Source organism: Triticum aestivum, chromosome 7A (genome assembly GCF_018294505.1).
Source record: "Triticum aestivum cultivar Chinese Spring chromosome 7A, IWGSC CS RefSeq v2.1, whole genome shotgun sequence".
Taxonomy (NCBI): Eukaryota; Viridiplantae; Streptophyta; class Magnoliopsida; order Poales; family Poaceae; genus Triticum; species Triticum aestivum.
In genome coordinates, this window is record NC_057812.1 from 215,661,175 (window position 1) to 215,733,263 (window position 72,089).

At 44.7% G+C, this 72,089-nt stretch overlaps 1 protein-coding gene, 1 long non-coding RNA gene and 1 other non-coding gene across 3 annotated transcripts; 2 read left to right on the forward strand and 1 right to left on the reverse strand.

Moving 5' to 3' along the window:
• Positions 1 to 15,339: 15,339 nt before the first annotated feature.
• Positions 15,340 to 16,566, reverse strand: LOC123147892 (uncharacterized). Its single transcript, XR_006473546.1, has 2 exons — positions 16,248 to 16,566; positions 15,340 to 15,504 (listed from the first exon to the last, which is right to left on the reverse strand). It is a non-coding gene; the product is annotated as an uncharacterized lncRNA (long non-coding RNA).
• Positions 16,567 to 19,078: 2,512 nt separating this feature from the next.
• Positions 19,079 to 22,344, forward strand: LOC123150947 (BTB/POZ domain-containing protein At1g55760). Its single transcript, XM_044570744.1, has 4 exons — positions 19,079 to 19,604; positions 20,326 to 20,483; positions 20,816 to 20,931; positions 21,481 to 22,344. Exons 1-4 carry the CDS (start codon positions 19,486 to 19,488, stop codon positions 22,081 to 22,083), a joined length of 996 nt encoding a protein of 331 aa, XP_044426679.1. The 5' UTR covers positions 19,079 to 19,485; the 3' UTR covers positions 22,084 to 22,344.
• Positions 22,345 to 22,574: 230 nt separating this feature from the next.
• TRNAI-AAU (transfer RNA isoleucine (anticodon AAU)) lies at positions 22,575 to 22,648 on the forward strand. The gene has a single exon. It is a non-coding gene; the product is annotated as a tRNA-Ile (tRNA).
• Positions 22,649 to 72,089: the final 49,441 nt, after the last annotated feature.

Here is a 72,089-nt window from a genome sequence, read left to right on the forward strand (position 1 = left end):
TTGTAACCGTGATTCAATTATTGAATCGACGGAGTCGAATCGACAGCGGACGATCCGCTAGCTCGGGCACCGCATCATGGAATCGCCAGGAAGACAACCTCGTCGGGTGCCTCGGCCCCATGCGAGGCACACCCGCCCTGAACCTAGGCGCGGTCGCCATGGATCCCCTCTCCGGCATCGGTCGTCAGTCGTGACACAGGGTCGTGGGAGTTTTTTTTAAGGGAAAGCCCCACGTAGGGGACTATTACAGGCCCGTAAGGGAGGCTTGTAAAGGCCCATTAGGCCGAATATTACTTGAGAAGTCGAAAAAAGCGACGAGAGTAGCGGCCCGAGAAGGTTAGCGCTCGTCAGGAAGCCTGAACTCGCGATTTGCGTGCAATTAAGAGCAGATCGGACGGCCTACGAAGCCTAAGAGTGATGATCCAACGGCTAAAAATGGTAATGGTCTGAGAGGGCAGGAAAAGTGCTCAGTTATAATGTATCTAAATTAGTGTTTGTGCCAAGTAGAACCTTTGGGAAGACTTGGGGGAAGTCTTGATGATCATGCTGTAAAAAGGAGAAACTTTAGCGCTCACGAGAATTGCTTCTATTTTTATTTGGAGAGTGATATTTAGTTAATTCTTTTTGCAGATGATTAATAGATAAATTCCACGGGTCCAGAAATTTATTTGATAATTTTATGAGTTCCAGTAGTATAGGTTTGATCCAGATTACTACAAACTGTTCTGTTTTTGACAGATTCTTTTTTCGATGTGTTATTTACTTATTTTGACGAATCTATGGCTAGTAAAATAGTTTATAAACCATAGAGAAGTTGGAATACAGTAGGTTTAACACCACTATAAATAAAGAATGGGTTCATTACAGTACCTTGAAGTGGTGATTTATTTTCTTATACTAACGGAGCTTACTAGTTTTCTGTTAAGTTTTGTGTTGTGAAGTTTTCAAGTTTTGGGTAAGGATTCGATGGACTATGGAATAAGGAGTGGCAATAGCCTAAGCTTGGGGATGCCCAAGGCACCCCAAGGTAATATTCAAGGATATCCAAGATCCTAAGCTTGGGGATGCCCCGGAAGGCATCCCCTCTTTCGTCTTCGTTCATCGGTAACTTTACTTGGAGCTATATTTTTATTCGCCACATGATATGTGTTTTGCTTGGAGCATCAATTTATTTTGTTAGGATTTGCTTGCTGTTTGAATAGAGTACCAAGATCTGAAATTATTAAATGTTAGAGAGTATTCACATAGTTGCAGAATTATTTGACTACTCATTGATCTTCACTTATATCTTTCGGAGTAGTTTGTTGTTGCTCTAGTGCTTCAATTATATCCTTTTAGAGCATGGTGGTAGTTTTATTTTGAAGAAATAGATGAACTCTCATGCTTCAATTATATTATTTTGAGAGTCTTAAATAGCATGGTAATTTGCTTAAAATTCTAATATGCTAGGTATTCAAGAATAATAAAATTCTCTTATGAGTGTGTTGAATACTAAGAGAAGTTTGATACTTGATGATTGTTTTGAGATATGAGGATGGTAATATTAGAGCCATGCTAGTTGAGTAGTTGTGAATTTAAGAAAGACTTGTGTTGAAGCTTGTGATTCCCGTAGCATGCACGTATGGTGAACCGTTATGTGACGAAGTCGGAGCATGATTTATTTATTGATTGTCTTCCTTATGAGTGGCGGTCGGGGACGAGCAATGGTCTTTTCCTACCAATATATCCCCCTAGGAGCATGCGTGTAGTACTTTGTTTCGATAACTAATAGATTTTTGCAATAAGTATGTGAGTTCTTTATGACTAATGTTGAGTCCATGGATTATACGTACTCTCACCCTTCCACCTTTGCTAGCCTCTCTAGTACCGCGCAACTTTCGCCAGTACCATAAACCCACCATATACCTTTCTCAAAACAGCCACCATACCTACCTATTATGGCATTTCCATAGCCATTCTGAGATATATTGCCATGCAACTTTTCACCGTTCCGTTTATTATGACACGCTTCATCATTGTCATATTGCTTAGCATGATCATGTAGTTGACATTGTATTTGTGGCAAAGCCACCGTTCATAATTCTTTCATACATATCACTCATGCATCATTGCACATCCCGGTACACCGCCGGAGGCATTCATATAGAGTCATATCTTGTTCTAAGTATCGAGTTGTAATTCTTGAGTTGTAAGTAAATAGAAGTGTGATGATCATCATTCAATAGAGCATTGTCCCAAAAAAGGCCAAATAAAGAAAAAAGAGAAAGGCCATAAAAAAAAGAAAGGCCAAATAAAAAATAAAAAAAATAAAAAGGGGCAATGCTACTATCCTTTTTTCCACACTAGTGCTTCAAAGTAGCACCATGATATAGCAAGTCTCATATATTGTGCTTCAAAGTAGCACCATGCTCTTCATATAGAGAGTCTCATATGTTGTCACTTTCATATACTAGTGGGAATTTTACGTTATAGAACTTGGCTTGTATATTCCAATGATGGGCTTCCTCAAAATACCCTAGGTCTTCGTGAGCAAGCAAGTTGGATGCACGCCCACTAGTTTCTTTTGTTGAGCTTTCATACATTTATAGCTCTAGTGCATCCGTTGCATGGCAATCCCTACTCACTCACATTGATATCTATTGATGGGCATCTCCATAGCCCGTTGATACGCCTAGTTGATGTGAGACTATCTTCTCCCTTTTTGTCTTCTCCACAACCACCATTCTATTCCACCTATAGTGCTATATCCATGGCTCACGCTCATGTATTGCATGAAGATTGAAAAAGTTTGAGAACATCAAAAGTATGAAACAATCGCTTGGCTTGTCATCGGGGTTGTGCATGATTTAAATATTTTGTGTGGTGAAGATGGAGCATAGCCAGACTATATGATTTTGTAGGGATAACTTTCTTTGGCCATGTTATTTTGAGAAGACATGATTGCTTTATTAGTATGTTGAAGTATTATTATTTTTATGTCAATATGAACTTTTGTCTTGAATCTTATGGATCTGAATATCCATATCACGAGTAAGAAGAATTACAATGAAATTATGCCAAGTAGCACTCGCATCAAAAATTCCTTTTTATCATTTACCTACTCGAGGACGAGCAGGAATTAAGCTTGGGGATGCTTGATACGTCTCCAACGTATCTATAATTTTTGATTGCTCCATGCTATATTATCTACTGTTTTGGGCAATATTGGGCTTTATTATCCACTTTTATATTACTTTTGGGACTAACCTATTAACCGGAGGCCCAGCCCAGATTTGCTGTTTTATGCCTATCTCAGTGTTTTGAAGAAAAGGAATATCACACGGAGTCGAAACAGAACGAAATCAACTAGAGAAGTTATTTTTGGAAGGAAACACACCTGATGAACTTGGACCCCATGTCAGGGGAGACACGAGGTGCTCACGAAGGTGGAGGGCGCCCCCCTAGGGCGCGCCCCCTGTCTCGTGGGACCCCCGTGGCTCCTCCGACGTCCTCCCTACACCCATATATACCCACGTGACCTAAAACTTCCAGAACGCAACATAGATCGGGAGTTCCACCGCTAGTAGCCTCCGTAGCCACCAAAGTCAATCGGGACCCTGTTCCGGCACCCTCACCGGTGGCCATCTTCATCATCCCGGTGCTCTCCATGACGAGGAGGGAGTAGTTCACCCTCAGGGCTGAGGGTATGTACCAGTAGCTATGTGTTTGATCTCTCTCTCTCTCTCGTGTTCTTGAGATGATACGATCTTGATGTATCGCGAGCTTTGCTATTATAGTTGGATTTTATGTTTCTCCTCCCCCTCTACTCTCTTGTGATGAATTGAGTTTCCCCTTTGAAGTAATCTTATCGGATTGAGTCTTTAAAGATTTGAGAACACTTGATGTATGTCTTGCCATGGATATATGTGGTGACAATGGGATATCACGTGATTCACTTGATGTATGTTTTGGTGACCAACTTGCGGGTTCCGCCCATGAACCTATGCATAGGGGTTGGCACACGTTTTCGTCGTGATTCTCCGGTAGAAACTTTGGGGCACTCTTGAGGTCCTTTGTGTTGGTTGAATAGATGAATCTGAGATTGTGTGACGCATATCGTATAATCATACCCACGGATACTTGAGGTGACATTGGAGTATCTAGGTGACATTAGGGTTTTGGTTGATTTGTGTCTTAAGGTGTTATTCTAGTACGAACTCTAGGGCTGTTTGTGACACTTATAGGAATAGCCCAACGGATTGATTGGAAAGAATAACTTTGAGGTGGTTTCGTACCCTACCATAATCTCTTCGTTCGTTCTCCGCTATTAGTGACTTTGGAGTGACTCTTTGTTGCATGTTGAGGGATAGTTATGTGATCCAATTATGTTAGTATTGTTAAGGGAACTTACACTAGCGAAAGTATGAACCCTAGGCCTTATTTCCTATCATTGCAATACCGTTTACGCTCACTTTTATCACTTGCTACCTTGCTGTTTTTATTATTTCAGATTACGAAAACTATTATCTACCATCCATATTGCACTTGTATCACCATCTCTTCACCGAATTAGTGCACCTATACAATTTGCCATTGTATTGGGTGTGTTGGGGACACAAGAGACTCTTTGTTATTTGGTTGCAGGGTTGCTTGAGAAAGACCATCTTCATCCTACTCCTCCTACGGATTGATAAACCTTAGGTCATCCACTTGAGGGAAATTTGCTACTGTCCTACAAACCTCTGCACTTGGAGGCCCAACAACGTCTATAAGAAGAAGGTTGTGTAGTAGACATCATAGCTACAGTCCAGTACTCGCCTAAGTTTTAAAAATCCTACCGAGTGATGAGAAAACCCCACACTCGGAGGCTTAGCTGCAGTCTAGTACTCGCCTAGGTATTAAAAATCCTACCGAGTGATGAGCAAACCTCACACTCGGGGGCTTAGATACAGTCCAATACTTGCCTAAGTATTAAAAATCCTACCGAGTGATGAGCAAACCTCACGCTCGGGGAATTAGCTACAGTCCAGTACTCGCCTAAGTATTAGAAATCCTACCGAGTGATGAGCAAACCTCACACTCGGGGGCTTAGCTGCGTCACAAGTACAAAGTGTGCTCCATCCCTATCTGCAAGGATGACGAGGTGCAGGTCGAATGCAACGTTCACCTCGGAGCTACGCCACAAGTACAACGTGTGCTCCATCCCTATCCGCAAGGATGACGAGGTGCAGGTCGAATGCAACCTTCACCTCGGAGCCACGCCACAAGTACAACGCGCGCTCCATCCCTATCCGCAAGGACGACGAGGTGCAGGTCGACTGCAACTCTCTCCTCGGAGCTGTGCCACAAGCACAACATGCGCTCCATCCCTATCCACAAGGATGGAGAGGCGCAGGTCGAATGAGGTATCTCCCTCAGATCTGCATTTCAAGAAATATTCTGAGTGAAGAATAAGCTCCACTCGAAGGCGGACGCAAGCACATGCAGAAGATAAACCAAGATGGGATAAAACCTCAAAAGTTTCAGGACGGAGATAAAAGTACTCGGGCATCAGGCCCGAAGGAGTTTAACGGTTACAAAAATCACTCGGCATTCCGAGGCAAATTTAAAGAAAGTTTACGTATCAAGTTCGTTCACTCAGCAGGAGGAGGGCTTGCAGGCTCGATGAACTCGTCCAAATCGATCCTGTCCACGATCCGAGTGGCAGCAGCAATGAAAGTCTCCATGAAGGATTGGAAGTCGTGCCTTTTGGTGTTGGCGACCTTGATCGCCGCCAGCTTCTCTTCTCGAGCTTCTTTGCAGTGGACCCTAACCAGCGACAGAGCCACGTCAGCGCTGCATCGGGCAGAGGACTTCTTCCATTCCTGCACTCGACCAGGGAACTCATTGAGCCGAGTCATTAGAGACTCGAGATCATTCTGAAGTGTTGCCCTTGGCCAGAGCGATGAGTCAATGCGCGACACCGCCACCTTTAGACGAGCAAGATAACTGGTAACACTGGCGACACGGGATTCCAATCGAAGCACATTCATGGCAGCCTCGTCGCCGACTAGAGAAAGGATAGGATCCAAGCCCGTCTTAACCCGTCCAGTCTCCTCTTCAAAGTTTTGACAGAATTCTGCAGAGTCAAGGAGTTAATGAGTCGACTGGTCAGGACTAACTTGCAAATAGTAAAACAGTTGGGTAAAAAGGAGTACCTTCGAGCATAAGAAAGAGTTTCTTGGCGAGGGCTTTCAGATAAGCCTCTAAATCGTTCCTCCTACGAGTCATGCTTTCCAGCTGATCGTTCAGAGCCACTTTATCTTTTTTTAGACAAGTCGCCTCTCGGTTGGATTCAGTGAGAGACGACTTCAACTTGTTGATTTCCTCCTCTAGCGCTCCGACCGAAGCCAGTTTCTGGTCAGCAAGGGCAGTCTTCTCCTGAGCCTCCTTCTACGCAGTTGCAAGGTCCAAGTCCTTCTTCTCCAGGGCCAGCCTCATTTTCTCTGCAAAATACACATTTAGATCAAACAGAAGAACGAAGGGATAACTTGAAGGATGGTCAAGATAAGCATTCGACAGGCCATTACCTTCCGCACCAACGACTTCATCTTGCGCCTTCTTTAAGTTCTGTTGAGCTAGCTCCAGGTCAACGTTGAGTTGTCTTTGCTTTTCCTCAAATTCGGCGAACTTGGAGATAAGCGTACAAGATTTCTGCAGTGAGTAAAAGACATGATCAATGATTATTTACTTCCGAGTGAATAAAACTTCAAGACTACTCAGACCCCAACCGACTGCCAGCAGTCGACCGCGGTCTCGGGGACTACACCTAGTGGGTGCACTTAGCGTGCCCCCACTGGTTCAGGTTCCACTCGGCTGGTCCTCCCAGACCGAGTAAAAAAAGAGGAAAAGAAGAAGTACTTAGACCCCAACCGACTGCCAGCAGTCGACCGCGGTCTCGGGGACTACACCCAGTGGGTGCACTTAGCGTGCCTCCACCGGTTCGGGTTCCACTCGGCTGGTCTGCCCAGACCGAGTAAAAAAGAGAAAGTAGTGCTCAGACCCCAACCGACTACCAGCAGTAGACTGTGGTCTCGGGGACTACACCCAGTGGGTGCACTTAGCGTGCTCCCACTGGTTCAGATCCCACTCGACCAGGCCGAGTGGAAGAGTGAAAATGATAAAGATGACAAAACACCCACTGGGTGTACAGTCTGGAAGTGCAAGACAATGAGAGATTGCGCGAAGGAAAATATTCGGGTAGCATATCCTAATAGAACAAGTTCAGCCGGAAGTCAACTTACCTGGACATTGGCTCGAAGAGCCGCGCTGGCGTCATAAGCAGCCTGACTGCTTTCGTGCACCACCTTCACCCACTCCATCATTATGTCAGCCTGGCGAATGGCCTCCGCAGCGGCGTCCGACTGGCTTTCTAGAACATGATGAGTGGCAAAGAAGGGGACAGACGGTCCAGACGCAGCGGCTTGGAGATCTGTGGCATGAAGTTGGATGGTTGAAGCAAGCACTGGGGCAGTCGACGATGCGGGGCGCGCACTCGACACGGGGTCAACAAAGGTTACAGAAACCTTACTCGCATCTTCGAGTTGTTGAACTACCGGCTCCGTCGCCGGCTCCGACTAGGATGTCTTGCCAGTTGTTGCCTTCTTCTTCCTGGGCCTCGGCGGCACGTCCTCGTCATCATCTAGAAGTTCAATGACATTGGGAGGGGCTGCAAAGAAATCAGTCGACCCTAGATGAGTTGCTAGAATTTAATCGACCATATAATCAAGAACAAGATCACGAGAGTTGTACCCGGGTTGAAGGTGACTGCATCTTCCATATCCTCATCTTCATACTGGCGGGTGGAAGTCCCAGAGGTAGCAGCTCTGCAAATTTCAATATTCAGTCGGTCACGTTTGTTACACCGAGTCAACCAAAGAATCGGGTCGGATTATTACCCAGAGATAGTAGGAATGACCATTTTGATCTTGGGCAAAGCCTTTGGAGGTTTGGATGAAGCAGCCCTAGGCGGTTTCGGTGCTAGAGGAGGTGCAACTTTAGATTGCTTCGGTGTCCTCTCAGTTGGCACTGGAGAGGACGTCCGGGGACACTTCGAAGACTGCCCAGTCGGTGCGGCCACCATGTCATGAAGGCTTTCTGGATTGTGAGCGTGCTTGGACCTTTTTTCTCTGCGAGGAGGCGAGTCTACCTCTTCTTCGTCACTCGGGTCGCCGCTCTCCTCACCCTCCTCCTCGTCCGAGTGCCACTCGCCGCTATCGCCTCCGCTCGCCTCCGCCTCCGAGTCCTGCTCCTGCTCTCCGTTGGGCATTGAATACATCTCAATAAGAGCCTGAAAGATAACAAGCAAAGCAAAAAACAATCAGTCATCGACAGGCAGTTACATGATTAATCAAAAAAGTACTTGGCAATCCAGAGTCAGGCCTGGTCTGGCTGACGCCAATGGTCGAATGGAGCGACCCTCCTGGACCCCCTGGGGTTATCCTTGTTGCCTATGATGCCTCTCAGCCACTTCTCCACCGTGTCCTCGTCGACCTCCTCCGGGTGGATCCGAGTGGAATCCTCAATGCCCGAGTACATCCACATTGGATGATCACGAGCTTGGAGCGGCTGGATGCGTCGTTTGAGGAATACCTCCAACAGATCCATACCGGTCACGCCGTCCCGGACGAGCTGGACCACCCGCTCGACCAACACCTTCACCCGCGCTCTCTCCTCTGGGATCACTTTCAATGCGGAGGGCTTCTCGACCCGAGCCATGGAAAAAGCAGGGAGCCCGGTCGACTGACCTGGAGTTGGCTGGTCTTTGCAATAAAACCAGGTCGACTGCCAACCTCGGACCGACTCGGGAAGGATCATGGCTGGGAAAGTGCTTTTATTTCTCATCTGAATCCCAAGACCCCTGCACATCTGAATCATGCGCGTTTTCTCGTCACTCGGATTGGCCTTCTTGACCGACTGAGAATGGCAAGTGAAAATGTGCTTGAAAAGACCCCAGTGTGGCCTACAACCTAAGAAGTTCTCACACATGGACACATAGGCGGCAAGATATATGATGGAGTTGGGACTGAAATGGTGAAGTTGTGCTCCAAAGAAGTTCAAGAATCCCCGGAAAAAAGGATGGGGAGGCAGATAAAATCCACGGTCAACATGAGTTGCGAGGAGAACGCACTCACCATCACGGGGATGCGGTTCGGTCTCTCCTTCCGAGAGCCACGCCGATTCATGGGGGATCAGCCCCCCCTCGACCAGATCATCGATGTCGTCTTGGCTGATCGTAGACTGGATTCAGTCGCCCTGGATCCAGCCGCGCGGCAGGCCAGATCTCGACGAGGATCCGCCCTGGTTGGACCTCTTTCCCTTCGCCTTCGCCGTCACCTTCTTTGCACGCTCCAAGGCCACTGTATTCTCCTTCCCCATGGTCGCAGGCGAAGCTCGAACGGAGCAGCGACACTAAGAGCGAAGATGGAGATGGCGGAGAAAGCATAGGAGAAAGGAGGAGAATGGAGAAGCACTGTGCACAAAATCCGATCTGGCACCTTATATGGGGCCGCTTCCGAGTGGATGACTTGTGGGGCCAGACGATCCAATCAAATCCTGCAATAGTCACGCGCGAGGTATGTGGCGAAAAAGGTGGCGCGGTGATCGAGGTGGCCTCGCTTGATCCCATCCGATTATTGCGAACTCCTCCGTCTCGCGCACTTCCGCAAATATAAAATCCCACGATATCCGCGCGCAACAGGGCAACCTGTCAGGCGAAAGATCTTTTCCATATCAGCACTCAGAGCATTACAACAAAACTTCACTCGGCAGAACCAAGAATGGATCAAGGCGGCTGAGAAGAAGTTGGGATCATCATAATTGTTCACTTGGTCGCAAATAAGACGCTCCCGAAGCACGAAAATTGAATCGGAGGAATTCTCAACTCCTTCTCCACTCAAGCCCCGAACCATTCGGGGGCTAATGATGAAGCTATGTACCTAGGGTAGGGTCATAGGCCTGACCTAGACGCCCTCCCCAAGGTCATCGCCCTAAAACCAAAAGCATTCAAAGGGTACCATCATCCACTCGACCAGAGACATTCCACTCAGAAAAATCAATGACACTCGACCGTCACAGTAACCACTCGACGTACAGAAGACCTAAAGGCACTCTACACAACAACGGTCGGGCATTTACTCATAGACTTAATTATCATTTATATCACTTAATTGCTAGCATTACCAGTAACGTTCCACTCTTAATGTACATTGAATCCCGTGTAACGAAGGAGAGCTGGGGTCCTGGCGCACTCTATATAAGCCACTCCCCTCCTCTGGGACAAGGGTTCGCTTCCTTTGTAAACACACACATATACACAATCCAGTCGACCGCCTCCGGGCACCGAGACGTAGGGTTGTTACTTCCTTCGTGAAGGGCCTGAACTCGTAAACTCGTGTGTACAACTACTCCATAGCAAGGATCTTGCCTCCTCATACCTACCCCATTCTACTGTGAGTCTTAGACCCACGACAGTATCTTTGGGCCCACTCGGTAATACACATCACTATAAGCCTTGCAAGCATTGTAATTAACGAGTTAGTTGCGGGATGATGTATTACGGAACGAGTAAAGAGACTTGCCGGTAACGAGATTGAACTAGGTATTGAGATACCGACGATCGAATCTCGGGCAAGTAACATACCGATGACAAAGGGAACAACGTATGTTGTTATGCGGTTTGACCGATAAAGATCTTCGTAGAATATGTAGGAGCCAATATGAGCATTCAGGTTCCGCTATTGGTTATTGACCGGAGACGTGTCTCGGTAATGTCTACATAGTTCTCGAACCCGTAGGGTCCGCACGCTTAACGTTCGGTGATGATTTGTATTACGAGTTTATGTGTTTTGATGTACCGAAGGTAGTTCGGAGTCCCGAATGAGATCAGGGACATGACGAGGAGTCTCAAAATGGTTGAGACGTAAAGATCGATATATTGGACGGCTATATTCGAACATCGGAAAGGTTCCGAGTGATTCGGGTATTTTTTAAAGTACCGGAGAGTTACGGGAATTCGCCGGGGAGTATATGAGCCTTATTGGGCTTTAGGGGAAAGAGAGAGGAGAGGCTGCAGCCCCCCAATGCTTAGTCCGAATTGGACTGGGGGGGGGGGGGCGGCACCCCCTCCTTCCTTCTCTTCTCTTTTCCCTTTCCTTCTCTCCTACTACTTGGAAGGGCTCCTAGTTCTACTAGGAAAGGGGGAATCCTACTCCCGGTGGGAGTAGGACTCCCCTAGGGTGCGCCATAGAGAGGGTCGGCCCTCCCCCTCCTCCACTTCTTTATATACTGGGAGGGGGCACCCCTTGGAGACACAACAATTGATCATTGATCTCTTAGCCGTGTGCGGTGCCCCCCTCTATCATAATCCACCTTGATCATATTGTAGCGGTGCTTAGGCGAAGCCCTGCGTCGGTAGCATCATCATCACTGTCACCACGCCATCGTGCTGACGGAACTCTCCTGTGAAGCTTTGCTGGATCGGAGCTCACGGAACGTCATTGAGTTGAACGTGTGCAGAACTCGGAGGTGCCGTGCGTTCGGTACTTGGATCGGTTGGATCGTCAAGACGTATGACTACATCAACCACGTTGTGCTAACGCTTCCACGTTCGATCTTTGAAGGTACGTAGACACACTCTTCCCTCTCATTGCTATACATCACCATAATCCTGTGTGAGTGCGTAGGAAATTTTGAAATTATTGTGTTCCCCAACAGACTCCACATTCCCGTGTCAGCCTTCTGCTGATGAGCATTGATCTTGCACAAAGAATGTTCATCAACTCTTCGTGCACCGCAACCAATAAATTTGACCCCGTGTCCTACATCCCTCGTGCGTAGTAAGGTCGCCCTGTAGCTCATCATTGTACTAATGAGGAAAGCCACCAATAGATGTGTTACCTGAGGCAATTGCCACCGTTTCCGCAATAGCTCCCGGGCGAGCCGAGTTAGGGCATTTACAATGATGGCATATAGATATATATGCTCCATGACAAAAAGTAATTTGAGACGTCTATATTAATTTTTTCTTTTCAATGCAAGCTATCACTAAAGGGCATCATTAAGAAATAAAAAATAAAGACTCTAGTACACATGCATCTCTATTTTTCACTCCAACCTTTTTAGCTTTTGTCACCGAATCATACTTTTTCTCTTCAAGCACCCGCCTCCTTAAAAGGATCCCGCTTCCCTATCTGAATCTACTTTGCGTCATATCCGATCATATATGATATATAAAGCATCACCTTGAAACTATGCATTGTACTACATGCCCTTAATCGGAACCGCCAATCATGCCCCGCCACCATCATCCGCCAAGAGAGTTTCCCTCGTCAAGCTCATCTAGCAGTGGCGAGGAGATCAGAGGAGGGTGGACGTGGTTTGGGTCATCTGATCGACCGACCGGGGGAAAACGTGCATATATGATTTGTGACTCTCCTGAAATCTGTATGATTTACTACTCCACTGTTTGGATCTACCCACGACATGTTCCCGTGAACCGTAGTGCCCATCCTCAATGTCGAAGAACGATATCTTCCTCGCAAAAAGAAGAAGAAGAAGAACGATATCTTCAACCGTATCCGGCCATCCATCCCCATCCCCCGCCCTGTGTCAGCATACGCCTGTCATGGCGTCGGAAACACCTCCATGCAAACAGCCACAATAGGCACCGATTAACATGTCCCGGTCCAGAACCAAACGTCTCCGACCACGATATTATCACCCTCATTCAGGCAACCAGCACGAACGTCTCCGCCACCGATCCCCATCCCCATCACGGCATCACCAGCAGGAGCAATCAACCGCCGCTTGGACGACACGACACAAGCCTACGAAGATCAAACCATCATAGCCCACAGGCAACCAACCCATCGTCCAGGGTGCAAGCACTCCACACGCATGGCAGACGCCGCGACCGTACCCGAGCGGGCACGAGAGTGCATGGACGTGTGCAGGCTACGTGTGGTGCCCGGGCGAACGAACCGCACGGCCGGTAACGACCCTTGGTCGACCTTAGCGCTCCCGCTGCTGCCATTGCACCGGTGATGTGGACCTCAGGGCGAGCCGTCGGGTAGAAAATGGTTTCGGGGGTGGGTGCAATTATGTGCGACGTGCACCGTCGCGTCGTTTTCCCGGAGCTCGCGCTGTAATCGGCCGGGTTGGCCATCTGTCCTGCGCCATTAAGGGGCGGTGACGGTCCGGCGAGCCACATAAGGTCATAAGCGATGTGCTCAGAGTCAGAGAGAACATCTAGTACTAATCAGGAGGGAAAAGATCCATTTGTAGTGGCGATGGCTACGTACGTACGGCCGGCGACACGAAGTGTAGGTAGTTAAATTAATCTGTGCTGCATCTCTGCTGAACTTGTTTGGTTACAGCAGGCGAGAAACTACAACAAGTGCTAGCCGCGCCCCAACAAGCCTCCTAAAGGTCTTTCTTTGACGTCGAAAAATTGACCCAATCACATCTCAGAAGCTCACTTTTCACCGATTAAGGCCAAATTTGACGCTGGCCAGGCCGAACCCAGCACATCAAGGGTGTCCGGGGACATCGGGGGAAACAGTTTTGACGTGAAAGCCTGGCGGGCCTGTCAAGTCAGCGACCCGCTCGCGTTTGTCGTCCTCATCGTCTAGGTTTCCCGCGGGGAATCAATGCGAAGGCTGGCCGGCGGCAGCATTGGCGCGGCGACGCGCACCCCGCCCCCTCCCGCCACACGTACACACGTCTGCCGCTCACTCACCGACTATAAAAGCCACCCCTTCCCGTCACGCGTACACACGTCTGCCATTCGCTCGCCGACTATAAAAGCTGCCCCTCTCGCCACGCATACACACGTCTGTCGCTCGCTCGCCGACTATAAAAGCCGCCCCCTTCTGCCACGCGTACACACGTCTGTCGCCCGCTCGCTGACTATAAAAGCCGTCCCCTCCCTCGCCGATGGACGCACTCTCCTTCGCCCGCAGTCCCTCTCTCACCGCCGACGCCCCCATATCGTCTCCCCCCTCCCCCCGTCTACAGCCACAACGTGTACAACAGCCGATGGGAGAGATTCCCTGGTGATGGAGCGGCGGCCAATGGCTTCGGCCGCCGCCACCTGCACGACTGGGAGGCCTACCACTTCCACGAGGCGAACTACCCGGCGCCGCATAACATGCGCGCGCCGGGGCGATGGAGGCTCAGCGTCGAAGGCGTTCCTGTCCCCCTGCAGCCGACCACCGCCGACCACTTCCACGCCGAGATCGCGCGCGTTCGGGCCTCCCTGCCGGAGGAGGTGCGGAGCCTCCCGGAGTATGCCGCCAGCAACCACGCGTACTGGGCGGCATACTTTCAACGCCGCCACGAGAAGCAACTCGCCTCCACCAACAACACGCGGTGAGGGGGCGCCACAACACCGACGGCCGCCGCCTATGGTGGGGCTCCCCTGGGCGTACGCTCCGCAACAAGCCGCCGCTCGAGTACCCGGCGGCCCCGGCCCTGGTCCCGAGGCACATGGCGGGCGAGTCCTCTTCCTCCTCGTCCCGCTCCTCCGGTTCGTCGGCGCTCGCCAACGTCAAGGCCGAGCCTGTGAAGACGCCGCTCGGGCGGCGCACCCGCGGCGGCGCCCTCGTCATCAACGAGGGCGGCCGTGGCCCTCTGCTCCCTCCCCCGCCTCGTCAAGTCGAAGACGGAGCCGGGGCTCATCATCGTGAAGAAGGAGCACGAGGACATGGCCGCCGACGACGAGACCTCCCTCAAGTGGGCGCGAGAGGACTACGTCCGGCTGGAGATGGAGCGCCAGCGCCGCGCCCTTGAGGAGACGGCCACGGCGAGGGCGGCGTCATAGTCCTCGAGGACAACGACGACGAGGCACCGCCACCAACCAAACCTGTCCCCCAAGACGACCCAGCGGCAGGGGTGTAGCAAGGACAACGACGGCGTGAAGGAGGAGGAGGAGGGTGGTGACGGCGACTACAGCGCCTTCGGCAAGCTCTTCGACGTGTAGGCGGCGCGGCGGGTGACGACGGCGTAGTAGTAGTAGTCGTTTTTATTTTGTTTTTAAATTATGTTTTTAATATGTAAAAAACAATGGAACGCCTAAATTTCGCCTAATTCTGTGTCGTATTTGGCCGAGTATGATTTAAAAAAAGACGTCTGGGGCGACCTGGGGCGGCGGCTGGAAAACCTATCGCCTCCATGTCGAATTTATCGCCGGTTTATCCCGAGACAGGGGCGGAGCCAGAATTTTTTGTCATTGGGTTCACTCATAAACTCATTATAAAGATTTGGTATGCTATATTTAAGTGTAAAGTCTAATTTTACACAATTTAAGCAAGAGTATAGCACTAAAAATAACATACACATGCTATTACTTATCACAAATTGGGTTACATTGAAAGCTGAAGTGCAAGGCATACCTGTTGGATGAAATTATAAATTGAGTTCCTTACATATTAAAAATAGAGTAATACCAAAAATACTTTGCAGCCCTGGTTGTAGCTTCTCATCTTCCTAAAAACATTAAAAAATGATAAGTTAGTTTGAGAAGTTTAAAAATAAGTATCATCATGCGAAAGAAGTTGTAAAGTCACTTAAATTTTAGAGTGTCCGCTTTCGATTTTCATCTACTTAAAAGGATCAAACACCAGATCATTACTAGTGGCAGAAAACATATCTTTCTCCGCATAGCAAATTAAACAATCACTGATGAGCCAATCATCAATTTTATTGTGCAATTTTTTTCTTCACAACATTCGTAGCTGAAAAGCATCCATCCACAGATGTTGTGACAACAAACAGTATTATTACTAGCTTTAGAAGTTGATAGCCCAGAGGAAAAGTAATATCTTATTTGTCCGCATCATTAGTTTGGACTAAATCTAAGTTTAGTATCTCCAATTTCTCTTTGTGGATAATCCAAATTAAGCGGTAACATTTGAAGCCCCTTATATAGTTATAAATATATCTCATCTAGTTCCTTAGAATTTCTCGTGTACTCAATTTTTTTTCCTATAAATCAGATCATAAGGCAACTTGTCTTAATTAATTCCTCTTTGTATAGAATGCCTCACAAGACTACTTGGAGTCGTATTTGGTGCACTTTGCCTACCTCTAATGGATGACCTCAATCTAGTGATCAGTTTATATCTGAAAAATACTATCTTATGGCCTAGATCAATCAAAATACAGGGAATAGCAATTAGAAAACTACACCATGTTTAACGGAGAGGAGATCTGATGATGCGACTCAGTACCTTGAATTTTTGGTTTATATTAGGCGGCAAGGTTGCCGCCCAGACCCACCCTTGTTGGCGGGGCTCATCGCCGTTGCCGCCCAGACCTACCCTTGTCGGTGGGGCTCGTCGCCGGCTGAGGAGATTGGGAGAGAGTCCACGATGCAAACGGCGAAAGGTCGTGGTGCTGGCGGCTGCCTGTGTACGCGTACATGTCTACAGGAAAATAGGAATACCTAGAAGGGTCACGAAGCCACGAACTTGCCTGGCAGGCTGTCACGGATGGAGTTCACTTTACGGGCTTTTGGGCTTCTTGCGTTGCATTGTAAGTTTAATGGGTTCAAGCCCTATTTTCTACTGGGTTCATGCAAGTACATATACGTATACATATACCCGGCCAGGAAAAGTTGGGACCGAACCCAACGCCATTACGCTGGCTCCGCCCCTGTCCCGAGACGCGCTATTTCAAACCCAGAGTTGAACGGCTGGAGATGCTCTAACACGTAGGCGACCTGAAGCTCGTCCAATCGATCCCACGGCCGCCGGCAGTCGCAGAGCAGATACGTACGTGTGGAACCTTCTGCACACGACAACGCAGTCAAGTAGTAGTACAAACGTGTACTGTGAACAAGGCAAAATAGACGCAGATTAATTGGCGAGCCGGTCACTGCCATGGCAAAAATTAGTTGCAACCTCTGACCCGTATCTGCGGCTGCACTCACCAACTTGCCCGTATTTTAACGCAACAATCTTACACGCCAGCAGCCGATTAAACAAATGATAGCCACTAACTCACGATGATTTTTTGGATCAAGGCTATGTAGCTCCCAAGCATAACCGGTCAAATTGCGTGCATGTAGCTTGGATACTTTTCTTTTTCGATCCTAGGTTATGGGGCTCTAATGCTTTGCAATCTATACTAAACATCCTGCAAAAAAAATCTATTTTTCAAACAAACATACAGTAATCCAGATACACCACGTCAAGAACTTGTCAGAGAGTTTTATGCGTAGCAGTCACTTGTTCGTCATTGAATACTGAGAAGTGTCACTTGCTGGATCACATCACACGGCTAGCGTGTAGGAGCAAATGGAAGGTAGTATCTGTGGTTTAATCCAAGAACGAATTGAAGTGTGGAAGTCATACCACTGCGCCACCGTGTGTTTGATTCCAGGAACGCAGCGTACAGAAGTGAAGCAGCTCTGTTGGCAGGTTTTGCGAATCCGTTGGCTTCCGAATTAGCGTCGACGAGTACGAAGTGCGTATCCTGACGCAGGTAGCACCCATATGTTGGGTGCATTCTCATTGGTTCTTTACGATGACCATCCATCCCAAAATGCACAGCTTGACGATCAAACTTTTGCCTCATTCCGTTGGGTCTTTGTGTGTGAGAGCGTTCTCTCCGTTGAGGGCATGTACAATGCATAGCCTTAAGGTGATGTCTCGCATGCCATGTAGGATCATATGACGTAAAGTAGGTTCGGATAGGAAAGCGGGATCCTTTCCAGGAGGTGGGTGCTTGAAAAGAAAAAATGTGGTCCGGTGACAAAAGTTAAAAAGGTTGGAGTGAAAGTAGAGATGCATGTGTACTAGAGTCTTTATTTTTTATTTTTTAATAAGACACACTAATGATAGCTTGCATTGAGGAGAAAAAATAAATATAAATGCCTCAAATTATTTTTTATCATGAGGCATATATATCCATATGCCGCCATTGTACATGCCCTGAGGGGGCTTCCACTATTTCTCCCGTGCCTAATGTTAACCTTCATTCTCATCGTTGCATCATTGTTTAGTTGTAGCAGTAAACCATCTGACGCCCGCAACGATCACATCATCACTCATTAAACATATGAACACAACGTCATATACATGTTGCTTCGCACGCGTGCAAAGATAGGGATATTTTGATCAACCCTACTCTAAATTCACTTTATAGCGCGCGTTGTTATCCTCTCATACCCTTGTTTAGTTTCGTGGTTGATCTTACCAAATTAATTTCTCCACTCCAGTAATAAAGGAACGGCGACCATAGAACAGTAAGAAAGAAAAGTAAAATTGTACGTACTCCTACAGGCCACATAAGCTATCTGTCACACTGGGAGCAGTCTGAGAGAATCAAAGATTCCGAACAACCGGGTTGCTTGTGTGTGAGAGAGAAAGAATCCAGGGGGCAACCGGCGCGGGCCCACGCCGAATCACGCAGATACTTTCAACTTCTCCTCCCCTCTCTCTCTAAAAAACAAATTATTTTATTCACGCACCGAGATTCTTTGCGTGCATGCGTATCTCGGCGACAATAATTACGGCCCTGATTCGTTGCCTAACCCCCCACTTGTCGCAGCGAATTCGGCGAGTGTTCTTCCGATTTGACGGGTTGTTTAGTTTAGAGTAGTCAAAAGAAAGCACTCGCTGCCGTAAAAGCCAAAATATTTGCTCGCTAGCGACGAGAGCAAGAGAGCGGAGATATGGAGCGCAAAATCCTGGGTCCATGCCTGGACAAGGACAGTAGCCAGTCGGCAGAAGCGATATGAACCATCAGTATGATATGGCCAATGATCCCCACTGATTAACCGCGCATTTGCGGCCAGTAGTTGAGACTCCGTGAAGAACCCATGCCATGGGAAGAATTCGTCGTCGAAAATGTTTTTCTGGGGGAAATTGAGTGAAAGGAAGGGAACTGAGAGGTGGTTGAGGTGGAGTGGAGGCAGGGAGTAATCTAATAAATCGGCTGGATAAAAGTAATTAATAAGCCGGAGCATTCACCATCCGTCCTCCACTGGCGTGGAAGAAAGTCTCCCATTTGCGTGCCAAATTAATCCTCCTCTTCTTCCTCCCCCGCAACAGCAACAGCAACGGCACCCTCCCTCCCTCCCACAGTCCCACTCCCATGTCCTCTGCCATCCCATCCCCATCCCACCACCATATAGCCGCCACTCCACCCCCACCCCCACCCCACCTCCTTCCGCGCGCGCCGCTCCCCAAGAACCGGGACGGAGAGCTAGCCCTCCGCGACTCCCTCGCCGCGCGCACGCTTCCTGCATGCCGCTGTGACCGTGAGTCGTCGTCGTACTGATCTACCCCGCCATGTCGTCGTGCTGAGTGGTGGGTGGGCGTTCGGGGTCTGGCCGTGCGCGCGCGGGTTGGCGGCAGTACATGAGGAGGAGGGCCGGGAGGAGGGAGCCTGGGGAAGGGGGCGCTGGGGCTGCTGGGCTGCGTCGATGAGGTGGTGGCGGCGGTGGCGTCGTCGTGGGGTGCGATGAGCGCCGCGGGGTCCCGGGTCGAGGCGGCGCCGCGGCTCGCGCAATGGCGCGTCGACGCCCTCCCCTGCTACACCTACCGCAAGTCCGACTCCTTCCGCGTCGGCCTCTGGAACTGGTCCGTGCCCCCCGTGCCCGCCCAGCCCCTCCCCTCCCCTCCCCTCCCACCCCATCCGCCCCTCTGCAAAATTGTTGCTCGCTACCTGTTTGGTTTCTTGATTGACATACTTGTCCAGCAAAGCAGAGTGTATCCTGCTATGCGATCCTTGTTGCGGCCGAGGTTCTTAGTGTTGGTTTATGAGTTCAGTCATGGGTTTTCTTGTGATCAGTCTCAGCTTTTCAGTTGTGGTTTGATTCTGTCTACCAGTGCAAAGGGGATCAATAGGCTGTTTCTGTTAAAAATCTTGTTGGTTTGATTCTGAGAAATGGTCCAGAATTTGGTAGTAGCAGTGAAGGTTTTCTTTCTTCTCTAAAGTACTCCGTATTATTGAACTGAATTTAAGTTGGATTTGGAATCTTTGGTCAGCGATAATATCTAGTCGACATGTTTTCTTAACCATATTTGTTGTATTATCAAGAGAGACGTGGAACAAAGGAGATTTTCTAGACAAAAGTTTTCACTTTCTCCAACACTCGCTTTCAGCTCTTTCTTTTCTACTATTGCCAAGAAAAATCTTGAATTGAATTGTACGTTTACTTCTTCAAATCTCATCAGGATAAAATTTTCGGTTTAAACATAAGTTCTAAAATCATAAAGGATGGGGTACAAGATAGTTATGAGGGTCCACCACATGATTCATCATAAACTAACTTAAGTATCTGATTCTGCAATTGTGAAGGTACCTGTCTGTGGAGAGAAACAACAAGCAAACTTGCGTTAAGCTCTTTGCAGAGTTGTCAAATTCTGCCAAGAACACAGCCCCCGCACCGATAGCCTCGTTTGTCACGAAACTTCTGATATCCTTTCCTCCAGATCAGAAGATCATAGAGCATCCAGGTAATTGTCTTTTACTCCTTACTATGTACTGTATGAAAGATATTGATATATTTTCACATTTAATATGTAAGTGGTAATTTTTCAATATCTAGTATGTAAGTGATGAGTTATCAGTTCATACGGGTACGAGTTAATTTGTGTAGAGATCAAGTGTCATGCAAAAGCAGTATACAGATTTAAGTTACTGTACATTACATGATCGGGGCATACATGCCGGTCTGAAATTCTAGGCTTTATTGTTATTCCAAAATACCATGTTGAGTCCTCCATGCATATCAGCAAGTGCACAAAGCATGGGTTATCTAACCATCAGCTAATTTGCATGAACACAGGTATCCTGGACAAGCCTCTGAAACACGAAGGGTTTGTGTGGACGATTGATAGTAGTTTTACAGGAAGATTTGTGATTGAGATAGAGTTTCTGGACCTCAAAGTTGCAGATTCATCTGTAAGCACTGTTTCACCATCTACCTTTGTTTTTGTCAATGTTTGGTACAACAACAATTAGGAGGTGTGGGCTGTCAAAACGAAAAGAAAACAATTAGCCAATTAGGACATGTGGAGTGACATTCTTGACTCACCTAGAAGCCAATCTGATTTTAGACAGCTGCACACTATATTAACATGACATTTGGACTGATGCACACCAATATAGAAACATCTACAGTTTGTTTTGTGTGAGGTGTCTATAGTTGCTTTCTACCGTCGAATTGAAAACCCCCTGATTGTGTGACGTCACATAAACATGTTGTTTGATCAGAGACGTGCAAAGCTCGCAAGCACAACAGAAACCTAAATCAGGCATCTGTTGCCACTTGTCAGTAATTGCTCGATCCGGATAAAAAACGACAATATAAGAACAACGTCTTTGAGAACAAAAAAGTCTAATCATTTTAAATAAACACTGTAAATTCCGGTTCAAACTTACAGTTAACACTTTTTTTATTTGCAAGATAGACTTACAGTTAACTTATTGCTATGTAATTCTGCATTCCAGGGAGGTGAACCTGCCTCGATCTGGGCCTCACGCCAAATCAAGCAGTCTTCAGACAACACCGCGCTGTCATCCCTTGCAAGGATGCTGCAAGAAGGCATCCTCTGCGACATCACGATCAACGCCGACGATGGCAGCATCAGGGCGCACCGGGCGATCCTGGCCGCCCGCTCGCCCGTCTTTCGGAGCATGTTCTCGCACGACCTCAGGGAGAAGGAGCTCTCCACGGTGGACATCTCCGACATGTCCCTCGACGCGTGCCGGGGCTTCCTCAACTACATCTACGGCAACCTGCGCAGCGAGGAGTTCCTCGCGCACCGGCTGGCCCTCCTCGGCGCCGCCGACAAGTACGACATCGCCGACCTCAAGGAGGCGTGCGTCGAGAGCCTGCTGGAGGACATCGACGCCCGGAACGTGATCGAACGGCTACAGACGGGCCACCTGTACCGGCTGCAGAGGCTCAAGGACAGCTGCCTCAGGTTCCTGGTCGACTTCAGGAAGGTGTACGAGATGCAGGAGGAGTTCAGCGCGTTCCTTCAGACGGCGGACAGGGACCTGGTGGCTGAGGTGTTTCAGGGCGTTCTTGCGGCGTGGAGCGGCCGGTGAGCGTATGGGGCGCCTCTGCGTCTCTGGGTGGTGGTGGTGGTGTTCCATTGGTGGTGCATTGTTTGCTGGATTCTTGCTGGTGCAGCTTGTAAATAGCGCGTGCAAGCCATTGTTTGTTGGCGATATAGTAAAATTTAACGTGTACACCTCGATTGGATTTTGTTCATATATCATATGGTAATCCAATTCATGTAGATGTAGCGCGTCTTGGTGATCCTGTACACTCACTGTAAGTCTGCAAAATGACAGTTATTTTGTGAAGCCGAATGTGAGCTGCCTCCCTCTTCGTGCTTCTTTGGTTCAGTTGAGACTAACGCGAGTTAGCACGTAAATCTTTTGATGGTAAGTGGTAAGGGTCCAGCATGATGGCATAATAACTCACAACAGAGTTCTGTACCTGATTTGAAGTGTTGTGAAGATTTTTTATTATTTGAAAACAGGTGCTGTGAAGACTTGAATATGTAAGACCTAAATAGCGAACGTACATCAAAGGCCTATTAGCTCAGCTGGTTAGAGCGTCGTGCTAATAACGCGAAGGTCACAGGTTCGAGACCTGTATGGGCCACTATTTTTTTCAAATCATTTCAGGCAATAGGTTACATGAACGAGGCAAAAACTTGTTGGTAAAATGTCTCTTACACATGTATTTTTGTCGACGGCGAGAAAACAGGAGATTAAGACTTACTGATGGTTTGGCGCCTCATGGGAAGCAGCTCTGTTTATGTGTGGGGATCTCGTCGGGCTGACTGTAATTTTTTTTTTTTTTTGCGAATAGGGCTGACTGTAATTCTCTTTTACAAATTGGGTTCCTTGCTTATTTTGGGGATTAGACTGTATTTATGTTTTCCTTTGGATCTAGTTTTATGGAGGCATGTACCTTATCATCTTGTGTAATACAAACCTTTGGGATCCTTTTTGCCGATCAGAAGGGTCACACGGCCCCCATTTTCATTACGAAAATGTAGTCACAACATACAAACCAAGTTTCATACAGACTTCAGTTTTTTTCGATGCCTAACATATGCATCATGAAAAAAAAAACTACTCCTACATCTTGAGGCACTTCGACTGCACCTACAGGATGCTACAATGTGTGTGAAACAAGTTGATCATGTATTTAAAAATGTTAATCAATCATTTTAAAAAAATTAATCAAGTATTCGAAAAATGTTAAATGTGTATAGAAAAAATGTTGACTTTGCATTCAAAAAATGTCAAACTTATATAAAAAATGTTAATTAAGCATTTAAAAATGTTAAAATGTGCACAAAAAATGTTGACCATGTATTAAAAAATGTTAATCTTTTATTTAAAAAAAGTTATTCAAGCATTTGAAACTTTTTAAAAATGTCCATTCCAATTTTTTTCCATGCATTAAAAATTCTAACCAAGGATTAAATGTGTATAAAGAAAATTTTTCTCATGTATAATAAATATATACAATGTGTGTGAATTAAGTGCATCATGTATTTAGTAAATATTAATCAAGTATTTGAAAAAAAAGTTAAACAAGTATGCAAAAAATGTTAAACAAGCATTTGAGAAAAATGTTTAACAAGTATGTGAAAAATGTTAAACAAGCATTTGAAAAAAATGTTAAATGTTTACATAAAAAAGGATGACCATGCATTAATAAAATGAAATATTGTATTGGAATTTTTTTAATCAAGAATTTGAAAATATTAAAATGTGTATATAAATTTTTTGACGATGTATTTAATCAATCTTCTATCCGAAAAATTTTAATCAAGCATTTGAAAAATGTTGATAATGTGTATAGATAAAATGTTGACCAATTATTAAAAATGTTAAACTTATATTAGAAAATTGTTAAACATCTATTAGAAACATGTTCTTGACGTAGACGAAAAATGTAGAATGACAAAACCAAAAGAAACAAAGCAAAACGAAAAAAACAATGAAAACTGAAAAAGAAACAAATTAAACCAAAAAAAGAAACCATAGAAGCAAGTTAAAAAAGGAATGGAAAACAGTAAAAACTGATAAATAGCCAAATGAAATAGAAAAAACCCTGTTGAAAACCAAGAAAGAAACAAAGAATCAAAGAGAAAAAGAAGAAAAATAAAAATAACAATGAAAATCGTGAAAGAAACAAAAAATCAAAGAGAAAAGAAACGTAGTATAACAACGAAAAAAAAGAAAACCAAAGATATCCAACAAAGAAATAAGAAAACAAACAAAAACAAAAGGAAGAGAAAAAATATGAACGAACACATCAGAGCGAAGAACGAATGAAACGAGTAACACGCTACTGGGCAGGCCCACACACGTGCACTCTGCACGAAAGATTTAGCGACACCTGTGGATACCCTTGCGGGAGCCCCTCACGGGTCACTTCCGGTGCGCTGAGAGCGCGCCATAGCCGCCGCCACGTGTCGCGTGCTGGGTGCTTCCTCGGGATTTTGCTTGTTTAGTTTTTTGTATGTTTTTTTTTCAGGATTTAGCTGTTTTTTTATTTGTTTTGGCATTTCGGTTTTGCTAGGTTTTCCCTAGGTGTCAGACCCAAGGATTTGATTTTTTATGTGAAAAAACACTTTTCTTTTTCTTACGCGAGAAGCACGGATTTACTTCTCGTGGAGGCATAGGTTTGCTTCAGCGAGAAGCGCAAGAAAAATATGTTTTTTTTGCTTCCGTGAGAGATGTGGATTTACTTCTCATGGAGGCACAGATTTGCTCCTGCGAGAGGCATAGTTTACCTCTTTGAAAAAGGAAAAAACTGAAAAAACATGTTTTCGGCTTGGGTTTTTATATGGTTTTTTTGTGTAACGCCTCGCAGATAGGCGCTACACGCCTGACCAGCGTCGCACCCATGTGATCCGAAAATTACTAAATCAGTGTGCAGCGCCTAGCTTCTAGGCGGTGCACTAGTGGTTGCTTCATTTTATAATGCAACCACTAGTGCAGCGTCTGAGAGCTAGGCGCCACACTATACAGTGCAACGCCTAGCTCGTAGGCTCTGCACAATGACTTAGCAATTTTTAGGCAGTTTGGGGTGCAACGTTGGCCAGGCGTGTAGCGCCTATATGTGAGACGTTGCACAATATAGTGTGACGCCTTCGTGTCGGGTGTCACACAAAAAGGTCAGCCGCGTGAAATAGTTTCACGAGCAATTCATTCTGTGATTTGATTTCGTCAACATGTTAAATTTGTCAAATTTGCCTCGTCGTTGTAGATTGGTTTTCTATTTTATTTTTTTAAAAGTCATCATGGCTAGCTTTATTAATTATAAATAATGTTTACATTGTCCACGAGCTCCTTACGAGGCTCGTCTAACCAATTTAAGATGTAATTATTAGATAAACTAAAATTTGCTAGCACATTACAAGAACGTAAGCAATGTTTAAAGACAACTTTTCCAATTGAAGAGACTATATTCATACACTCCGCAGACACTCCCGCTGCTTTGTCCCACCATCATGTATGACTATACTAGGCCATTTCTCGGGCCAGACCGGGCCTACCAAAACCCGATGCAAAAAACCCAGGCCTGAGCCCAGCCCAACCCGGCCATTGGGCCTAAACATTGGGCCCGAGCCCGATCTATCATGCAAAAAGCCCGTCGGGCCTCGGTCCCTGGCCAGGCCTCTTTGTTAATGCGCGAATACGACGGCCCATGCCATGCCCGGCCAGGCCGCCGGGCTTGAAATCGGCCCGAGCCCGGCCCGTGGACAAGGTCGGGTCGGGCTGCCCATGGCCAGGTCTATGTATGACCAATGCAGAAATTAATAACTTGTAGAGAGTCGGACTCCGCCTCTATCTGATTAAAGCCAAAAGAATTAAGAAATAAAAGACCATCTCTCATTGCCAGAGCTTCAGTAGTGATTGCATTAGTAGCGAAAGGAATACATTTGCGTTGGCAGGCGATGAAATTTCCCCATCCATCTCGAAGAACAACCGAGATCGCCCCCATTGTTGCACACTGGTTGGACTAGTCCGGGTTTTGTGTGTGTGTGTTCTTCTTTTATGATTTTCATCGGCTTTCATGGACTTTTTCTTTTGAATATCTTTCTGTATACCTTCTTTCCGCTTCTCGTCAGATTTGGTTCCTTTGGTTTTTTGGTTTTTGATTTTTGATTTTATTTTTTCCATTTCATTTTAATTTTCCTTTTTCGTATCATTTAGTTTATTTTTCTTCAAATGTATGTTTTGATGTCTACTTTTTCTTACATGTTGTATATTTTTTTATACATAAGTAACATTTTTATCAGCGTAAAATATTTTTCAAACACATGTTAACATTATTTCAAATATTATTTTTATATTTACATTTTTATCATATTGTACAGTTTTTGTATACATGTTAATATATTTTTATATATGTTTAACGTATTCTTCAAATACGTGATTAAAAAGTTTCCAATTATATGTTCTGATGTCTGCTTTTTCATACACATTGTACATTTTTCATATGCACCTGAAACTTTTTTTGATGCATGTTAAAGATTTCAAATACATGATTAACATTTTTTCCAAACACATGTTTTTGAATATTTTTTGAATACGTGTTAAATATTTTTCAAATAAAAGTTGAAACATTTATTTTGATCCAGAAGACAGCCCCCTATTTTAAAATACACTAACATTTTTTACACTGTGTTAATATTTCTAGGCTATTTACACTGGGTTAAATACTACATCCGTCTTGGTTTGTTAACCCCCTCCTATTTTGGGATAAAGTTTATCCAATATTTAGATAATAAAATATAAAGTATATGTCACACAATATATACTATGCAAAAACCCTTTCAAACACAAATTCAGGAATAAACTTTTTGTGTCATATAATTTATATTTTGTTAGTTTATAGCTGCTCAATGACCTAAAATATGTTGTGCCCCAATAAACCAGAACGGAGGTAGTACATGATTAATGTTATTTTCAAATATATATTTTCATGTCTACTTTTTCAAATACATCAAAAATATTTATTCGTAGGCGTTTAACAATTTTCAAACAAATGAATAACATTTTTTCAAATACTATGATCAACATTTTTATCAAATACATTTTTGATGTGCAATTTTTTCTTACACACTGTATTCTTTTGTATAAATCTGAAAAAATTATTTTATATACATCTAACATTTTTAAATATATGATTGATACTTGTTTTTTTACACAGTACATATGCTCATACACGCACACACACTCATTCCTATGAACACACACACCCCCCTATCTTTATGAGCACCTCCGAGGTACTGAGCCGGCAGATCATCTTGAGATTGACGAAGTCATCATAGACGCCTTCGTAATCGACGGGGACGTCTCCTCCCACTGAATGCACATCGCCGGAAGGCCTAGAATAATCCAAGAAAACGCGAGCATCAATGTCAAGTCTTGGACTTGAACTTTGGTGGGCAGTGGATACCACTGTCCTAACCATCCAATCACAAGTTAGTTCACAATTATCACTTCTTTAAACACATGTTTTTGAAGGGAAAAATGAATACATGTTGAAACCTTTTTTATCAAATGCTATCAACATTTTAGCACCAACTTTTTTTAACATTGCAAAAACAATTTTTTCAAAACTCAAGTCAATTTTTTTTCAAAAATATATGTATTTTAGGTTATATTTTGAAAATACGAAAAAGTACAAAAAGGAAAACAAAACGAGTGTACATACGAAAAACAAATTGAACGAACAACACTACTGGGCCGGACCATTAGCCATTACCATGTCGCTACAACCTCGCTAGAAGCTAACATATCCTCGCCCGAAAACCCGTATGTGTTGGACAAGTAGGAGGGGTGTAAGAGTAAAGTTTGGTCCATCGGTCATGGTGAAATAGCCCACTCGATTGTCCACCCTTTCTTTTCACATTCTTGCCTTTCGATCACCCATGCGTTGCTGGGAGAGTTGGTTGATGAAAATTTAGGTAGACAACATGAGAAGCAAAATTAAACATATATATGACTTGTAATATTTGATTGTGTATAGTTGTAAAATATTTATTGATGGAAAATATTTTCCCATGCATGATTGAATGTTGCGGTGATTTTTTTTCATGCATGATTGTATTTTGAGGTTGTTCATATCTCATTCATAATTGTATGGTGGGGTGGTATGCTTACATGTTGAGATAAATAAGATAGTGCGGATAACTTTCTCAGGCCTTGTTTGGTACTAATGTATTTTAGGAATTGGTGTGGATTATCCCGGTCAAACCCCTAAATTCCCACATATCTGAGAACATCATTTGGTTCTAGTGTATTCGACACGTTTCTAGTATATTGGGGATAAAAGGGGATTTGAAGGGATTGGGTGAAGGTTGGGGTTTCACCTAATCCCTATGGGGATTATCCTCACCAATCCCCTTAAAAACCCTAGTACTAAACAAGGCCTTAGGTATATAATATTCCTTTCAACACTACTTGAGGTCATAATCAACCACATAGATGCCTCTGGATTGAAATTCAAATTGAGTACGCTGGTAGAGTTATATGTTCAAATTTTCACCTCATGTAAAAAAATCGGTCTTGTGTAAATCTCTCTTGACGACCCCAAATATTTACGCATACGTCCATATGTGTTTGTGAATATTTGGCATGGGTCATCCTGTTGGGGAACGCATTAATTTTAAAATTTTCCTACGCACACGCAAGATCTATCATGGTGATGCATAGCAACGAGAGGGGAAGAGTGTTGCCACGTACCCTCGTAGACCGTAAGCGGAAGCGTTATGACAACGCGGTTGATGTAGTCGTACGTCTTCACGACCCGACCGATCCTAGTACTGAAAGTACGACACCTCCGCGATCTGCACACGTTCGACTCGGTGACGTCTCACGAACTCTCGATCCAGCTGAGTGTCGAGGGAGAGTTTCGTTAGCACGACAGCGTGATGACGGTGATGATGAAGCTACCGGCGCAGGGCTTTGCCTAAGCACTACGACGATGTGACCGAGGTGGATTATGGTGGAGGGGGGCACCGCACACGGCTAAGGGATCAATGATCAACTTGTGTGTCTATGAAGTGCCCCCTGGACACATATATAAAGGAGGGGAGGGAAGAGGTGGCCGGCCCTAAGGGGCGCGCCAGGTGTGGGGAATCCTACTAGGACTGCCTAGTCCAAGTAGGATTCCCATCCTCTTTCCTATTCGGAGTATGAGAGAAGGAAAGAGAGGGGGAGGGAGAAGGAAAGGGGGGTTGTGCCCCCAACCCTTTTCCAATTCGGTTTGCGCAGGGGGGAGGCGTGCGCCACCTCTTGGCCCTTCTCCCCTCTCTCCACTAAAGCCCAATAAGGCCCATTACTTCTCCCAGTGAATTCCCGTAACTCCTCGGTACTCCGAAAAATACCCGAATCACTCGGAATCTTTTCGATGTCCGAATATAACCTTTCAATATATCGATCTTTACGTCTCGACCATTTCGAGACTCCTAGTCATGTCCGTGATCTCATCCGGGACTCCGAACAACCTTCGGTACATCAAATCACATAATTCATAATACCAAGCGTCATCGAACGTTAAGCGTGCGGACCCTAAGGGTTCGAGAATTATGTAGACATGAACGAGACTCATCTCCGGTCAATAACCAACAACGGAACCTGGATGCTCATATTGGTTCCTACATATTCTACGAAGATCTTTATCGGTGAAACCGCATAACAATATACGTAGTTCCCTTTGTCATCGGTATGTTACTTGCCCGAGATTCGATCGTCGGTATCATCATACCTAGTTCAATCTCGTTACCGGCAAGTCTCTTTACTCGTTCCATAATGTATCATCTCACAACTAACTCATTAGTCACATTGCTTACAAGGATCATATTGATGTACATTACCGAGAGGGCCCAGAGATACCTCTCCGATAGACGGAGTGACAAATCCTAATCTCGATCTATGCCAACTCAACAAACATCATCGGAGACACCTGTAAAGCATCTTTATAATCATCCAGTTATGTTGTGACGTTTGATAGCACACAAGGTGTTCCTCCGGTATTCGGGAGTTGCATAATCTCATAGTCAGAGGAACATGTATAAGTCATGAAGAAAGCAGTAGCAATAAAACTAAACGATCATTATGCTAAGCTAATGGATGGGTCTTGTCCATCACATCATTCTCTAATGATGTGATCCCATTCATCAAATGACAACACATGTCCATGGCTAATAAACTTAACCATCTTTGATTAACGAGCTAGTCAAGTAGAGGCATACTAGGGACACTCTATTTGTCTATGTATTCACACATGTACTAAGTTTCCGGTTAATACAATTCTAGCATGAATAATAAACATTTATCATGATATAAGGAAATTTAAATAACAACTTTATTATTGCCTCTAGGGCATATTTCCTTCAGTCTCCCACTTGCACTAGAGTCAATAATCTAGTTCACATCGTCATGTGATTTAACACCAATAGTTCACATCTTTATGTGATTAGTTCACATCTCCATGTGACTAAAACCCAAAGGGTTTACTAGAGTCAATAATCTAGTTCACATCGCTATGTGATTAACACCCAAAGAGTGATCATGTTTTGCTTGTGAGAGAAATTTAGTCAACAGGTCTGCCACATTCAGAGCCGTATGTATTTTGCAAATTTTCTATATCTACAATGCTTTGCACGGAGCTACTCTACCTAATTGCTCCCACTTTCAATATGTATCTAGATCGAGACTTAGAGTCATCCAGATCGGTGTCAAAGCTTGGATCGACGTAACTGTTTACGTCGAACTCTTTGTCACCTCCATAACCGAGAAACATTTCCTTATTCCACTAAGGATATCTTTGACCGCTGTCTAGTGATCCACTCCTGGATCATTATTGTACCCTCTTGCCAAACTTATGGTGAGATACACAATAGGTCTGGTACACAGCATAGCATATTTTATAGAACCTATGACTGAGGCATAGGGAATGACTTTTCATTCTCTTTCTATTTTCTGCCGTGGTCGAGTTTTGAGTCTTTACTCAACTTCACACCTTGCAACACATGCAAGAACTCCTTCTTTGACTGTTCCATTTTGAACTACTTCAAAATCTTGTCAAGGTATGTACTCATTGAAAATATATCAAGCGCCTTGATCTATCTCTATAGATCTCAATGCTCAATATGTAAGTAGCTTCACCGAGGTCTTTCATTGAAAAATTCTTATTCAATTATCCTTTTATGCAATCCAGAAATTCAGTATTATTTCCGATCAACAATATGTCATCCACATATAATATCAGAAATGCTACAGAGCTCCCACTCACTTTTTTATAAATACAGGCTTCTCCAAAAGTCTGTATAAAACTATATGCTTTGATCAACTCATGAAAGCGTATATTCCAACTCTGAGATGCTTGCACCAGTCCATAAATGGATTGATGGAGCTTGCACACTTTGTTAGCACCTTTAGGATTGACAAACCCTTCTGCTTGTATCATATACAACTCTTCTTTAATAAATCCATTAAGGAATGTAGTTTTGATATTCATTTTTCAGATTTCATAAAATGCGGCAATGGCTAACATGATTCAGACATACTTTTAAGCATCGATACGAGTGAGAAAATCTCATCGTAGTCGACACCTTAAACTTGTTGAAAACCTTTTGCGACAATTCAAGCTTTGTAAATAGTAACACTACTATCAGCGTCCGTCTTCCTCTTGAAGATTCATTTATTCTCAATGACTCGCCGATCATCGGGCAAGTCAATCAAAGTCCATACTTTGTTCTCATACATGGATCCCATCTCAGATTTCATGGCCTCAAGCCATTTTGCAGAATCTGGGCTCATCATCGCTTCCTCATAGTTCGTAGGTTCATCATGGTCTAGTAACATGACTTTCAGAACAGGATTACCGTACCACTTTGGTGCGGACCGTACTCTGGTTGACCTACGAGGTTCGGTAGTAACTTGATCTAAAGTTTCATGATCATCATCATTAGCTTCCTCATTAATTGGTGTAGGAATCACTGGAACAGATTTCTGTGATGAACTACTTTCCAATTCGGGAGAAGGTACAATTACCTCATCAAGTTCTACTTTCCTCCCACTCACTTCTTTCGAGATAAACTCCTTCTTAGAAAGGATCCATTCTTAGCAACAAAATATCTTGCCTTCGGATCTGTGACAGAAGATGTACCCAACAGTTTCTTTTGGGTATCCTATAAAGACGCACTACTCCGATTTGGGTTCGAGCTTATCACTTTGAAATTTTTTCACATAAGCGTCGCAACCTCAAACTTTAAGAAACGACAGCTTTGGTTTCTTGCCAAACCATAATTCATACGGTGTCATCTCAACGGATTTAGATGGTGTCCTACTTAACGTGAATGCAGCTGTCTCTAATGCATAACCCCAAAATGATAGTGGTAAATCGGTAAGAGACATCATAGATCGCACCATATCCAATAAAGTACGATTATAATGTTCGGACACACCATTATGCTGTGGTGTTCTAGGTGGCGTGAGTTGCGAAACTATTCCACATTGTTTCAAATGAAGACCAAATTCGTAACTCAAATATTCGCCTCCGCGATCAGATCGTAGAAACTTTATTTTCTTGTTACGATGATTTTCCACTTCACACTAAAATTCTTTAAACTTTTCAAATGTTTCAGATTTATGTTTCATTAAGTAGGTATATCCATATCTACTCAAATCATCTATGAAGGTCAGAAAATAACGATACCCACCGCGAGGCTCAACACTTATCGGATCGCATACATCAGTATGTATTATTTCCAATAAGTCAGTCGCTCGCTCCATTGTTCCGGAGAACGGAGTCTTAGTCATCTTGCCCATGAGGCATGGTTCGCAAGCATCAAGTGATTCCAAAAGTCCATCAGCATGGAGTTTCTTCATGTGATTTACACCAATATGACCTAAACGGCAGTGTCACATATAAGTTGCACTATCATTATTAAATTTTGCATCTTTTGGCTTCAATATTATGAATATGTGTATCACTACGATCGAGATTCAATAAACCATTTATATTGAGTGTATGACCATAGAAGGTTTTATTCATGTAAATAGAATAACAATTATTCTTTGACTTAAATGAATAACCGTATTGTAATAAACATGATCCAATCATATTTATGCTCAACACAAACACCAAATAACATTTATTTTAGGTTCAACACTAATCCCGAAGGTAAAGGGAGTGTGCGATGGTGATCTTATCAACGTTGGAATCACTTTCAACTCACATAATCACTTGGCCCTTAACCAGTCTCTGTTTATTTTGCAACTCCCGTTTCAAGCTACTACTCTTAGCAACTGAACCAGTATCAAATACTGAGGAGTTGTTATTGTTGGAAATATGCCCTAGAGGCAATAATACAAGTATTATTATTATATTTCCTTGTTCATGATAATTGTCTTTTATTCATGCTATAACTGTATTATCCGGAAATCGTAATACACGTGTGAATACATAGACCACAATATGTCCCTAGTGAGCCTCTAGTTGACTAGCTCGTTGTGATCAACAGATAGTCATGGTTTCCTGGCTATGGACATTGGATGTCGTTGATAACGGGATCACATCATTAGGAGAATGATGTGATGGACAAGACCCAATCCTAAGACTAGCACAAAAGATCGTGTAGTTCATTTGCTAGAGCTTTGCCAATGTCAAGTATCTCTTCCTTCGACCATGAGAGCGTGTAACTCCTGGATACCGTAGGAGTGCTTTGGGTGTATCAAACGTCACAACGTAACTGGGTGACTATAAAGGTGCACTACAGGTATCTCCGAAAGTATCTATTGTTTTATGCGGATCGAGACCGGGATTTGTCACTCCGTGTAAACGGAGAGGTATCTCTGGGCCCACTCGGTAGGACATCATCATATGCGCAATGTGACCAAGGAGTTGATCACGGGATGATGTGTTACGGAACGAGTAAAGTGACTTGCCGGTAACGAGATTGAACAAGGTATTGGATACCGACGATCGAATCTCGGGCAAGTAACATACCGATAGACAAAGGGAATTGAATACGGGATCGATTGAGTCCTTGACATCGTGGTTCATCCGATGAGATCATCATGGAACATGTGGGAGCCATCATGGGTATCCAGATCCCGCTGTTGGTTATTGACCGGAGAACGTCTCGGTCATGTCTGCATGTCTCCCGAACCCGTAGGGTCTACACACTTAAGGTTCGATGACGCTAGGGTTATAAAGGAAGCTTGTATGTGGTTACCGAATGTTGTTCGGAGTTCCGGATGAGATCCCGGACGTCACGAGGAGTTCCGGAATGGTCCGGAGGTAAAGATTTATATATAGGAAGTCCTGTTTCGGCCATCGGGACAAGTTTCGGGGTCATCGGTATTGTACCGGGACCACCGAAAGGGTCCCGGGGGCCCACCGGGTGGGGCCACCTGCCCCGGGGGGCCACATGGGCTGTAGGGGGTGCGCCTTGGCCTACATGGGCCAAGGGCACCAGCCCCAAGAGGCCCATGCGCAAGGAAACTTGGAGAGGGAAGAGTCCTAAAGGGGAAGGCACCTCCGAGGTGCCTTGGGGAGGATGGACTCCTCCCCATCCTTAGCCGCACCCCTTCCTTGGAGGAGGGGGCAAGGCTGCGCCCTCCCCCTCTCCCTTGGCCCTATATATAGTGGGGAAAAGGAGGAGCAATCAGACCTAAGGCCTTTGGTTGCCTCCCTCTCCCTCCCGTGACACATCTCCTCTCCCGTAGGTGCTCGGCGAAGCCCTGCAGGATTGCCACGCTCCTCCACCACCACCACGCCGTTGTGCTGCTGTTGGATGGAGTCTTCCTCAACCTCTCCCTCTCTCCTTGCTGGATCAAGGCGTGGGAGACGTCACCGGGCTGTACGTGTGTTGAACGCGGAGGTGCCGTCCGTTCGGCACTAGGATCATCGGTGATTTGAATCACGACGAGTACGACTCCATCAACCCCGTTCACTTGAACGCTTCCGCTTAGCGATCTACAAGGGTATGTAGATGCACTCTCTTTCTACTCGTTGCTGGTCTCTCCATAGATAGATCTTGGTGACACGTAGGAAAATTTTGAATTTATGCTACGTTCCCCAACAGTGGCATCATGAGCTAGGTCTATTGTGTAGATTCTTTGCACGAGTAGAACACAAAGTAGTTGTGGGCGTCGATATTGTTCAATATGCTTGCCGTTACTAGTCTTATCTTGATTCGGCGGCATCGTGGGATGAAGCGGCCCGGACCAACCTTACACGTACTCTTACGTGAGACCGGTTCCACCGACAAACATGCACTAGCTGCATAAGGTGGCTGGCGGGTGTCTGTCTCTCCCACTTTAGTCGGATCGGATTCGATGAAAAGGGTCCTTATGAAGGGTAAATAGCAATTGGCATATCACGTTGTGGTTCATGCGTAGGTAAGAAACGTTCTTGCTAGAAACCCATAGCAGCCACGTAAAACATGCAAACAACAATTAGAGGACGTCTAACTTGTTTTTGCAGGGTATGCTATGTGATGTGATATGGCCAAAAGAATGTGATGAATGATATGTGATGTATGAGATTGATCATGTTCTTGTAATAGGAATCACGACTTGCATGTCGATGAGTATGACAACCGGCAGGAGCCATAGGAGTTGTCTTTATTTATTGTATGACCTGCGTGTCATTGAAGAACGCCATGTAAACTACTTTACTTTATTGCTAAACGCGTTAGTCATAGAAGTAGAAGTAGTTGTTGGCGTGACAACTTCATGAAGACACGATGATGGAGATCATGATGATGGAGATCATGGTGTCATGCCGGTGACGATGATGATCATGGAGCCCCGAAGATGAAGATCAAAAGGAGCAAAATGATATTGGCCATATCATGTCACTATTTGATTGCATGTGATGTTTATCATGTTTATGCATCTTGTTTACTTAGGACGACGGTAGTAAATAAGATGATCCCTTACAAAATTTCAAGAAGTGTTCTCCCCTAACTGTGCACCGTTGCTACAGTTCGTCGTTTCGAAGCACCACGTGATGATCGGGTGTGATAGATTCTTACGTTCACATACAACGGGTGTAAGACAGTTTTACACAGCGAAAACACTTAGGGTTAACTTGACGAGCCTAGCATGTACAGACATGGCCTCGGAACACAGAGACCGAAAGGTCGAGCATGAGTCGTATAGTAGATACGATCAACATGAAGATGTTCACCGATGATGACTAGTCCGTCTCACGTGATGATCGGACACGGCCTAGTTTGACTCGGATCATGTAATCACTTAGATGACTAGAGGGATGTCTATCTGAGTGGGAGTTCATAAGATGAACTTAATTATCCTGAACATAGTCAAAAGACCTTTTGCAAATTATGTCGTAGCTCACGCTATAGTTCTACTGTTTAGATATGTTCCTAGAGAAAATATAGTTGAAAGTTGATAGTAGCGATTATGCGATCAGTAGAAAGCTCATGTCCTTAATGCACCGCTCAATGTGCTGAACCCCAAACGTCGTTTGTGGATGTTTCGAACATCGAACATACACGTTTTGATAACTATGTGATAGTTCAGTTAAATGGTTTAGAGTATAGGCACCAAAGACGTTTTCGAAATGTCGCGGAACATATGAGATGTTTCGAGGGCTGAAATTAAGATTTCAGGCTCGTGCCCACGTCAAGAGGTATGAGACCTCCGACGATTTTCTTAGCCTGCAAACTAAGGGAGAAAAGCTCAATCGTTGAGCTTGTGCTCAGATTGTCTGAGTACAACAATCACTTGAATCAAGTGGGAGTTGATCTTCCAGATGAAATAGTGATAGTTTCTCCGAAGTCATTACCACCAAGCTGCTAGAGCTTCGTGATGAACTATAACATATCAGGGATAGATATGATGATCCTTGAGGTATTCGCGATGTTTTGACACCGCGAAAGTAGAAATCAAGAAGGAGCATCAATTGTTGATGGTTGGTGAAACCACTAGTTTCAAGAAGGGCAAGGGCAAGAAGGGATACTTCATGAAACGGCAGATCAGCTGCTGCTCTAGTGAAGAAACCCAAGGTAAAACCCAAACCCGAGACTAAGTGCTTCTGTAATAAGGGGAACAACCACTAGAGCAGAATTACCCTAGATACTTGGTAGATAAGAAGGCTGGCAAGGTCGATAGAAGTATATTGGATATACATTGTGTTAATGTATACTTTGCTAGTACTCCTAGTAGCACAAGGGTATTAGATACCGGTTCGGTTGCTAAGTGTTAGTAACTCGAAACAAAAGGCTGCGGAATAAACGGAGACTAGCTAAAGGTGAGCTGACGATATGTGTTGGAAGTTTTTCCAAGCTTGATATGATCAAGCATCGCACGCTCCCTCTACCAAAGAGATTGGTGTTAAACCTAAATAATTGTTATTTGGTGTTTGCGTTGAGCATAGACATGATTGGATTACGTCTATCGCAATACGGTTATTCATTTAAGGAGAATAATGGTTACTCTGTTTATTTGAATAATACCTCCAATGGTCTTACACCTAAAATGAATGGTTTATTAAATCTCGATCGTAGTGATACACATGTTCATGCCAAAAGATAGTAATGATAGTACCACCTACTTGTGGCACTGCCACGTAAGTCATATCGGTATAAAACGCATGAAGAAGCTCCATGTTGATGGATCTTTGGACTCACTCGTTTTTGAAAAGTTTGAGACATGCGAACCATGTCTATTGGTGTATACGCATGAAGAAACTCCATGCAGATGGATCGTTTGGACTCACTTGATTTTGAATCACTTGAGATATGCAAATCATACCACATGGGCAAGATGACTGAAAAGCCTCGTTTTCAATAAGATGGAACAAGATAGCAACTTGTTGGAAGTAACACATTTTGATGTGTGCAGTCGAATGAGTGCTGAGGCATGCAGTGAATATCATTATGTTCTTACTTCACAGATGATTCGAGTAGATGTTGAGAATATTTACTTGATGAAACACAACTCTGAATTATTGAATGGTTCAAGTAATTTCAGAGTGAAGTAGAAGATCATTGTGACAAGAGGATAAAATATCTATGATACGATCATAGAGATGAATATCTGAGTTATGAGTTTTGGCACACAATTAAGACATTGTGGAAATTGTTTCACAACTGATACAGCCTGGAACACCATAGTGTGATGGTGTGTCCAAACGTCATAGTTGCACCCTATTGGATATGGTGCATACCATGATGTCTCTTATCGAACTGCCACGATAGTTTATGGGTTAGGAATTAAAGACAACCACATTCACTTTAAATAGGGCACCACGTAATTCCGTTGAGATGACACCGTATGAATTATGGTTTAGAGAAACCTAAGTTGTCGTTTCTTAAAGGTTTGGGGCTGCGACGCTTATGTGAAAAAGTTTCAGGATTAAGCTCGAACCCAAAGCGGATAAAATGCATCTTCATAGGACACCCAAAACAGTTGGGTATACCTCCTAATTCAGATCCGAAAGCAATATGGATTGTTTCTTGAATCGGGTCCTTTCTCGAGGAAAGGTTTCTCTCGAAAGAGTTGAGTGGGAGGATGGTGGAGACTTGATGAGGTTATTGAACCGTCTCTTCAACTAGTGTGTGGCAGGGCACAGGAAGTTGTTCCTGTGGCACCTACACCAATTGAAGTGGAAGCTTATGATATTGATCATGAAACTTCAGATTAAGTCACTACCAAACCTCGTAGGACGACAAGGACACGTACTACTACGGAGTGGTAAGGTAATCCTGTCTTGAAAGTCATGTTGCTGGACAACAATGAACCTACGAGCTATGGAGAAGCGACGGTGGGCCCGAATTCCGACAAATGGTTAGAAGCCATGAAATCCGAGATAGTATCCATATATCAGAACAAAGCATGAACTTTGATGGACTTGCCTGATGATCGGCAATCCATTGAGATAAATGGATCTTTTAAGAAGAAGACGGACGTGGATGGTAATGTCACCATCTATGAAGCTCGACTTGTGGCGAAGTGTTTTCCGACAAGTTCAAGGAGTTGACTACGATGAGATTTTCTCACTCGTAGCGATGCTTAAAGTCCGTCGGAATCATGTTAGCATTAGCTGCATTTATGAAATCTGGCAGATGGATGTCAAGACAAGTTTCCTTACCAGTTTTCGTAAGGAAAGGTTGTATACAATACAATCAGAAAAGTTTTGTCGATCCTAAGGATGCTAAAAGGTATGCTAGCTCCAGCGATCCTTTTAAGGACTGGAGTAAGCATCTCGGAGTTGGAATGTACGCTTTGATGAGATGATCAAAGATTTTGGATTTATACAAAGTTTATAAGAAACTTGTATTTCCAAAGAAGTGAGTGGGAGCACTATAGAATTTCTGATGAGTATATGTTGTTGACATATTGATGATCAGAAATGATGTAGAATTTCTAGAAAGCATATAGGGTTATTTGAAAGGTGTTTTTCAATGGAAAGCCTGGATTAAGCTACTTGAACATTGAGCATCAAGATCTATAAGGATAGATCAAAATGCTTAATAATACTTTCAAATGAGCACATACCTTGACATGATCTTGAAGGTGTTCAAGATGGACCAGTCAAAGAAGGAGTTCTTGCCTGAGTTGTAAGGTACGAAGTTAAGACTTAAAGCTCGACCTCGGCAGAATAGAGAAGGACGAAGGTCGTCCCCTATGCTTAAGACATAGGCTCTACAGTATGCCATGCTGAGTACCGCACCTGAAGTGTGCCTTGCCATGAGTCAGTCAAGGGGTACAAGAGTGATCCATGAATGGATCACAGACAGCGGTCAAAGTTATCCTTGGTAACTAGTGGACTAAGGAATTTTCTCGATTATGGAGGTGGTAAAAGAGTTCGTCATAAAGGTTACGACGATGCAAGCTTGACACCTATCCGGATAGCTCTGAGTAGAGAGACCGGATACATATAATGGAGCAATAATTTAGAATAGCTCCAAGTAGAACAGTTGTTTGGAATAGCTCCAAATAGAGCGTGGTAGCTGCATCTAGGAGATGACATGGAGATTTGTAAAGCACACACGGATCTGAAAGGTTCAGACCCGTTGACTAAAACCTCTCTCACAAGCAACATGATCAAACATAAAACTCATTGAGTGTTAATCACATAGTGATGTGAACTAGACTACTGACTCTAGTAAACTCTTGGGTATTAGTCACATGGCGATGTGACCTGTGAGTGTTAATCACATGGCGATGTGAACTAGATTATTGACTCTAGTGCAAGTGGGAGACTGTTGGAAATATGCCCTAGAGGCAATAATACAAGTATTATTATTATATTTCCTTGTTCATGATAATTGTCTTTTATTCATGCTATAACTGTATTATCCGGAAATCGTAATACACGTGTGAATACATAGACCACAATATGTCCCTAGTGAGCCTCTAGTTGACTAGCTCGTTGTGATCAACAGATAGTCATGGTTTCCTGGCTATGGACATTGGATGTCGTTGATAACGGGATCACATCATTAGGAGAATGATGTGATGGACAAGACCCAATCCTAAGACTAGCACAAAGATCGTGTAGTTCATTTGCTAGAGCTTTGCCAATGTCAAGTATCTCTTCCTTCGACCATGAGAGCGTGTAACTCCTGGATACCGTAGGAGTGCTTTGGGTGTATCAAACGTCACAACGTAACTGGGTGACTATAAAGGTGCACTACAGGTATCTCCGAAAGTATCTATTGTTTTATGCGGATCGAGACTGGGATTTGTCACTCCGTGTAAACGGAGAGGTATCTCTGGGCCCACTCGGTAGGACATCATCATATGCGCAATGTGACCAAGGAGTTGATCACGGGATGATGTGTTACGGAACGAGTAAAGTGACTTGCCGGTAACGAGATTGAACAAGGTATTGGATACCGACGATCGAATCTCGGGCAAGTAACATACCGATAGACAAAGGGAATTGAATACGGGATCGATTGAGTCCTTGACATCGTGGTTCATCCGATGAGATCATCGTGGAACATGTGGGAGCCATCATGGGTATCCAGATCCCGCTGTTGGTTATTGACCGGAGAACGTCTCGGTCATGTCTGCATGTCTCCCGAACCCGTAGGGTCTACACACTTAAGGTTCGATGACGCTAGGGTTATAAAGGAAGCTTGTATGTGGTTACCGAATGTTGTTCGGAGTTCCGGATGAGATCCCGGACGTCACGAGGAGTTCCGGAATGGTCCGGAGGTAAAGATTTATATATAAGAAGTCCTGTTTCGGCCATCGGGACAAGTTTCGGGGTCATCGGTATTGTACCGGGACCACCGGAAGGGTCCCGGGGGCCCACCGGGTGGGGCCACCTGCCCCGGGGGGCCACATGGGCTGTAGGGGGTGCGCCTTGGCCTACATGGGCCAAGGGCACCAGCCCCAAGAGGCCCATGCGCAAGGAAACTTGGAGAGGGAAGAGTCCTAAAGGGGAAGGCACCTCCGAGGTGCCTTGGGGAGGATGGACTCCTCCCCATCCTTAGCCGCACCCCTTCCTTGGAGGAGGGGGCAAGGCTGCGCCCTCCCCCTCTCCCTTGGCCCTATATATAGTGGGGAAAAGGAGGAGCAATCAGACCTAAGGCCTTTGGTTGCCTCCCTCTCCCTCCCATGACACATCTCCTCTCCCGTAGGTGCTCGGCGAAGCCCTGCAGGATTGCCACGCTCCTCCACCACCACCACGCCGTTGTGCTGCTGTTGGATGGAGTCTTCCTCAACCTCTCCCTCTCTCCTTGCTGGATCAAGGCGTGGGAGACGTCACCGGGCTGTACGTGTGTTGAACGCGGAGGTGCCGTCCGTTCGGCACTAGGATCATCGGTGATTTGAATCACGACGAGTACGACTCCATCAACCCCGTTCACTTGAACGCTTCCGCTTAGCGATCTACAAGGGTATGTAGATGCACTCTCTTTCTACTCGTTGCTGGTCTCTCCATAGATAGATCTTGGTGACACGTAGGAAAATTTTGAATTTATGCTACGTTCCCCAACAGTTATAGACATTAGTAAAGTACACATCAATAACATGTATATCAAATATACTTTTGTTCACTTTGCCATCCTTCTTATCCGCCAAGTATCTAGGACAGTTCCACTTCTAGTGACCATTTCCTTTGTAGTAGAAGCACTCAGTTTCAGACTTGGGCTTCTTCATGGGAGTGGAAACTTGCTTGCATTATTTTTGAAGTTCCCTTTCTTTTCCTTGCCCTTTTACTTGAAACTAGTGGTCTTGTCAACCATCAACACTTGATGCTTTTCTTGATTTCTACCTTCGCCGATTTCAGCATCGCGAAGAGCTTGGGAATCGTTTCCGTTATCCCTTGCATATTATAGTTCATCACGAAGTTCTAGTAACTTGGTGATAGTGACTAGAGAACTATGTCAATCACTATCTTATCTGAAAGATTAACTCCCACTTGATTCAAGTGATTGTAGTACTCAGACATTCTGAGCACATGCTCACTAGCTGAGCTATTCTCCTCCATCTTGTAGACAAAGTACTCCCTCCGTCCGAAAATACTTGTAATCAAAATGGACAAAAGGGATGTATATAGAACTAAAATACATCTAGATACACCCCCCTTTATTCATTTTGATGACAAGTATTTCCAGACGGAGGGAGTACTTGTCAGAGGTCTCATACCTCTCGATTCGGGCACGAGTCTAAAATACCAATTTCAGCTATTGGAACATCTTATATGCTCTGTGACGTTCAAAATGTTTTTGAAGTCCCGATTCTAGGCCGTAAAACATGATGCACTAAACTATCAAGTAGTCATCATACCGAGCTTGCCAAACGTTCATAACGTATGCATCTGCTCCTGCAATAGGTCCGTCCCCTAGTGGTGCATCAAGGATATAATTCTTCTGTGCAGCAATGGGAATAATCCTCAGATTACGAATCTAGTCCGCATCATTGCTACTAACATCTTTTAACATAGTTTTCTCTAGGAACATATCATAAATAAAACGGGGAAGCTATACGCGAGCAATTGATTTACAACATAGATATGCAAATACAATTAGGACTAAGTTCATGATAAATTTTAGTTCAATTAATCATATTACTTAAGAACTCCCATTTAGATAGACATCCCTCTAATCATCTAAGTGATCACATGATCCATATCAACTAAACCATGTCCGATCATCACGTGAGATGGAGTAGTTTTCAATGGTGAACATCACTATGTTGATCATATCTACTATATAATTCACGCTCGACCTTTCGTTCTCAGTGTTCCAAGGCCATATCTGCATATGCTAGGCTCGTCAAGTTTAACCCGAGTATTCTACATGTGCAAAACTGGCTTGCACCCGTTGTATGTGAACGTAGAGCTTATCACACCCGATCATCACGTGGTGTCTCAACACGAAGAACTGTCGCAACGGTGCATACTCAGGAAAAACACTTGTACCTTGAAATTTAGTGAGAGATCATCTTATAATGCTACTACCGAACTAAGCAAAATAAGATGCATAAAGGATAAACATCACATGCAATCAAATATAAGTGATATGATATGGCCATCATCATCTTGTGCCTTTGATCTCCATCTCCAAAGCACCGTCATGATCACCATTGTCATCGGCTTGACATCATGATCTCCATCATCTTGATCTTTATCAACGTGTCGTCACATGGTCGTCTCGCCATCTATTGCTTTTGCAACTATTGCTATCGCATAGCGATAAAGTAAAGCAATTATATTGTGTTTGCATCTTATGCAATAAAGAGATAACCATAAGGCTCTTGCTAGTTGCTGATAATTTTAACAAAACATGATCATCTCATGCAACAATTTATATCTCATCATGTCTTGACCATATCATATCCCAACATGCCCTGCAAAAACAAGTTAGACGCCCTCTACTTTGTAGTTGCAAGTTTTATGTGGCTGCTACGGGCTGAGCAAGAACCGTTCTTACCTACGTATCAAAAATCACAACGCGGTATAGTGATTGCTTTTTGATCTTCAGAAAAAACCCTGTTCATTGAATCCGATTCAACTAAAGTTGAAGCAACTGATACCCACCAGCCACCTGCGTGCGAAGCACGTCGGTAGAACCAGTCTCACGTAAGCGTACGCGTAATGTCGGTCTGGACCGCTTCATCCAACAATACCGCCGAATCAAGAATCAACTAGCGACGGCAAACAATATGTATATACCCACGCCCACAACTCCTTTGTGTTCTACTCGTGCATATAACATCTACGCATAAACTTGGCTCGGATGCCACTGTTGGGGAACGCAGTAATTTTAAAAATTTCCTACGCACACGCAAGATCTATCATGGTGATGCATAGCAACGAGAGGGGAAGATTGTTGTCCACGTACCCTCGTAGACCGTAAGCGGAAGCGTTATGACAACACGGTTGATGTAGTCGTACGTCTTCACGATCCGACCGATCCTAGTACCAAAAGTACGGCACCTCTGCGATCTGCACACATTCGGCTAATGATGTGATCCCGTTCATCAAATGACAACACCTGTCCATGGCTAGAAAACTTAACCATCTTTGATTAACGAGCTAGTCAAGTAGAGGCATACTAGGGACACTCTGTTTGTCTATGTATTCACACATGTACTAAGTTTTCGGTTAATACAATTCTAGCATGAATAATAAACATTTATCATGATATAAGGAAATATAAATAACAACTTTATTATTGCCTCTAGGGCATATTTCCTTCACATCCAACCATCTCCCTCAAATGCCCCCACATTTGAAATAGTTCAAATGTGAATTACAAACAAAATTTAAAATAGTTTAAATATTACATGCAAATTTAATGACATTTAACAAGTTTCAACCGAAGTACTTCAAATTAACCTAAACCTAAGTCACGATCATCTCCTAGGCATGGCCTTTGAGGCCAACGACAGCGTCGTCAACGCCGCGCCAGTGAAGGAAGGCGCTCCAACGGTCTCGACATCCGTCCTCGGCCATTGTGTCACACTCGTGGTGCATATACTCGACTGTCTCCTCTGCCTTGTACCGCCTCTCGTCGGCTTGGAGGCGAATCTCGCGCTGGGACTTGGCCAACCTGACGCGGAGGAGATGATCGTTCAACTGGCGCCGGTGGCGGGCGTCCTTCCCCATGGTGGTCTTGGACCAATCAAGGGGCCAAGCCTCCGCAAGGATCCAGGGCAGCGGCGCCCGTGTCTTGGTGAACACCGCCAAACACTCCGCATGGCGCACTTCTGCCTCGGTAAGGCATTTCGAGCCCGTTGATGACGAGGACGACACATCACGTGATCTGTCGCCACCGAGATAGTACTTGAGGCAAGTGTGCGGCTTTGGCAGGGACCGAGCCCGCTCTTGCTTCATCAGGGCGGCGAGGCGTGAGGGGACGGATGCACCCAACATCCGATCTGGACACCACGGTTGCGTGAAGGGGGTGGCGGCATCGGGCCACCGCCGAGTTTCACGGCTCAGTGCGGAGATGATGCTGGAACTCACTGTCTGCCTTTCCTGGTTACAAGAACAAGGAAAAATGTTCCTAGTAAAATGTGCTTGTGCATGTATTTTTGTCAACCGGAAGAAAACAGGAGATTGAGAGTTATCGATGATTTGGCACGCAGATAGAATGATCAGATGAATCCCCAAACACAAAACAAAATGACTAGCCACAAGTCTTGGTGAGTACTATTTTTCTATATACTTAGTCAAAGTTTATGAATTTGATTAAGAAAAAACTAATATGCTTAGAGGAGCTGAAGCATGGTTTTGCAAAAAGGAGGGAAAGTAAAATATAAGTTTGTGGTGAGGGGTCCAAGGTTGAGTCTGTGGACATTTGATGACTCCCGTTTGAATGACAAAAAGTGTTTAAACTGTTTGATCCAAACATTTAAGGGCAATTTGGTAACCCACGTCCAAGCTGCCCTTATGATGCGTGCCGGACGTTTTCTCGGGCGGCCGGCCTGCGCGAGTCGCCTTCAGTTCACGCCGAACGAGGCCGCAGGGGTTTGGCGACCGCACCGTCCAGCTCTGCAAGTGCACGCATGGAGGACGCCGCCGCCCGTTCACGGTTCATCTCCCCCGGGCCGACCACTTGTGCCCTCTGTGGCTCCGTGCTCCGTCCGTGCGGCGCGCGTCGCTCTCGCCCAGATCACGCCCATGATTGACCTTGCGGTGTCCGTTTTGATCTCACGCGCCGTCGGTCCATCACCCGGATCCCTTTGCGTGATCCGCCATACAACCCTTTCTTTGATTTTTGCGTGAGCCTTTGCGAGCTCTGAAGCTCAGCTCGTCATAGAGTGACGATTAACCGCGGTCAGAAAGGAAAAAACCGAGTGACGTTTACTCACCCGTGTCAGCAACCGCGTGCGAGTGAGTTTTCACGCTTGGACAGGCATGGAAGTTCTTTCCTTGCTCTCACATCACCTGATTTTTAGCATCCGAGATAACCTAAATTAATCATGACCGTCGCCGCACTTTGTTACTTTCAGCATCACATCGCTCATGCCAAATTCAATTCCGATTATCCCTCTTAGGGTTTGAAGCCGTTGCTCTATGCTGTACAATCTAGTTAATTAGTAATTGGAAGGAAAAAAAGTAATTTGACGCGGATCTTTGGAACATGGTCAATGCACCCGATTTGTAAAATCATTTTTCTAATTTTTTTAATTAAGAGTCATTTTCTTAAAAACTTTTGTGTAACAAAACATGACCTAGTGTAATACCTGTGTGACAGTTTAGTGAAGGAATGACTCTCGTAGTATTTTTCTTAAATTCAACTCAAAATATAAAATGTTTTTTATAGTTCAAATGGCAAGATGTTTTTATAGTCTCAAAATATTAGACGTTTTTATATACTACTGTGGCAGGATAAATGGCAAGATGTGCCTTTTTCTTTCTACTACTGCTCAGTTTATGAGTCTCTTTGGACCTTAAGACCTGTTACGTTTTTATTTAATATATGGCTACATGCATCAATTGATGCAGATGCCGGGGGTTATCTTTCTTTTCAAAAAAGGCAAGATGTGCCACTTATCACCAAATATCCTCAGTTTATTCTCTTTTGCCGAAGATCAAAACATTTCTGTGGCACAAGCAATACAACATGCTGATAATGATATATATGAGATGTTTCACCTGCCTATGTCCTCAATTGATGTCCAGCAAAGCATTCAGCTGCTAGAAACTCTCAGCAGTTAATAACTAGGAACATAACAAATGATACATGGAACTTCTATTGGCCTAACAACAAGTATTCCACCAAACGAATTTATCTTGAAATTTGTAGGAATCTACCATATGCACGCAAGTCCTTCAAATGGATTTGGAAATCAGCATAAAATTCTTCTTCTAGATTTTAATCCAAGACAGATTAAACACCAGAGATCTTCTGACTAGGAAGATTTTTTTAGTGAGAATTCCAGATGTGTTCTCTGTGAACAAGAGCCCAATGAGGATTAAATCCATCTGTTTTTCTCTTGTGATTTTAGTCAGGATTTTTGGATATCCATGGGGATAGAATGGAACACTGATATGAGTTGCATAGATATGCTAATGGAGGCAAAACAGACACTGAATTTGTCATGCTTCAAGGAATGTCTCCTAGCTAGATGTTGGAGTATATGGACACACAATAATGGGATCATATTTGATCAGCAGCACAAAAATTTGGGACACTGCATAGATAGTTTGAAGTAACACTTCGCAATGATCATTAAAAAAAGCCAAACCCAGCTTGAAGGAGGGCATGCAATTTTTGCTCAAAAAAAGAGCTCAAATTTGAATTGCAAAAACGTCTTATATTTTGGGACGGAGGTAGTACCGATTTTCTTTTTCATCGCCCAAAATGCCACATAAATCATTTCTTCATCAAATTTTTCACACAAGTATTAGGCTAAGTCATGTTCGTCAAAAAAAGTTTCGGAAATTTTCAACTCTTTAATAGAAATCCAGTTCAGGTGCAATGGGACTCTAGACCCAATGGGTAATTCCATTCACAAGAACAATCAATTAGCATCATTTTAGTCATATTTGGTTCATAGCTACCTCCTGCTAATTTTACAACGGTCATGGCAGTCCACTCTCCCACTTTTGACGTTCTTGTGATGTATGATTTACATGATGTAAAAACACGCGGGATTAGAATAAAGAGAGTAGGAATTGAATATCATGAACATGCCGAATCCTTTGTTAAGTAAAATCTAATGAATGCATAATTGAAGATTCTGGATTGCGCCACTACAAAACTGAAGTATTTTTTTCCAAAATACTGGGTGCATGCTATAGTTTTTTGTGGGAAAAACAACTGTCAAAACAGTGCATGCCATAGTTGTCGTGAGATAAAATTAAGGAAAAAACCATGTGATTGGACTTAATGATTTACAAAAAAGTATATTTCATATGGTTTCTAGTAATCTCTCTAGTCCTTTTCACTCCGCATATAAGATTTGTCTGGAGTCAGAGTTCTATAAATTTTAACCATATTTATAGTAAAAAATATCAACATCTACAGTTTTAAAGTTATACAATATAAAAATTAAATTCATGATGCATCTAACGATGATGATTTTATATTGTGAATGTTGATACTCCCTCCATTCCAAAATATAGCCCACGCTTCCCGAGGTCCAACTTTGACCATAAATTTAACCAACGAGACCGACTGCGGCGGGAGAATAGATTATATAATTAAAAACTTCTTTTGAATACAAATTCACTGGTATAACTTTTGCTCCCGCCACAGTTGGTCTCGTTGGTTAAATTTATAGTCAAAGTTGAAGCATGAGAATAGAGGAATCACTATATTTTGAAATGGATAGGGTATATTTTTTCTATGAAGTTAATCAAACTTTAGACAAATCTTATATGCGGAGTAAAAAAACCAGAGTTATCTCCTACCTTTGGACCAAATAAGCCATTGACTCACTATTATCGGAAAGTTTCCCAAGCTCCGCTAAACCCGTTGCGACCAATTTCTTTGTCATGTTTTATGCCTGCCACAATTTATAATGAAAAGTCTGGTAGATGTCGGAGTTTGAAGCAGACATGCTCCTAGTACTGTTTCAACTAACGGTATATTTTCAACTAGAGAAGTCATGGTAAAAAGGTGGAAAGTGTGGGTGCCATGAATTATACCACGTTCAAGGTTACATGAAAGAACTATACTGTGAACTCAGTGAAAGATCGTGGAAGTCGCCTAGAAGGGGGGTGTGAGTAGGCGCTTTAAAATAATTACGATTTAGCCTTGACAAATGCGGAATAAAACTAGCGTTTAATTTGTCAAACATAAAACCTAAAACAACTAGGCTCACCTATGTGCACCAACAATTTATGCTAAGCAAGATAAACAACTATGTGATAGCAAGATATATAACATAAAACACTATGGCTATCACAAAGTAAAGTGCATAAGTAAAGGGCTCGGGTAAGAGATAACCGAGGCACACAGAGACGACGATGTATCCTGAAGTTCACACCCTTGCGGATGCTAATCTCTATTTGGGACGGTGTGGAGGCACAATGCTCCCCAAGAAGCCACTAGGGCCGCCGTAATCCCCTTGTGCCCTCGCACAATGCAAGACGTCGTGATTCCACTAAGGGACCCTTGAGGGCGATCACCGAATCCGTACAAATGGCAACCATTGGGGGTGGTCACCGAAGCCATACACTTTGGCAACCTTTGGGGGCGGTCACCGGAACCCGTACAAATTGCTTGGGGCGATCTCCACAACCTAATTGGAGACCCGATGCTTGCCTGAAGCTTTACACCACAATGCTTGAGCTCTGAAGCACCAACCGTCTAGGGCGCCCAAGCACCCAACAGGAACAAGCTCTAGGGTACCAAGCACCCAAGAGTAAAAAGCTTCTCAAACTTCACTTCCATATATCACCGTGGAGAACTCAAACTAATGCAATGGCAAGAGCACACAGAGTGCCCAAGTCCCTCACTCTCAAATCCCACCAAAGCAACGAAAGCTATGGAGAAAAATGAGAGGAAGAACAAGAAGGAGAACACCAAGAACTCCAAGATCTAGATCCAAGGGGTTCCCCTCGCATATAGGAGAAAGTGATTGGTGAAAACATAGATCTAGATATCCTCTCTCTTTTTCCTCAAGAATTAGCAAGAATCATTGGAGGAATTGAGAGATAGCAAGCTCGAAAAAGGTCAACAATGGGGGAAGAACACAAGCTCAAGAGATGAGATTCAGGGGAGCGGTAGTGCAATGGTGCGAGACCATTAGCAGTAGTACTGTAGGAGCGGTACTACTACTCCCCCAATGGTACTGCCGCTGGGGTTGCAGCTCAGGCACGAATGAGGCAGAGCAGGACAGGCGGGGTGAGGCAGAGCATATTACCACTTACAGGGGGTAGTTCCGCACACCCACTGTCGCTCTACAACCGCTGGGAGCACGCAGGGTCCTGGAGGGGAGCGGAAGTGGGCCGGTAGTGCACGGGCAGTACTACCGCTTTCAAGCAGTACTACCGTTCCACTGCCGCGCAACCCGACACGAAAAATCACATCCCTAAAAGCAGCGGTACTACGCGCGGCACTGGGCCGCGGTACTGCCGCTTACAAGCGGCAATACTGCTCGCCTTCAGGAATCGCGGTTATAGTAAGAAGAGGCATATGGAGTATGCCTAAGATATAGAGATGTGAAACCTCTATGAATGAAGAACCGTCAAAAACTCCAACATCAAAAACATCACAGAAGATGCATACAAACTCCGTTTTCGATGAATTCGAGCTTGTCATGAAGATGACCATAAGCTCTAAAACTCACAAAGAGAAACACCAAACAAGAACCAAGAAAGATGATGCAAGAATGCAATGGTTTGAGCTCTCTACGAACGACACGGACAAGCTAATAACTTGAGAGGCCCCCTTGATAGTACGACGATCGATCCTATAACCCGATCTCTCAACTACCACCATGCGAGCGGTAACATAGAAAACCTATCAAGGGCAATCATTTGCTTTGCACAAAGCCCACTTCAACTAGATGGTGAAGATCTTGACTTCCTCAAGTTGGACCACCTTTCTTGATTGCGTTGGCTCAATGAAAACTACTTGATTGCTCCCCCATACTCCACTATGGACGATCAACTCTTCGACGCATCTTCACAAGTCCATTGTCACCACAATTGACGGCAAGCTTCAAGCACGTGATCTGTTCGCGATACACTACTTGAACTTGCACATCGCAACCTTGATGATGATCACCACTTGATGTCATCCTCCATGGGTTGTATGAGATCTTGCTCTTGATGCAAACCCATGGAAACATACCTAACCCCACATAGAACTCTCACGTAGACCATGGGTTAGTACACAGAGCATAATGGACAATGCTTACCATACCATGAGATCACTTGATCCCTCTCGGTACATCTTGTACGCTTTATGTGTTGATCAACTTGAATCACACTTTGACTTAGTCTTGATAAACCCTGTATCATGTCTTGTCTATGACCAATCTTTGGATAATTCCTTGAACAACATCTTGGTCAACACAAAAACTCCTTGAAACCAACAAATGGATTTCAATAAATTCTTATGGACAAATCCTATGAATATAACTCATGGCAACTATTAGTCAATTGAGATTGTCATCAATTATCAAAACCAAACATGGGGGCACACATGTTCTGTAACACCCACAATGCGGCTATATCTCCCACGTGTTGAGGCATGACTTAGAGGCATAACTGCATGGTGGTTTAGTCGCAAGTGGGGTAATCTTCACACAATCCCATGTACTGAATAAAAAGGGATAAAGAGTTGGCTTACAATCATCACTTCACACAATACATAAATAATTCATACATCATCCAAATACACTCAAAGGTCCGACTATGGAACCAAAATAAAGGAAAAAAACCCAAATGCTAGATCCCCGATCGTCCCAACTGGGCTCCACTACTGATCAACCGGAAAACACACAAAACAACGATCAAGATCTTCATCGAGCTCCCACTTGATCTCGGTTGCGTCACCTGCACTGGTATCATCGGCACCTGCAACTGTTTGGAAGTATCCGTGAGTCACGAGGACTCGGCAATCTCACACCCGCGAGATCAAGACTATTTAAGCTTATGGGTAGGATAAGGTAATGAGGTGGAGATGCAGCAAGCACTAAGCATATATGGTGGCTAACATACGCAAATAAGAACGAGAAGAGAAGCAATGCACGGTCGTGAAACTAGAAGTGATCAAGAAGTGATCCTGAAACTACTTACGTTCAAGCATAACACAAGAACCGTGTTCACTTTCCGGACTCCGCCAGAAAGAGACCATCGCGGCTACACACGCGGTTGATGCATTTTAGATTAAGTCAAGTGTCAAGTTCTCTACAACCAGACATTAACAAATTCCCATCTGCCACATAACCGCGGGAACGGCTTTCGAAAGTTTATACCCTGCAAGGGAGTCCCAACTTAGCCCATCACAAGCTCTCACGGTCAACGAAGGATATTCCTTCTCCCAGAAAGACCGGATCTGTCTCAGAATCCCGGTTACAAGACATTTTGACAATGGTAAAACAAGACCAGCAAAGCCGCCCGAATGTGCCGACAAATCCCGATAGGAGCTGCACATATCTCATTCTCAGGGCACACCGGATTGTCCAAACTTCATGTAGGCCAGCCCAGAGTTGCCCCTGGTGGCCACCGGCGGTTGACAGGTTGGACCAACACTCAAAGGAGCACTGGCCCGGGGGGGGGGGGGTTAAAATAAAGATGACCCTCGGGCTCTGGAAACCCAAGGAAAAAAGGCTTAGGTTGTTAGGCAAATGTAAAACCAAGGTTGGGCCTTGCTGGAGGAGTTTTATTCAAAGCGAACTGTCAAGGGGTTCCTATAACACCCAACCGCGTAAGGAACGCAAAATCAAGGAACATAACACCGGTATGACAGAAATTAGGGCGGCAAGAGAGGAACAAAATGCCAGGCATAAGGCCGAGCTTTCCACCCTTTACCAAGTATATAGATGCATTAATTAAAATAAGAGATATTGTGATGTCCCAACATAACCATGTTCCAACATGGAACAAACTTCAGCTTCACCTGCAACTAGCAATGCTATAAGAGGGGTTGAGCAAAGCGGTAACATAGCCAAACAACGGTTTGCTAGGAAGGTGGGTTAGAGGCTTGACATGGCAATATGGGAGGCATGATAAAAAAGTGGTGGGTAGCGCGACATAGCGATAGAGCGAACAAATAGCAAGAAAAGATAGAAGTGATTTCGAGGGTATGGTCATCTTGCCTGAGACCCGCAAGGAAGAAGAACGAGTCCAAGAAGAAGACGAACCAACATAGTCGAACGGATCCTCACAACTCCGGAATGAAACCGAAGCTAACGAGAGAAGCAACCCGGAAAGAAGCAAGCAACATAGTAAACAACCATCACATAAACATGGCATTATGCACAACCAAGTATGATGCATGTCCGGTTTAAAGAGGCATGCAAAGTGCACAAGCAATACTACAAGTTAAGTGGAGCTCAATATGCAATGAGTTGCATATTGACGAAACACCACATGACTTATTTAGTTCTCCCCCGTTTATGTACTCAACAATATTAAATGTTGGTAAACATGGCAAGAGGTGAAGCATAATAAAACTACCTATCTAGGCAAGTTTAAATGAGGCCGGAAACATCAAACAACAATTCCGATAAACCCCCACATGCAAATTTTAGATTTGGTACTATTATGCCCTAAACCATATTTTTGAGTTGTTAAACATGCAAAGTAGTGCTACCATGTTAATCTATGCATTTTTCTACCCCATTTCCATATAAAGTTTATTAAATTTGGACCTACGGTTATTTAGTTATGAAATAAAGCATTTTAACATGGCATATGAGCAAAATTACACAAACAGCCTTTTAAACATTTTTAACATGCATGAAAGTGGCATATTATGAAACTAGACGAAAATCTAAGCAAGTTACATATATAATGTTTTTAGATGTGATGCATGGTTGGTGAGTTAGGATATGCATGAAGCTTAGGGGGTTTTCTGTAAAACAGTAAAACCTGGGATAATAGCTAAATTGCAGAACCTAAAAAAACTACACGGGCCGGATCTGGAACATGGGCCGAACAGAGCAGCCACTCGGGCAGCTCAGCCATGGGCTTCGGCCCGTTCGGAGAAGAGGAGGCAGGCCTGCTGGATGCGGTTGCTGGGCCGGCTCGCTGGACGCGTCCCAGGCACTGGTCAATGGGGCGCAGGTGCGGATCGGGGACCTCCCGATCGAGCGACGTGGCGGCGACTCTGGCGCTCCGGCAAGCAGGTGGCGGCGGGGCCGAGCGAAGGGCGTCGGAGGTGGGTCGATGCAGCGGGGACATCCCGGATCCAGAACGAGGGAGGTCGTCAGGGCAGCGGAGACGACGAGCACGGGTGGCGTGGCCCTCACGATGGCCGACGCTGGCGAGCTCCTGCAGCATGCGGCATGACGCAGGGCTAGCAACGATGGGGAAGGCAGGGTACGCCGGGCAGCGGCGCGAAGGCGGCGAGTCAAAGTCGACGGGAGGTGGCGCTCTGGCGCGGTGCACCACGGTGGCGGGGAGCTGCTGGCGGCGGAGTAGCGGGAGCCGCGGGTGATGGCGCGCAGGCTCGGGGACGGGCCCCGATGGGCTTGGCAGGCCTCGCCTGGGCCTGGGTGGGTGTGCGGTGGTGGGAGCGGGGCAGGGGGCGTGTAGCAGTGCCTGGTTGGCCGAAACGGCGATCAGGTGGTGGCGCGGCCACTGGGATGCCGACAAGTGGCGGAGGATGAGAGGCTCGGCACGGAAAACTATGGGGTGGCGGCGGCTGCAGCTGCGGGACAGAGGTAGGGGAAGGTTTAGGGGTAGGTTTAGACTAGGGTTGTCCAAATTAGGGAGGAGGGGTGTTTATATAGCAGGTTTGCTAGGGTTAGGGGGTTTTCTGGACCCTCCGATTGGACGACACCGGTCGCAAGGGGGGGGGGGCTAGGTGGCCTTAGCTGGGTGATACGTCTCCAACATATCTATAATTTTTGATTGCTCCATGCTATATTATCTTCTGTTTTGGACATTATTGGGCTTTATTATTCACTTTATATTATTTTTTGGACTAACCTATTAACCGGAGGTCCAACCCAGAATTGCTGCTTTTTGCCTATTTTAGGGTTTCGAAGAAAAGGAATATCAAACGGAGTGCAAACGGAATGAAACCTTCGGGAACATGATTTTTGGAACGAACAAGATCCAGGAGACTTGGACCCTATGTCAAGCAACCAACAGGGAGGCCACGAGGTAGGGGGCGCGCCTACCCCCACCAGGCGTGCCCTCCACCCTCATGGGCCCCCTGTTGATCCACCGACGTACTCCTTCCTCCTATATATACCTACATACCCCCAAACGATCAGATACAGAGCCAAAACCCTAATTCCACCGCCGTAACTTTCTGTATCCACGAGATCCCATCTTGGGGCATGTTCCGGAGCTCCGCCGGAGGGGGCATCGATCACGGAGGGCTTCTACACCAACACCATAGCTTCTCCGATGAAGTGTGAGTAGTTTACCTCAGACCTTCGGGTCCATAGTTATTATCTAGATGGCTTCTTCTCTCTTTTTGGATCTCAATACAAAGTTCTCCCCCTCTCTTGTGGAGATCTATTCGATGTAATCTTATTTTGCGGTGTGTTTGTTGAGATCGATGAATTGTGGGTTTATGATCAAGTTTATCTATGAACAATATTTGAATCTTCTCATAATTCTTTTATGTATGATTAGTTATCTTTGCAAGTCTCTTCGAATTATCAGTTTGGTTTGGCCTACTAGATTGATCTTTCTTGCAATGGGAGAAGTGCTTAGCTTTGGGTTCAATCTTGCGGTGTCCTTTCCTAGTGACAGTAGGGGCAGCAAGGCACATATTGTATTGTTGCCATCGAGGATAACAAGATGGGGTTCTCATCATATTGCATGAGTTTATCCCTCTACATCATGTCATCTTGCTTAAAGTGTTACTCTGTTCTCTTGAACTTAATACTCTAGATGCATGTTGTATAGCGGTCGATGTGTGGAGTAATAGTAGTAGATGCAGGCAGGAGTCGGTCTACTTGTCTCGGACGTGATGCCTATATACATGATCATACCTAGATATTCTCATAACTATGCTCAATTCTGTCAATTGCTCAATAGTAATTTGTTCACCCACCGTAAAATATTTATGCTCTTGAGAGAAGCCAGTAGTGAAACCTAGGGCCCCCGGGTCTATCTTCATCATATTAATCTTCCAACACTTAGTTATTTCCTTTGCTTTTTTCCTTTGCTTTTATTTTACTTTGCATCTTTATCATAAAAATACCAAACATATTATGTTATCATATCTATCACATCTCACTCTCGTAAGTGACCGTGTAGGGATTGACAACCCCTTATCGCGTTGGTTGCGAGGATTTATTTGTTTTGTGTAGGTGCGAGGGACTGGCACGTAGCCTCCTACTGGATTGATACCTTGGTTCTCAAAAAACTAAGGGAAATACTTACGCTACTTTGCTGCACCACCCTTTCATCTTCAAGGGAAAACCAACGCAAGTGCTTAAGAGGTAGCAAGAAGGATTTCTGGCACCGTTGCCGGGGAGGTCTACGCAAAATCAACATACCAAGTACCCGTCACAAACCCTTATCTCCTGCATTACATTATTTGCCATTTGCCTATTGTTTTCCTCTCCCCCACTTCACCCTTGCCGTTTTATTCGCCCTCTCTCTCTCTATCCTCCCTCTCTTTCTCTATTTGCCTCTTTTTTGCCCGTTCCCCGTTTTGCTTGTCGTTATGGCGAGTCCTCTATCTTCTCTGTTGTCTCCTAAGAATGAAGTTCTAAATTTTAAGCAAAGGGAGGGAGAAAATCTAAAAGACGCTTGGTACAAAATTTGCAATGCTCAAAATAGATCTACCAGGAAGCAATCTACTTCCGTTCTTCTTCGCAATTTTTATGTAGATGCTACTCCTTGGCACAGATATATCCTTGATACCATTACTGGAGGGAACTTCTTGGGTATCCATACTTTTGATTCTTATAATGCTATGATAGATTTGTTTGGCTCACCACCTCTTTTGGTTAATGGAACTATGTTAACTTTGGAGCATGTAATGCAAAAACTTGAAATTATTGAAAATAAAGTTGCTACCATTGAGTTAATTGAAAATTATGATAAAAAGATCCACATCCAAATTACCCAATATGGATCTAAAGTGGGAGTAAATTTGAAAAATATTAAAGAGAAGGAACCTATAGTTAATGAAAGAACATGATTCCACTAGAATCGATTAACTTGAGGGTATCATTACCAACTTGGGAACCGCTTTCTCTTCCGTAAAGAATACTCCAAGTCCTCCACTAAAATTGCCAAGCTTATGTATGTTCCTAAAAATAAAGGTGAATCCTCTAGCAAAGAAACTGCGGATCTCAAATCTATAAGTATTCATCCTAATCTTTCTGCTATCATTAAGGAACCATTTGCTACTAATGATTTCTTCGATCTTGTGCCTAAAAGTTTGATAATCAATAAAAATAAAGAAACTCCGAAAGATGGTAGATGCCTCATTGAAGAATTACGTACCAAAGATGGCAATACCTAGATATATCCTTATATTTTATGCCTAGCTAGGGGCGTTAAACGATAGCGCTTGTTGGGAGGCAACCCAATTTTATTTTTATTCCTTGATTTTTTCTCCTGTTTAGTAATAAATAATTTATCTAGACTCTGTTTTGATTGTGTTTTTTGTGTTTAATTAGTGTTTGTGCCAAGTAGAACCGTTGGGAAGACTTGGGGAAAGTCTTGTTAATCTTGCTGTAAAAAACAGAAACTTTAGCACTCACGAGAACTGCTGCCATTTTTATTTGGAAAGTGATGTTTAGTTAATTATTTTTGCACATGATTAATAGATAAATTACTCACGTCCAGAAATTTATTTTAGAATTTTTGGGGTTTCAGATCTTGCGCTAGCTACAGATTACTACAGACTGTTCTGTTTTTGACAGATTCTGTTTTTCATGTGTTGTTTGCTTATTTTGATGAATCTATGGCTAATAAAATAGTTTATAAACAATAGATAAGTTGGAATACATTAGGTTTAACACCAATATAAATAAAGAATAATTTCATTACAGTACCTTGAAGTGGTCTTTTGTTTTCTTTCGCTAACGGAGCTCACGAGATTTTCTACTTTAAGTTTTGTGTTGTGAAGTTTTCAAGTTTTGGGTAAGGATTTGATGGATTATGGAACAAGGAGTGGCAAGAGCCTAAGCTTGGGGATGCCCATGGCACCCCCAAGATAATCTAAGGACACCTAAAAGCCAAAGCTTGGGGATGCCCCGGAAGGCATCCCCTCTTTCGTCTACTTCTATCGGTAACTTTACTTGGAGCTATATTTTTATTCACCACATGATATGTGTTTTGCTTGGAGCGTCTTGTATGATTTGAGTCTTTGATTTTTAGTTTACCACAATCATCCTTGCTGTACACACCTTTTGAGAGAGAAACACATGATTCGGAAATTATTAGAATACTCTATGTGCTTCACTTATATCTTTTGAGTTATATAGTTTTGCTCTAGTACTTCACTTATATCTTTTAAGAGCATGGTGGTGGATTTGTTTTATAGAAACTATTGATCTCTAATGCTTCACTTAGATTATTTTGAGAGTCTTAAATATCATGGTAATTTTCTTAAATAATCCTAATATGCTAGGTATACAAGATTAATAATAAAATTCTCTTATGAGTGTGTTGAATACTATGAGAAGTTTGATACTTCATAATTGTTTTGAGATATGGAGATGGTGATATTAGAGTAATGATAGTTGAGTAGTTGTGAATTTGAGAAATACTTGTGTTAAAGTTTGTGTTTCCCGTAGCATGCACATATGGTGAACCGTTATGTGATGAAGTCGGAGCATGATTTATTTATTGATTGTCTTCCTTATGAGTGGTGGTCGGGGACGAGCGATGGTCTTTTCCTACCAATCTATCCCCCTAGGAGCATGCGCGTAATACTTTGCTTTGATAACTTGTAGATTTTTGCAATAAGTATATGACTTCTTTATGACTAGTGTTGAGTACATGGATCATACGCACTCTCACCCTTCCACCATTGCTAGCCTCTCTAATACCGCACACCTTTCGCCGGTATCATACACCCACAATATACCTTACTCAAAACAGCCACCATACCTACCTATCATGGCATTTCCATAGCCATTTTGAGATATATTGCCATGCAACTTTCCACCGTTCCGTTTACTATGACACGCTCCATCATTTTCATATTGCTTTGCATGATCATGTAGTTGACATTGTATTTGTGGCAAAGCCACCGTTCATAATTCTTTCATACATGTCACCCTTGATTCATTGCATATGCCGGTACACCGCCAGAGGAATTCACATAGAGTCATATTTTGTTCTAAGTATTGAGTTGTAATTGTTGAGTTGTAAGTAAATAAAAGTGTGATGATCATCATTTTTAGAGCATTGTCCCAAGTGAGGTAAGGATGATGGAGACTATGATTCCCCCACAAGTCGGGATGAGACTCCGGACGAAAAATAAATAAATAAATAAATAATAATAATAATAATAATAATAATAATAATAATAATAATAATAATAATAATAATAATAATAATAATAATAATAATAATAATAATAATAATAAAGAGGCCAAAGAAGCCCAAAAAAAGAGGCCATAAAAAAGAGAAAAGGCCCAAATAAAAAATGAGAGAAAAAGAGAGAAGGGACAATGCTACTATCCTTTTACCACACTTGTGGTTCAAAGTAGCACCATGATCTTCATGATAGAGAGTCTCCTATGTTATCACTTTCATATACTAGTGGGAATTTTTCATTATAGAACTTGGCTGGCATATTCCAATGATGGGCTTCCTCAAAATACCCTAGGTCTTCGTGAGCAAGCAAGTTGGAGCCCACTTAGTTTCTTTTGTTGAGCTTTCATATACTTATAGCTCTAGTGCATCCGTTGCATGGCAATCCCTACTCACTCACATTGATATCTATTGATGGGAATCTCCATAGCCCGTTGATACGCCTAGTTGATGTGAGACTATCTTCCCTTTTGTCTCCTCCACAACCACCATTCTATTCCACCTAAAGTGCTATGTCCATGGCTCACGCTCATGTATCGCGTGAAGATTGAAAAAGTTTGAGAATGTCAAAAGTATGAAGTAATTGCTTGGCTTGTCATCGGGGTTGTGCATGATTTAAATACTTTGTGTGGTGAAGATGGAGCATAGCCAGACTATATGATTTTGTAGGTATAACTTTCTTTGGCCATGTTATTTTGAAGAGACATAATTGCTTAGTTAGTATGCTTGAAGTATTATTATTTCTATGTCAATATTGAACTTTTGTCTTGAATCTTTTGGATCTAAATATTCATACCACAATTAAGAAGAATTACATTGAAAATATTCCAAGTAGCATTCCACATCAAAAGTTCTGTTTTTATCATTTACCTACTCGAGGACGAGCATGAATTAAGCTTGGGGATGCTTGATACGTCTCCAACGTATCTATAATTTTTTATTGCTCCATGCTATATTATCTTTTGTTTTGGACATTATTGGGATTTATTATTCACTTTTATACTATTTTTGGGACTAACCTATTAACCGGAGGTCCAGCCCAGAATTGCTGTTTTTTTTGCCTATTTTAGGGTTTTCAAGAAAAGGAATATCAAACGGAGTCCAAACGGAATAAAACCTTCGGGAACGTGATTTTTGGAACGAACAAGATCCAGGAGACTTGGACCCTACGTCAAGCAACCAACAGGGAGGCCACGAGATAGGGGGCGCGCCTACCCCCAGGCGCGCCCTCCACCCTCGTGGGCCCCCAGTTGCTCCACCGACGTACTCCTTCCTCCTATATATACCTACGTACCCCCAAACGATCAGATACGGAGCCAAAACCCTAATTCCACCGCCATAACTTTCTGTATCCATGAGATCCCATCTTGGGGCCTGTTCCGGAGCTCCGCCGGAGGGGGCATCGATCACAGAGGGCTTCTACATCAACACCATAGCCTCTCTGATGAAGTGTGAGTAGTTTACCTCAGACCTTCGGGTCCATAGTTATTAGCTAGATGGCTTCTTCTCTCTTTTTGGATCTCAATACAAAGTTCTCCCCCTCTCTTGTGGAGATCTTTTGCGGTGTGTTTGTTGAGACCAATGAATTGTGGGTTTATGATCAAGTTTATCTATGAACAATATTTGAATCTTCTCTGAATTCTTTTATGTATGATTGGTTATCTTTGCAAGTCTCTTCGAATTATCAGTTTGGTTTGGCCTACTAGATTGATATTTCTTGCAATGGGAGAAGTGCTTAGCTTTGGGTTCAATCTTGCGGTGTCCTTTCCCGGTGACAGTAGGGGCAGCAAGTCACGTATTGTATTGTTGCCATCGAGGATAACAAGATGGGGTTTTCATCATATTGCATGAGTTTATCCCTCTACATCATGTCATCTTGCTTAAAGCGTTACTCTGTTCTCTTGAACTTAATACTCTAGATGCATGCTGGATAGCGATCGATGTGTGGAGTAATAGTAGTAGATGCAAGCAGGAGTCAGTCTATTTGTCTTGGACGTGATGCCTATATACATGATCATACCAAGATATTCTCATAACTATGCTCAATTCTGTCAATTGCTTAACAGTAATTTGTTCACCCACCGTAAAATACTTATGCTCTTGAGAGAAGCCAGTAGTGAAACCTATGGCCCCCGGGTCTATCTTCATCATATTAATCTTCCAACACTTAGTTATTTCCTTTGCTTTATCCTTTGCTTTTATTTTACATTGCATCTTTATCATAAAAATAAAAAAATATTATCTTATCATATCTATCAGATCTCACTCTCGTAAGTGACCGTGTAGGGATTGACAACTCCTTATCGCGTTGGTTGCGAGGATTTATTTGTTTTGTGTGCGAGGGACTGGCGCATAGCCTCCTACTGGATTAATACCTTGGTTCTCAAAAACTGAGGGAAATACTTACGCTACTTTGCTGCACCACCCTTTCCTCTTCAAGGGAAAACCAACGCAAGTGCTCAGGAGGTAGCACTGGGCTGTGTAGGGGTGGTTGGACTGAGAGGAGAGGGGAGAAGTGCAGCCCGGCAAGGTTTCTAGAGACCGAAAACGTCCGACGAAAAGACCGGCTATACTGCCGCTATATATTTAACGGTTGGGCTATCAAACAAGCTCCGAATGCGAGGGAAATTGACAGGCGGTCTACCGACAACATAACAACACCGCATGCCAACTTTCATCCCATCCCGAGAACATTTTTCGGCACTTACAAAATAATATTTCAGACGTGCCGCGAGCGCGTGCAAGTGTGTCTGGGCTCAGAACAGATAACAGACGGAACTGGGGGAACCCGGACGGATGCAAGTTTTTAAAACATGATGATGCAATGCACATGATGACATGGCAAGATGCAACACGCAAGCGAATGACAAGGTAACAACAACAAATAACTGGAAGACACCTGGAGCAACAGTCTCGGGGGGGTTACAACACTCCACCACTACAAGAGGATCTCGTCCCGAGATCTAGGATGGCACCAGAGAGAAGCGGAAGAGGTAAAACATAGTTGCTTCTTTGACAAACGAGTGAAACCAAAGAACCTTGAGAGGTTGAAAACTTGAAAGAAGAACACAACAGAGTTGAACGAAATTGAGAGCACTCAATGAGAAAAGAGAAACGAGAAACACCATGTGAACCTTGGAGGTTGCAAAGCTATTGAATGATGAGCACAATGGACAAGAAGGAATTGAAACAACTTTGGTTGAAACGAGATAAACAAGAAACAAGGAAGAACAAATTCGAACAACACTCCGGTTGAAAAGAGAATGCAAGACTTGATAAGATGAAAAGAACTTGAAGAGATGACACAACACTCCGGTTAATTGGATAAGCACGAAAAGAACACGATCCTCACAATTCAAGATGATGAGTGAAGAGAGCAACATCACAAAGCCTCCGAAAGAAAGAATAGAAGATAGATCATTGGAATAAAAGAATGGAGAAGAAAATGCCAGCTTCTGCCACAATTGATCTTGGAAAGCACCCTTCCAAGAAGGTTATACGGAGTTGTTGGAAAACCGACAACGAAACGAAAAGCTTGTTGTGGGCTTATGGAAAACATCTCGAAATCTTGAGGTGAAATTCCGCCACTAACGAAAAACAATAGATTGGATTGATATGAACAAGGAGACGAGAAACTTATTTCACCGGGAGGATAAATTAAGAACTTGGGTCATTTATGAGCACCATAAATAGCAACAATCCCTAGGGAAAGCTGTAGGTGAAATATAACCCAATATAACTCCAATGAAGAGATTGATGGATTGAAAAGATGTCCTGAATGAATTGAAAATTATGGATTTAAGATATGTCACTCTTGAAAACTTGTGAATCATGAAACACGAAAGGAAATTATCAACAATGACATCACCACCTCAAAATATGAGATATGAAATAATTGCACTTCGGTATGCAAGATGAAGAATGCTTGAACTCCTCAAAACAAGACATGTGTTGAACACCATGTTTATTTGATAGTATATCTTGGCGGATCTTAACTTCGACAAAAATCTTGAAGAACAATTGAAGAATGAAAGGAATCCTTGACGAACCACCATATAGAGCCTCCATGAAGAACTCCGGTAATAAAAGAATGATCAAACGAAAATGGAAGGTTGAAAAGAACTCCAGGAGAAGCCTTGCAATGATTAGATGAAGCTTTGAAATGATATAACCGAGAAAACTTGGAACTCAGGAAAGAAAGAAGAACAACTGAAATCAAGAATTTTGATGAATCTCCGGAATAAGGAATTAACCACTTGGATGAAACAAGAATAAGAATTACATTATGCTTATCCTTCATCAATTAAATTGATGACAAGCAACAGATTTGGCATACTACTCATTCTCATTGGAAATGATAAAGGAGAGATATAGCGTAAACTTGGGAAGGCCTTGATGGTACCGCCGGTGGGATTTGGAAACAACGAATGAATTGATATGATAACGAAGGAAGAGAAATCTTGAGTGAACCACCGTAAGAATTTAAAATGAGAGTAGCAAAGGCACAAATCACCGGGTAGAATTGGAAAAAATAATGAAGATACTTGAGGGAATTTAGATACGAGTGAAACGAAGAATCATGAACTGAGTAGAGAATACTTGAGCGATGCACCGGTAAGATTTGGAGAACGAGAGCTGAAAGCTGGACTGAATAATTTTGAGATGATGGGCTCCAGAGAATCAGACTGAAAAGACTCCTAAATTGCTCCGGATGGGTGAAAAGAATTCTCACAATCAAAAACAATTATAAGAGGATGGCATCAAGCTAGAACCATGAATCTTCAAGAGAGCGGGCCAAGATTTAAGAGAAACTCTTCTTCGGTCTTCAAGATTCGAGAATGACGACGAGAAACACCACCATGAATTGTTGAGGCACTCCGGAATGAAAATTAGAAAGGTTGAACCAACGATGAAAATAATTTGAAAGATCTTGGTGAAAGACATTTGACTGGTGATAACTCATTCTTACGTCAAACTTTGAAATGAATTTGAGAATAACTCTGGAAAAATTAGATGAGTCAGGCAAGAACCTAGGAAAAGACCCGCGGGTTAGGGCCCACTCAAAAGAAACACCATTGGACGATTTAAAAGAGAGATTGCTCCCTGTCGGTGTCAAGGCGGATCTCGAGTAGGGGGTCCCGAACTGTGCGTCTAGGCCGGATGGTAACAGGAGGTAGGGGACACAATGTTTTACCCAGGTTCGGGCCCTCTTGATGGAGGTAAAACCCTACGTCCTGCTTGATTAATATTGATGATATGGGTAGTACAAGAGTAGATCTACCGCGAGATCAGAGAGGCTAAACCCTAGAAGCTAGCCTATGGTATGATTGTATGTTGTCCTACGGACTAAAACCCTCCGGTTTATATAGACACCGGAGAGGGTTAGGGTTACACAAGGTCAGTTACAAAGGAGGAGATATCCATATCCGTATTGCCTAGCTTGCCTTCCAGGTCAAGTAGAGTCCTATCCGGACACGAGATGAAGTCTTCAATCTTGTATCTTCATAGTCTAACAGTCCGGCTAAAGGATATAATCCGGCTGTCTGGAGACCCCCTAATCCAGGACTCCCTCAGTAGCCCCTGAACCAGGCTTCAATGACGATGAGTCTGGCGCGCAGTATTGTCTTCGGCATTGCAAGGCGGGTTCCTCCTCCGAATACATCACAGAAGAATTTGAATACGAGGATAGTGTCCGACCCTGCAACATAAGTTCCACATACTTCCGTAGAGAGAATAATATTTTCGCAAATCTAATTTGCTGACTTGTTTTGACAGTATGACGTTATGTCATGGCCCAGTGATTATTCGAACCGTTTCCTTTAACTAGCCCCGCACATAACGCGAGGCAGTTTTTTGACACGTCTTGTCAAAGCAGAGATCATGTCCCCTTATTACGGGATTCTCATCAATACGGGCGTTGGTAACCCAACCGCGCCATCGATTACGACGCTTGGGGGATAAGCGAGTTTTACCAGGCAAGTGGAGACGCTTAGTTTCGTCCGCCCATATAAAGGGATAAGGATTCACCTTTCTATCCACGCCTTCTTCCTCCTTTTCTCATCCGTTTTCGCACACTCGAGCTCTAGCGCCCAAGTCTGCACTTCCCACCTCAACCTTCTCCAACCATGTCCGGAGCGGGAGGCAGGTGGATGGTCTCCTCCGTCACGGATGGAGACATCAAGAAGCTGAGGAGAGCCAGATACCTGCCCGACAACATCGCGCACCGGCTCCCAGATGAGGGGCAGCTCATCCCCACCCCAGGCCCCATGAGAGGGTAGTGTTCCTCACCCATTTCCTCCGCGGACTGGGATTCCCTCTCCACCCATTCGTCTGGGGGCTCATGTTCTATTACGGCCTGGATTTCCACGATCTGGCCCCGAACTTCATCCTCAACATCTCGGTGTTTATCGTTGTGTGCGAGGCCTTCCTCCGCATCAAGCCCCACTTCGGCTTATGGTTGAAGACCTTCAATGTCAAGCCGAAGGTTGTGGGCGGCCGCCAGGCGGAGTGCGGAGGCGCCATGGTGGGCAAGATGCCCAACGTAACATGGTTCGAGGGCTCCTTTGTGGAAACCATAAAGGGGTGGCAATCGGGGTGGTTCTACATCACCGAGCCACGCAACCCTGCATGGGCAGCGGCCCCCGAGTTCTGATCTGGCATCCCCACGCGGCTCACTTCCTGGAAAGAGAAGGGCCTGTCCTGGGGTAGTTCGGGAGAGCTGACCGGACTCCAAACAAGTATTCAAAACATGGTTAACAAGAAGCTCAAACTCGTCAACATGGTCCAGGTCATGCTCCACCGCCGGATCCTCCCGTGCCAACAACGAGAGTTCAACTTGTGGGAGTTCGACCCGGCGCAGCACCAAACTCTGAACAGGCTCTTCGACACAACTCACAAAGATGCCTGGAGGGTGCTGTTCAAAAGCGCCAAGGTCCCCCTCCCATTACTAAGGATCGCGGATTCAGCGCGAAGCGCCAAGCCAGTGCGGTAAGCTATTTTACCTTTCATAGGATACTTATTTTTTATAGATTGACTCCATGCGGGATCTAAACTCCCGTACCTTTGACAGGACTGGCAGGAGACGGTCGGACAGATCGACTGTCCGGCTCCTTTGCCCGAAGGCCCAGCAGACGCTCTTCTGGCGAAGATGCTGACTCCGGCTCCTTATACGGTGCCGGAGAAGACCAAGAAGGCCAAGGGAACCCAAAAGAGTTCCCGACGCCAGGCGTCGTTGTACTCACCGTCCGATGACTCTGCGGCGCACTCCTCCCCCGAAGACGAGGAAGAAGAAGAAGATGCTCCCCCTCAGGCTGGGGGAGATAAGAAAAGGAAGGCCGCCCCAACTGGGGGGGGGGGGAGGGTCCAAGAAGAGAAGGACTCTCCTTCCGGACAGTTCCACCACCGCCGACGAAGGCGAAGACGAGTGGTTGCCCAGGGCCAAGCCCATGGGGAGATCGTAAGTATTCGGATACCAGAGTAACTCATAGCATTCCTTTGTCGCACTGCTTTCCCTAACGCCGAACATAATTATGCAGGCCGCCACGAGCCAATATCGATGTATCATCGGACGGCTCCCTGGGCTCGTCGGACATGGATGGTGATCCAGTCCCGACCGCCACCTCCCCTCATCCTGCCGACGACGCCGAGGTGCTGTCTCAAGAGGCACCTGATCGAGGGGAGACAGTCCCGGAGGCGCCTCAAGGCGACCTTCCGGACTCCGGGAGCCGAGGGGACTAGGCCCTTGAGAGCTCCGAGTTCGGCCCTCAGCCGAACACCGCGCCAGAACCTCCAGTGGTTCCGGGCTCGGGCAGGCGGCCTCCTTCTAAGAGGGGCAAGACACCTGTGCCGGTGACCTCTGTCCATCCAGAGGCGCCGGACAATCTGCTGGAAGCGCTTCACAGCGCTTTCATTGACGAGGAGCATCGTACTATTATGAGTGCGGTGGTCTGGAAGGTTCAGTCCGCCAAGAGCGGGTCGACTGAAGCCTGTGCCAGCCTTCTAACAGGCTGTAAGGTAAGTGTTTTAGAATGTAGTAGAAATATTACCACATAGACAGTAGCCCCTGATGCTTTGTTCGGTGTTCACAAAGAAAGGCCAAACAGAGGATCAAATAATATCGCAGGAGTCTAATATAAGTATGTCAATATGCATATGCAGGCTTCGTTGCAGGCGTCCACCGCACTGACTGCGGAGGTCGCCGTACCGAAGCAGGACCTCGAGGGGTCCAGGAAAGAGCTCGGCCTTGTCAAGAGGTAGCTTGAGGAGAACAAGCATAAGTAATACCCTGTCTATAGATATGTATATATAAAAGAAGACGCGATTGCAAAATGACAGGATCATCGTATATTCGCCAGGGGCCACGACCGAGGTGGCGACCCTGAAGCAAGCGCTAACCAAGGCCGAAGATAACGCGGGCAAGGAGCGCACCGAGCGAGAGAAGCACGAGGCTCGGGTGGGCGAGGTGCAGCAAGAGCTCCAAGCTCTCGTGGCGAAGCACGAGGCATTGGAGCTTGACTCAAAGACGCGGGAGTCTGAGCTTGCCGCGGCCCTCGAGAGCGCAAAAAGTGCCAAGGCCGAAGCCCAAAGGGCCCTCCAGGATATCAACACAATGAAGAAGATAGCGGCGGGTAAGGCTTTCTATATGCAAAGCAACCATGTAAAAGTAAATTACCGATTACTTACCCGAATCCGGAGCTCTCTAGGAGCATTCGCAGATTTTCCCCGCAGCGTGTCCGATGCCGCACAATTTTACCAGGCCGAGGATGGAAGCTCGACGGAGAAGCTGTTCTGGTCTCAGTATGCTGAGGCCGAACACCCGATGCCAATGAGCGACCAGCTGAAGCAGATGGTCGAGCTACATAAGGTGGCTGATCGGGCCATGAAGGGCTTTATAGTCCGGCTGTGGCCTGGCGACGCCCTTCCGAACAGCTTCTTCGGCCTGGTGAGGCGGCTTGTGGATGCCTGCCCGCGGCTGGAGGTCATCAAGCGATCTATCTGCATTGAAGGTGCACGCTGGGCTTTCGCCCGTGTGAAATTGCAGTGGGTCAAGCTAGACGCCATGAAGCTGATCAAGGAGGGGCCGCCGGAGGGCAAGGAGCACCGCCACCCCGAGATGTACCGTGAGGGTGTTCTGCCGGGTGCCCGTCTCATAGCGGACGAGTGTTCAAAAGATGTAATATTTGAGTGAGACTTGCTCGTTTTATCCTGTATTTATGAAAACTTGTTTCATATGTGTTATGCAACACTTGTTTGAATTTAAAATGTTACCTTCTGTTTGGCTGTTTATCCAATCTGAGAGATGGCTAGTCCTCGGCTTCTGCCCCCATGCCACGAGTGCAGGGGTGTTCGGGATAAACCTGAGCACTCTTGTTCCCATGTTTGGGTCCTTCGAGGGAGGTGCTCAGCACAGCGAACAAGGCAACTGGACTAATAATGCTTTATCACTCTCACTTAGCCATAGAATTCTATAATTTTAAATTTCGGTGAAGCCCTGGTATTCGGAAGGCCGAATTTGGGCGCGATACATGCCTTTAAGCCGGACAGGGCCGACCCCTCGCTCTAAGCGGCATAAGTCTTTAGGGACTCGAAAACCTCGCCGAACAGCGACCAATCTCTCGCCTTATCATGACAGTTAGTTTTAGCTTTCTCTACTGAGGTGCTGAACCCAGCAGAACCGGGGCACAATCGCAGTAGTTCTCCTAGCGCTACCTTAGCCCATAGAGCGGAACGTAAGGTGCCAAAACATAGGAGCCGGGCAAACCCAACATTTGACCAAAGACATGATTTAGAGCTGATGCATACAATGCTATAAGTTCGGGGTGCCGCACTTGTGAAAGTGTTCGGACATTTCACACCATATTGTGGGGTACATAAGCCCCTGGTGTATTGGTCATACCAAAGTGTACGGTTGCAAGGCGTCATTAATGAACACATAGATATATGTATAACAAGAATGCAATAATAGTCGTAATGTCATGCATTGTTTATTCAAAAATTGCATTAAAGCAGAGTGATACAGATAGTGTGATGAGCAAAGAGTAGGACTATGTCCCTTCCAAGGGCAAGCTGAGGAATGATATTAAATCGAATATTTCGCTCGTTACTGTAATCCACCTGGGAATTCCGTGGTATGACGTAGCCTCCTTGGTTGCTGCATCATGTGTTCGGCAATAGAGCTGCCGGACAGTGTTTCCAGAGATTAATGTCATGAAAAAATAACCAAACGGGAAGCCCCTAGTGCGGTTTAAGCCGCGTCTTGGGGCGTGCCGCAGTTGTGCCCCCCTCCCCACCTGTGCCCATGGTATTTTTAATGCTTAATTATGTACGCGTGGCACGAGTTTCACCGTTGGGCTGGGATTGGGGTGGCCGCCGTATTGCTACGTGATCTTAGATCACGCCAGGCAGTCTATTTGCCGATTGCTCCGAGTGCGCTTGAAAGTGTCCGGGCTTTGAAGCGCCGAACTGGTTGATTGCCTTAAGAGGCTGCTTTGCGCTTCTCCTGCGAGGGCCGCGGTGTGCTCCTCTGTTCGGAGAGAGCGCTCTCTATTTCCATTGACTGTAATAACTTCGCGAGGTCCTGGCATCTTGAGCTTGAGGTATGCATAATGCGGTACCGCATTGAATCTAGCAAATGCGGTTTGCCCGAGCAGCGCGTGATAACCACTGTGGAACGGGACTATATCGAAGATTAACTCTTCGCTTCGGAAGTTATCCGGGGATCCGAAGACCACTTCCAGTGTAATTGAGCCTGTGCAATGGGCCTCTACACCTGGAATGACGCCTTTAAAGGTCGTTTTTGTGGGTTTGATCCTTGAGGGGTCTATACCCATTTTGCACACTATGTCCTGATAAAGCAGGTTCAGGCTGTTGCCGCCATCCATAAGGACTCGAGTGAGGTGAAATCCATCAATGATTGGGTCTAGGACCAGTGCGGCGAATCCGCCATGATGGATACTAGTGGGGTGGTCCCTGCGATCGAAGGTGATCGGACAGGAGGACCAAGGGTTGAACTTTGGGGCGACTGGCTCCAACACATATACGCCCCTGAGTGCACGCTTCCGCTCCCTCTTGGGGATGTGGGTTGCGTATATCATGTTCACCATCCGCACTTGCGGGGGAAACCTCTTCTGTCCTCCGGTGTGCGGCTGCCGAGGCTCCTCCTCGTCATCGCTATGCGGCCCCTTGTCCTTGTTTTCGGCAATTAACTTGCCGGCCTGCTTGAACACCCAACAATCCCTGTTGGTGTGATTGGCTAGCTTGTCTGGGGTGCCGTGTATTTGACACGAGCGATCGAGTATACGGTTCAAGCTGGACGGACCCGGCATACTTTGTTTGAATGGCTTTTTCCGCTGACCGGGTTTAGAGCCTTTGAATCCGGCATTGACTACCGTATCCTTGGTATTTTCGCTGTTAATGCGGCGCTTATGTTTGTTGCGACGTGACCTGCTATTGCCGTCCTTGGTATCGGAGGTACCATGGTTCTTTGATATGTTATTACTGCGAGCCAGCCAGCTGTCTTCTCCTGCACAAAAGCGGGTCATGAGCATCGTGAGAGCTGCCATAGATTTCAGCTTTTCCTGACCAAGGTGCCGGGCTAGCCACTTGTCTCGGATGTTGTGTTTGAAAGCCGCTAAGGCCTCTGCATCCGGACAGTCAACGATTTGATTTTTCTTTGTAAGGAACCGAGTCCAGAATTGCCTGGCCGACTCTTCTGGCTGCTGAATTATGTGGCTCAAGTCATCGGCGTCTGGTGGTCGCACATAACTGCCCTGAAAGTTGTCGAGGAATGCGGCTTCCAGATCTTCCCAATAGCTAATGGAGTTTGCTGGCAAGCTGTTAAGCCAATGTCACGCTAGTCCTTTGAGCTTTAGTGGGAGGTATTTGATGGCATGTAAGTCATCACCGCGGGCCATGTGGATGTGGAGGAGGAAATCCTCGATCCATACTACGGGATCTGTTGTGCCGTCGTATGATTCAATATTTACAGGTTTGAAACCTTCTGGGAATTGATGATCCGTTACTTCGTCTGTGAAGCATAAGGGGTGTGCGTGAAGGAAATATGCCCTAGAGGCAATAATAAAGTTATTATTTATTTCCTTATATCATGATAAATGTTTATTATTTATGCTAGAATTGTATTAACCAGAAACATAATACATGTGTGGATACATAGACAAAAACAGAGAGTCACTAGTATGCCTCTACTTGACTAGCCTGTTAATCAAAGATGGTTATGTTTCCTAACCATAGACATGAGTTGTCATTTGATTAACAGGATCACATCATTAGGAGAATGATGTGATTGACTTGACCCATTCTGTTAGCTTAGCACTTGATCGTCTAGTTTGTTGCTATTGCTTTCTTCATAACTTATACATGTTCCTATGACTATGAGATTATGCAACTCCCGTTTACCAGAGGAACACTTTGTGTGCTACCAAACGTCACAACGTAACTGGGTGATTATAAAGGTGCT

Excerpts from the sequence above, each read along its gene's own strand:
- LOC123150947 (XM_044570744.1), top strand. The coding sequence starts at position 19,486 with ATGAGCGCCGCGGGGTCCCGGGTCGAGGCGGCGCCGCGGCTCGCGCAA. Across the intron at positions 19,605-20,325 it reads CGCGTCGGCCTCTGGAACTG|GTACCTGTCTGTGGAGAGAA; the intron begins GTCCGTGCCCCC and ends GCAATTGTGAAG. Across the intron at positions 20,932-21,480 it reads TCAAAGTTGCAGATTCATCT|GGAGGTGAACCTGCCTCGAT; the intron begins GTAAGCACTGTT and ends TCTGCATTCCAG.